The 72,089-nt window shown below is 37.6% G+C and overlaps 2 protein-coding genes across 2 annotated transcripts; one reads left to right on the top strand and one right to left on the bottom strand.

The window, feature by feature from the left end:
• Nucleotides 1–39,266: 39,266 nt before the first annotated feature.
• Nucleotides 39,267–42,628, bottom strand: LOC107784926 (histone-lysine N-methyltransferase ATXR6-like). The gene is made up of 6 exons (XM_016606124.2): nucleotides 42,248–42,628; nucleotides 41,527–41,613; nucleotides 41,175–41,401; nucleotides 40,571–40,671; nucleotides 40,252–40,464; nucleotides 39,267–39,882 (listed from the first exon to the last, which is right to left on the bottom strand). Exons 1-6 carry the CDS (start codon nucleotides 42,510–42,512, stop codon nucleotides 39,723–39,725), a joined length of 1,053 nt encoding a protein of 350 aa, XP_016461610.1. The 5' UTR covers nucleotides 42,513–42,628; the 3' UTR covers nucleotides 39,267–39,722.
• An 11,177-nt stretch (nucleotides 42,629–53,805) lies between these two features.
• Nucleotides 53,806–59,621, top strand: LOC107784932 (uncharacterized). Its single transcript, XM_016606129.2, has 8 exons — nucleotides 53,806–54,261; nucleotides 54,644–54,775; nucleotides 54,872–54,995; nucleotides 55,500–55,936; nucleotides 56,043–56,119; nucleotides 56,240–56,375; nucleotides 56,531–56,734; nucleotides 59,259–59,621. Exons 1-8 carry the CDS (start codon nucleotides 53,875–53,877, stop codon nucleotides 59,316–59,318), a joined length of 1,557 nt encoding a protein of 518 aa, XP_016461615.1. The 5' UTR covers nucleotides 53,806–53,874; the 3' UTR covers nucleotides 59,319–59,621.
• Nucleotides 59,622–72,089: the final 12,468 nt, after the last annotated feature.

Raw genomic sequence — 72,089 nt, 5'->3', positions numbered from 1 at the left:
TTTATTTCGAAATTATTTTTTCAAAAATTATTTCAGCATTCTGTTGTTGCTAACTTTCTGTTTTTGTTTTTCCTGTTTCAGAAAGTTTACTGTTTCATTATTTACATTTATACATATTGACTAACAATACGTAGTTAATAATTAGTTATTTAGTTAATAATTAGTTATTGGTTATTATTTTTGAATTTAAATATCTATAAAATAAATAAAATAAAATATTTTATAATAAAAAACGAAAATTAAAAAAGATTTCCATCCAAATTGGAGAGTAGTTTCAAGTTTGAGTTTTTAAATCATTTTAAAATAAAAAAATTACAAAAAAAATAAAAAAATGCCAATTCAAAATTTCTTTTTTTTTTTAATAATTTTTGTTTTTATTTTTAAAAATAAAAAGTTTATTTATTCAAAAAATATTATTAGGAATAATAGAATAAAATATAAAATAAAAAAATATATCTTTTATTATATTATAAAAATAAAGTAGCATACAAAAATTTAAATAAAGTAATATGCTAATAAAAGTTTCTATTAACAATGCAATAATACTAAATATTGAATAATATAATAAAAAAATTACGGAACAAGCCAATTATTCGATGCCTATATAAGTCTCATTAATCTAACAGAAATTTTATTCATTAAAATTCAGATAATATTATTGAGAACAATAGGGTAAAATTAAAATAAAAAATATTTCAAGAGTAATAAAATATATATCTTCTATTATATTATAAAAAGAAAGTAGTAGACAAAACTATTAAATAAAGTAATATGCTAATAAAAATTTCTATTAACAATGCAATAATACTAATATTGGATACTCCAATAAAGAAAAATACAGAATAAAAAAGTTATTCAATGATTATACAACTCTCTTTAATTTAATAAAAATTGTGTACATTAAAATTCAGATAATATTATTAAGAACAATAAGATAAAATTTAAATTAAAAAGTATTTCAAGAGTAATAAAGTATATATCTTCTATTATATGACAAGAAAAAGGTAGTAGACAAAAATATTAAACAAAGTAATATGCTAATAAAAATTTCTATTAACAATGCGAAAATACTAAATATTGGATAAGTATAATAAAAAGAAAATATATAACAAAAAAGTTATTCAATGGCTATACAAGTCTCTTTAATTTAATAGAGATTTTATTCATTAAAATTCAGACAATATTATTGAGATTATTAGAATAAAATTTAAAATTTTAAAAATATTTCAAGAGTAATAAAATATATATCTTCTATTATATTAGAAAAAAAGTAGTAGACAAAAATATTAAACAAAGTAATATGCTAATAAAATTTTTTATTAACAATGCAATTATATTAAATATTGGATAATATAATAAAGAAAAATACATAACAAAAAAGTTATTCGATGACTATATAAGTCCCTTTAATTTAATAGAGATTTTATTCACTAAAATTCAGATAATATTATTGACAACAACAAAATAAAATTTAAAATAAAAAATATTTCAAGATTAATAAAATATTTATATCTTCTCTTATATTACAAAAAGAAAGCGAGCAAACAAAAATATTAAACAAAATAATATGCTAATAAAAAATTTCTATTAACAATGTAAAAATACTAAACATTGGATAATAGAATAAAGAAAAATATAGAATAAAAAAGTTATTCAATGACTATATAATTTTCTTTAATTTAATAGAGATTTTATTATTGGTATATCATATTGACAAACAAGATGACAATTAAAATTTATTAAAGTAATACGATCTAATATGTTCAAACAAACCCGATCACAATTTAATTTAATTAATATTTTTTTAATGTTGATCGCGCATCGCGCGAGTACGACTATTAGTGTAACTAGTTAATTACTAAAGTGATATGACACAAATATCTTGTGTACGCATTTGACATGACAATTAGTTTATGCGCAGCCTCCGCTTTTTGTTAAATCCTTTGTAATGAAAGACCAAAAGGAATAATGTGTTTTTGTCAAGTATTTAGCTAATGATGCATGTAATGTACTAGCAAGCCTACGAAACCAATATGTCCTAAGCGACATGGTATGTCTGTAATGTTTTAAACCCTACGTAGTATTAATATAAATATATCTGTTTGCTAAAAAAAAAAACATGACAGTTAGATATTTAAAAAGGCCTTTTTCACTGCCAAAAGGACAAGTTAGATAGGGATGTGGTTAGTGTAGAGGATAACATTTTCTGAAAAATATTGTTAAGTTCTTCATGGTTGGGTGGTTAAAATATTTCAAAGTATTTTAAAAACTAGTTACTCACAAAACAAGAAAATGACTTTTCTTGATGAGAGTAGAGAAAATAAGAACCATAAGTGGTGTTTGTCTCCTCTCCACCCTCCCACCCTCTACCACCTAGTCGGTCCCACTCTAGCCAAGTGATGAAGCCAGGAATTTTCCAAAGGATATTCTAACCCGAAAGAAGCAAAAAACATTCTAAAAAATGAATGTTCAATATATAGTATACACCTCTAAAAACTTAATATTTTACCTATATACACAGTACTTTTTCGATGAATGGTGGTCAATTGACCGCCCTTATCAGAGTATAGCTTCGCCCCTGCCCCTGCCCCTGCCCCCGCCTTACCTCGGAGTATTTGCTTAAATTATATATGAGTGCTTTTAAGATAATACTATCTACTTGCTAACCAACAACAACAACAACAACCCAGTATAATCCACTAGTGGGGTCTGAGGAGGGTAGTTTGTATGCAGACTTTACCCCTACCCTAGGGTAGAGAGGCTGTTTCCGATAGACCCTCGATTCCCTCCCTCCAAGAACTCCCCACCTTATTCTTGAGGTGACTCGAACTCACAACCTCTTGGTTGAAAGTGGAGGGTGCTCACCACTAGAGCAACCCACTCTTGTCAAATCAGAAAATAAATAAGAAAACACTTATTTAATTTCTAGGAAAATATTATTCAGAAATACATTTTCCATAGAAAGCAACACACCTATAATGTAAAATGGATTAGAATGCGAAAGCAACTTTTTTGTTCACATTTACAGTAATTTAAGTTAACTAAGTGCCGTCAATTATATATACTAGTCTTTAGGATACGCGTTTTGCGCGTGTATTCATATCAATAAATACATAGTTTTAAAAAATTACATAGATATTATCAAATAACGCACGTGGGTTATAAAATTAAAAAATATATAAGTCATAAAAATAATAAATATTAAGCTCATTTATTTATCTCAAACTTGATTAGTGACAATATAAAGTCTAAATGACTAATATTAACTTAATATTTTGGAATATATAAATAATATATATCGGTATCAAGCTGCCATACTATGAAAGTCTGGGAGAGAGTGGTAAAGCTAAGGGTGAGGAGGAGTGTGTCTATTTTCGAGAATCAGTTTGGGTTTATGCCGGGACGTTCGACAACAGAAGCCATCCACCTTGTTAGGAGATTGATAGAGCAGTATAGGGAGAAAAAGAATGACTTATATATGGTACTCATCGACTTAGAAAAGGCGTACAATAAAGTTCCGAGGGAGGTTTTGTGGAGATGTTTGGAGGCTAGAGGTGTACCTGTTGCCTACGTTAGGTTGATTAAGGACATGTATGATGGAGTAAAGACCCGAGTGAGGACGGTGGGTGGGGACTCGGACCATTTTTCGGTTATGATGGGGTTGCATCAGGGGTCGGCACTCAACCCTTTTTTATTTGCTCTGACAATGGACGTACTAACGTGCCACATCCAAGGGAAAGTACCGTAGTGCATGCTATTTGCAGATGATATTATATTGATTGATGATACCCGAGACGGTGTCAACGCACAATTAGAGGTATGGAGGCAGACCCTAGAATCAAAAGGTTTCAAGTTGAGCAGGACCAAGACAGAATACTTGGAGTGTAAGTTTAGTGGCGAGACTCAAGGAGGGGGAGAGGAGGTGAGGATTGACTCGTAGGTCATCCCTAGGAGAGAAAGTTGTAAGTACCTTGGGTTTATTATTCAGGTAAATGGGGAGATTGATGAAGATGTCACACATCGTATTGGGACGGGATGGGTAAAATGAAGACTCGCTTCCGGTATTTTGTGTGACAAGAAGGTGCCACAGAAAGTTAAGAATAATTCTACAAAGTGGTGGTCAGACCAACGATATTGTATGGGGCTGAGTGTTGGCCAGTCAAGATCGCTCATGTCCAAAAGATGAAGGTAGCAGAGATGAGGATGTTGAGATGAATGTGCGGGCACACCAGGTTAGATAGGATCAAAAATGAGGTTATTCGCGATAAGGTGGGTGTGACACCTATTGAGGACAAGATGCGGAAAGCACGACTTAGGTGGTTTGGTCATGTGAGGAGGAGGAGCACAGACGCCCCGGTGAGGAGGTGTGAGAGGTTGACATTGGAGAGTCTACGATAGGTAGAGGTAGGCCAAAGAAGAGGTGGGGAGAGGTGATTAGGCAAGACATGGAACAGCTTTAGCTGACCGAGGATATGACCCTTGATAGAAAGGTATGGAGGTCGAGGATTAGGATAGTAGAGTAGGTAGTCTACAATGTTCATAATAGTAGTATTGGCACGCAGTCGCGCTTTCTGCTGGTAGTAGATTTTTATGTGTAACGATCCGACTGGTCGTTTTGAAAATTTATACTTCGCTCGGTGCTTTGAGAGCTCGAGCATCTCCTCATGATGTATTATGACTTGCATAAATCATCGGTGTTGGTTTTCAAGTTATCCGGAATTGATTTGGAAGGATGAACTTCAAGATTCAAGCTCTAAGTTGGAAGAATTGACTAAGGTTGGATTTTTGGGTAAACGATCTCAGAATTGGGATTTTAAGGTTCCAGTAGGTTCATATGATGATTTTGGACTTGGGCGTATGTTCGGATCGGGTTTTGGATAACCCGGGAGCATTTCGGTGCCTATTGTGCAAGTTAGCATTTTGGAAGAATTTTATCATATTTGGGTTGAAGTATATTTCAATGTTATCGATGTCCGTTTGGGATTCCGAGTCTGAGAATAGCTCCGTATAGTGATTCTGGTATTGAAAGCGCATCCGGAAATAGATTTGAATGTTCGTAGGTCATTTTGGAGTCGTTTGGCAAAAGTTAGAAATTTGAAGGTTTTTGAGAAGTTTGACCGGAAGTGGACTTTTTAATATCGAGGTCAGAATCTGATTTCGGAAGTTGGAGCAGGTCCATAATGTCAAATGTGACTTGTGTGCAAAATTTGAGATCAATCGGACGTGATTTGATAGGTTTCGACATCGGTTGTGGAAGTTTGAAGTTTCAAGTTTATTAAATTCAAATTGAGGTATAATTCATCGTTCCGATGTTGTTTTGTGTGTTTTGAGGCCTCGAGTAGGCCCGTGTCATGTTATGGGGCTTGTTGGTATGTTTGGACGGGGTCCCGGGGGCCTAAGGTGTGTTCCGGGTGGGCTATGGGTCATTTTCCTCCTATTTTGAACCGGTGAATCTGTCATCTAGTTTTCTTTCATCGTATTCGCATCCTTGCACTCGCGTTCGCGTAGTGTTATTTTGGAGGGTGGAATATTTCCTCTTCGCGTTCGCAGCTACCCTCTCGCGTTCTCGAAGTTATGCCACCTCCTTCTTCGCGTTCACATTCCATATGTCGCGTTCGCGAAGTGCAAACAAGGCCCCGGGCACTGGTGATCATTTTCTTCTTCGCGTTTGCGTGTCTCTTACGCGTTCGCATAAGTCATGTCCCTTCTTCATCGCATTCGCGTCCTATTTCTTGTGTTCGTGAAGGGTATTCTAGGCAGTTTTTGTTTTCTTCTTCGCAAACGCGATAGTTCTTCCGCGTTCGCGATGCATAAAAGACCTAGGCAATGTTCTTTTAAAAATTGCGATTTTGACTTCATTTTAACATTTCCAAGCTCGGATTGAGGCCATTCTTGGAGAAATTTTCATTTTGTGGACTAGGGTAAGTGTTCTCTACTTATTTTTGATCTTATATCACGAATCTACCCTCGTTTTTGGTAATTGGATTATGAATTTTATAGAGGAAATTGGAGGTTTTGGCCTAAAGTTCATAATATGAATTTTTGAGTTTTGAACATCGAATTGGAGTCGGATTTGAGTGAAACTAGTATGGTTGGACTCGTACTTGAATGGGTGGTCGTATTTTGTGAAATTAGTTGGGTTCCGAGGTGCGGGCCCGTGAGTCGACTTTTGGATCGATTTTTAGACTTTGTTAAAAATTGAGGCTTTATGATTCGGAATAGTCTCTTACGAGTTTTATTTGTGCTTTGAAGTTATTGTGATTAGATTTGAGCCGCCCGGAGGTCATATCACTCGAGGAGTTCATTTTTGAGTATCGGTTTACCTTCTTTGAGGTAAGTGTTTTGCCTAACTTTGTTGAGGGAATATTTTCTACTATTTGACATTGTTTACTACATGCGGGGGTGATACATAAATGAGGTAACGAGCATATATGCATGTGCCAGGGTAACCATGCTCGGGGGTAAATTATGTTATAAATTGCGTCTTGTAGAATCACGTGATCTTCGATCCTCATGCCTTACTTGGCTCCTAGATACTAAGAATATAGTATTAAATATTAGAAACTAAGACTTAGCTTATTATAACTTGATCAAATTTGATGAAAATTCTGAGAATACATTGGTATTTTTAATTCGGTCATCAATATGTATAATCATTAATACATTGCTACGGTTGATATTCTTGAGATACTAGATTTTATACTTGTGTTGTAGATCATTTGTGAAATTTGTTGGAATACTTGAATAATAAGGTTCTTGTGGGTTTATTGAACTATTATTAGCTTGGAAAGTTGTGATTGGGATTCATTTAAAATATCCATTTAAACACTTTCCTTGACATTATTTATGCTTCCTGCCTTGTTTATCATTGATATACATATGCTTGGTAAGGAAGAGTGTAAAGCACGAAGGGTGATGTCGTGCCTTTGTTTATACATTATCATGTGAGGAAGAGTGTAAAGCACGAAGGGTGATGCCGTGCCATATTATTGAGAGTAAAAGTACGAAGGATGATGTCGTGCCATATTATTGAGAGTAAAAGCACGAAGGGTGATGCCGTGCCATATTATTGAGAGTAAAGCACGAAGGGTGATGCCGTGCCATATTATTGAGAGTAAAAGCACGAAGGGTGATGTCGTGCCATATCATTGTGAGTAAAAGCACGAAGGGTGATGTCATTCCATGTTATGTGAGTAAAAGCATGAAGGGTGATGACGTGCTATTGTATTTAAATTATTACACTTTCATGTTATGGTGAGTTCATGGCACGAAGGGTGTTTCCGTGCAAGTGAGGACGAGAGACATGCATTATGTTGTGATATTTTTTTTATTGCAGATACCTTCATGTCTTTACCTGAAATTGTTATTATCGTGTTCATTGTTCTTATGTGATATGTCGTTACTGTTCTGTCTTTAACCTCTATCACCTTTGTTGTCGTACTATCATGCATTCTAGTTGTTTAAACTTGTTAATATCATGCCTATTTCCTGCTGTTATGATTTCATCCATGTCATCTGTTTTGTTGCACTTAAGTGTAGGTCTTCTTCTATACTAGTCATTAATGTCCCTACTTGCTAACTTATAAAGATCATGTGACCGCCTCCTTATTTGTCATATTTGTTTTCATGCCTTCACCTTGCTAGTTAGTCGAAGTTACATTCCTTATTCCTAATCATTGTCATTATCTCTATGCTTTCTGTTATGGATGTTCTCATGTACATTCTCATCCTCCATAGCTATTTGCGTATTTCCCACTCTGTCATTTCTGTTATCGGTATTTCTGTCATTTGGTTAGTACTGTTTTACGCATAATTGGTGAGGATGATATAAATGCACAAAGGGTGTTGTCGTGCCATTGAATTTGATGTATTGAGTATATTTCTCACATTATAAAAGCTTTGAGGTAATTATTGTGATTTATTGGCTTACGCTCTGAGGAAAGGATTGGGTGAGATATTAATACCTGTTGAATTGTGTTTTCTTTTAGTACTCCGTTATTGCTTTGTATAATCATTTCGTATGCCCTACTCTGTTGTACTATAGTATAGTTCTATTGTTAGTTTACATTACAGGTTAAACAAGATACTTACTCAGTACATGTGATTGGTTATACTAATACTACACTTCTGCACATTGCGTGCAGATGTTGGTTGATGTTGTTGTTGTGCTCGATGGTTGCCGGGATTGAAGACGTACCTGCGTTCCTGTTGTAGCTGCCTCTTGTTCATGGTAGCCTTAGATTTGTAAAAAAAAAAAAAAAAAAAACTCTGTTTATGTACTTTTCAAACAGAAGATGCATTTACTTCATATCAGTTTGTAAATTCTATTCTTAGGAGCTCATGATTTGTACTACCAGTCCTTGGGGATGTATAAGACTCAGATAATTCCTTTGTTTAATTGTTTTATTAAGTTAATTGAAAATGGATAATCGTTAATTGGCTTACCTAGCGGGTTGGGTTAGGTGCCATCACAACTAGTGGATTTCGGGTCGTGACATTATGACTAACCGTTGTTTCCTTCATTGTTGATCACCTTACTATCTTTTTGTTTTTATTCTGCTTTTATATGGATTTTTTGGTACTGTCCCTTCTTGTATATATTTTCATTAATATGGTGCTTATATTTGCCTGAGTCGAGGATCTATTGGAAATAGTCTCTCTATCCTCACAAGGTAGGGGTAAGGTCTGCGTACACACTACCCTCCCCAAATCCTACGGTGTGGGATAATACTGGGTATGTTGTTGTTGTTGTATATAAATAATATATATAAATCATATAAGGAGTTGTTATTTGTTGAAATAAATACAAAATAATAATAACATTAATATTAATAATAATAATTAATTTCTTATTGTTTAGAATATAGTTTATCTTTTATTGTTTCATCCTTATTATTTCAAGTTTGCATATTTATCATTTTGGACAAATAATCTGATCTTTTACTTTTGAATCACTGTGTGTATAGCATATTAGAATTATTAGTATTATTGACTTAATGTGTCAAAATATATAAAAATATCATTTGTTGGAACAAATGAAAAGGAAAAGTAATTAGTGAAAATTTATTTATAAATATTGTCTTATATTGTTTTATCCTTATTATTTCTAAGTATTGCTCTTTTTCTGATTTCTTTCACCACCAATACTATTCGTATGGAAACAAATTTAGGTATCCTAAGAGTTTGTCAACATGAAAAATAAAATCTGCTTATATGATGAACGTGGAAAATAATTGAATTGGTTATTTTGCTAATTAATTAATTAATTAATTCAAAATTTTAATTATTTATTCCCAATATTAAAGGAACTAATTTTTTTTAATTCAGATTCTTAATGTTATCTCATCCCCAATTTTAAATATTTACTATAACATGAAAGAAATTACAATTATATTACATAGTTCAAATAATAAACTGTGATTTATATGATGAATTTGAAAAGGAATTAAATTAAATTTTAACTAATTAGTTGATTCAAAGACTTTTCTGGGTTAAATTAGTTTTATTACATGTTTATTTTGTTCTTATCATTGAATTATATTTATTTTTAATATCAAAATCAAAAGGAGACTACTTGAGCCACAATGTTAACATTTATATAAGTCATTGACTTATTTATTTTACTCTCAAATGTTAAAGACGTTCGAAAACTTTAATTGGGTGGGAATTGATAGTCCTAAATATTAGGACCTCTTACCTAGTTTAATAAGAAAAGATTTAATAATTAAAATTTTAGTTGATCTAAAAGTTCTAATTATTATGAAAATAATTTAAATTACAACTTTATCCATGGTAAAATCTATTTTTAAAGAGTAAAAAAGACGAATAATATTCTACTAAGGAATTTCGTGCTTTTAATATAGCAGTATAGTATAGATTATTAAGCGATAATATTGATAGCAAAACGGATTTATGCAAGTGAACATATATTGGAACTCTGCAAACACACAGACATAGGCAAACGCTCCGTCTACGAGTAGCTACACAGGAATTGATGCATTAATTTTCTTAAATTATTGGGTTGTAATTGGCAGAATAAATGCACAGGAAAAAGTAGGTGAGCCATGCTGAAAATTATGCTAAACCTAAAAAAAGTCAAATTCTTTGTCTCTGCATATCATGTGGCTATATATGAATATGACTGTTTTCGTGGTCTCAAATATTGGTTGAACTTGCATAAATATTTGATTTTAGAAAGGCAAGAAGCCATGTATTATTATTTTTTCAATTTATTTTACTGTGCTACTTAAATTGTTAATTAAGTAAGATGTTTAAAGAGAGATTAATTGATATATAATTTAGACAAATATTATACTAAGAATTAAGATTATTAAATATGTTTCTCAAAGTGTATGTAAAAATCTTAAAAGTGGAAAATTAATTGACTCTGGAATAGTATATGACAATGTAATATGTTCAACCCCTCCACCCAAAGAAATGACACCTGACTAGTGTGTGTGTGTGGGGGGGGGGGGGGGAGTGTTTGAGGGCGGCTGGTGGAAAGTTGGTGTATATGTATTCTTGTGGTGGTTGGTGGGGGGTGGGGGTAGTAAGAAAAGAAAAAAAGAATGTCATGTACTTTTAAAATTGAATAGGGGTTGCCTGCATCTTAAGCAACAAATCATTTTTTGTTGCGAGTTTATGACAAAAATCCACGCTTCAAAGATTCTATGCTTAATCATGTCTATTTTCTCTTTTTCTTTTATTCAAGGAGTTGCATGCATATGCTTGCTTTGCTCTTCTGAAAACAGCACCAGATTCTCCCAACTGTTTGTTTACCCTATTTCCGTTTCTTAGTTCCTATTTAAATTTCCAACTGTAGTGTTGACATATTGGATGATATCATAGTTTTATCACAGGTTTTCATAACAGTTTTCCCTTTGGCACATTCTTATGCTGTCAAACTTTTATATAATAATACTTTACTATAATGACTAATTTTCTTTGAAACCTATTTTTCATGATATATTATAATATGTATTTTACATAACAGTAACTCACTACAACAAAAAGTTTTTTATTGTTTCTCTAAGTGGCGGATAATTAAATTAAAAATAACTCAATCCTTTTGTGGATAAAAAGTGCATGTTGTTAAACGAAGAGAAAACGACCCACCCATGACCCAACCACCACCCTTCACAATTCCTCAATAGAATCTCCTAAAATGAAAAAGGAAAGTTATTGAAAGAAATTCTAAGGTGGGGTTGGGAACTTGAAGGGTGTTAAATGAGCTCACGGACTACGTATGCATGGGATATGAATAACTCCACTCTACATAAATGGCGCCTCAATTTACTGCCTTTGAATTTCATACCGACCAACTTTCAATATCATGTTATCAATGTGTCCCAACTTTACGTACGAACATTTCTCTCCCTTTTTATCTCATGAGTTTATGGTTTGTGCAATGTCACTAACAAATTGATATAATATGTAATTTAAGAAATGGATAAATATGATTTATCAGTTTCATTTTATGCTTCTTAATTTGATTGAGTACGAAATCGAAAAATATCAACAATAACAATAACCACAAATTCAGTGAAATCCTATAAAATAGAGTGTGAGAAGGACAATGTATACGCTGACCTTATCTCTATCTTGTGAAAATAGAGAAGTTGTTTTCGACAAAATTTAAAAATATAAAATAAAATTTTTGAATATTTTGATCTTAAACTAAATGTATGTGTAGCATATTAAAGTTATTATTTAAATTTTATAATTTTAAATATGTCATATCCATGAAAAGGCATAAATTGAAACACAAAAAATCACAACTTGTTATAATTGATAAAATTGCACGAATAATAAACATAAAAAATATGTAACCTATTAGTGTATTATATATAACTTAAATTCATTCGATCTTTTTTATTCTTACAGTTGTACTTCAAAGAATCAACAAATATTCACAATAATAAATGATATCAAAATTCTCACAATTACCAAGAGATGGTTGTTTACCCCAAAATTGGGTAACAATTAAATTTGTACGCGGTTTTAAGGATATGTGGTTTGATTTAACGCGAACAATTAAGAATATCAAATAAATGAGTTAGAGATGAAATAAACGTTCATACCAATTACAATATTATGGCCAAACCTGAGCTTAGACTGACCAATGACTTCGTCCTCGGTTGGATCCCCGGATCAAGACCGATCGTGAATGAAGAACAGAACAAATGAGCAAAAACTATAACAATAGCTAAACTACATAAATAAACTTATATTACTTTGATTTGCGTGTTAAAATGTCTCAGAAGAAATGAAAAACCTCCCCTTTATATAGTAGGAAAGTTTTAGTCCTAGTAGAAATATAAAAAAGATAAAAATCTTCTTTTTCCGGTAATTGTTGATCCACGAATGACACCAAGCGAGATTCGCGCCGTGATATTTGGTTGAGGGTGGTCACGACCCTCTATCCGTCACGCACAATCGTTCATCGTGTCCCCCGAGGTCTATAACTTATACTTGGCCCGGGCGCATTGTTTTTTCACATCCGATGACGGATACATCATTCGATCTTCCTGGATCTCGATACGAAGGATCTCTAACCTCGATTACAACCCCGTGGATACGTTTTCTCCCTCCATTCTCTCATCGGAAAATCGGGGTAGATACTACCCCCGATTTTACTCGTACACAGATAATCCACTCGTTTTCTGGAGATTAGGTTTACCAGAACAACGGGAAGCGATAGATGGACCCCGGTTCCTTTCTTCGTATGTTACAACCGAGAATACGGGTCAACGAAACGTCCCATCAGTCGCGTTGTTCTGACTTCGGACACGTGTTAGCCGTCGGTTGACTCTCTCCGAATGCGAAACATCTCGCATTGGTTGTTCTTCCTCTATAAAAGCTCCGACCATTTTTCACTTATTCCATTATTCGATTCCAGAACTTACCCTCGAATTCTCTAATTGTGTTTAACTCCTTCAAATATCCATTTGTTGCTCCTTAAACCTTCATATCTTCATCCTCAATCCTCATACATTTTCTTTGGATCTTCAACCCAGACTTTCATACCTTCATCCCATAATCAAATCGTCATATTATTTCTTCAAACCTTCATATTTTTCCTCTAAACCTCCATATTTCCAATATTACGATGGCAAAAACTTCAAAGTATGTGCCTTAGCAAACTTCCCCTTCATCTTCCAACCCGGCCGTAAATGCCGATGTGGCTATTCTCGAGGTGGCTCGGGAGCCCCCTTGAACAGCTTTGTACCCGAGGACTGCTCTATCGGGAATGATTTTAACGTCGAGAAGGCCTCTAGTCAATAGGACCTAGGCAAATGAGCATGGAGGTACATATGCCCCGTTAATGAGGAAACATTGCCCACAGTCTAGATGGAATGTAACTGGGAGGGGAAAGAGGTGGTCGTCCCCGGGCCCAACGACATCACTACTCATGTGGAGGGGTATTTGAGTGTTTACACTTATCCCTTCACGCTCTCCCGAGTGGACCCTAAAGTCTTTGACTTCTGCAAAAGGTACGAGGTGTACCTTGGGCAATCCACCCGTCCTTTTGGAGGATCGTAATCCTCTTACGACACTTCATGAACAACACTGAAGCCCCTCGGTTTACCCTCGACCATCTACTTTGCTTATCCAGTCTCCGAATCTTCCGAGGGGGCCTGATCAAGCTCGTTCGTCGAGCAAGCAAGGCTCAGTTCTCGAGCATCGATGAGGACCGAGATCGAGGTTGGCAGGGGAGGTTCATTCGTGTGAAAACCTAAGACCTCATCCCTTTCGAAATTGTACCGTTCCCCGAGAAGTGAAATGCATCCCGTAAGTATTTTCCTTCTCGAGTATTCGTCATTTCCTTTTATTTTTTCTCTCATTGCTTGTGTTTGTTGTCGTGTAGATGTTTCCCAAGTTCCCAATGCAGTTCCCTACTTCAAGAAGTGGATCTAGGGGATTTGCAAACAGATGCCATACTCCGAGCGTCCATGGCGCAATCTTTCTAAGGGCAAATGGGAGGCCCGTTCCCATGGTGAGGTTCTTTCCTGAATAACTACCTCCATGATTTTAGCTTACACGTTGCTAATTCCTCCTCATTTCTTACATGTTTGCCTAAGACCACCAAACTGAGGTCATTGGATGAGGACTAGGATATGTCCTCGCTAGCCGAACTTCCGCTTCAGGAGAGTCCGGGGCTGTCGCATAGGAGGAGAAAAAGAAGAAGAAAATAAAGTCATCGGGTTCCCCGAATGCCGAGGAGAAGAAGAAGAAGAAAAAGAAGAAGAAGAAGAAGAAGAAGGAGGAGGAGGAGGAGACCATCCGGGTCCGAAAAATCAAAAAGAGCACCAAGTCCAAGGTACCGAACTCTGATTCCCTCTACCGTCTCAGGAATTACCCTAAGGACAATGACATTTTTATTGCTCATGAGTCAACCCTTAATGAGGGGTAGCAGGCAGCCATCGGGAAAAATGACCACGAGGCTGATCCCCCTCTAGCTCGGGAACCAGAGAGAGACGGAGGTCGCGACCTCTCGGGAAGTCGCTCCTGTTACAAAAGAGGTAGCTGGTGTTAATGGCATCGTGGAGATACCCTCCTACACTGAGTCCATGCTCGAAGAGGCTCAAGAGGGCAAAGAAAAATCAAGCGAGACGACGTCGGGCCTAGATGATGCCCTCAACACGTTCTTCGATGGCATGGATATGGCTGCTGTTGATGGCTAATTTTGACCATCCCTTTTAAAATTAATTTACTTGTACTTGATAATTTACAATAAATATTTTGGAAGTATTTTCTATAGATAAATACTTATTTTTATAAATTAATTAAATATTAATTTTGAAATTAATCACCCAATATTAGTATTATATATTTACGAATGTACTTACTATTTTAATATTATTAAAATAATATTTTATACACACAACATAGGCTTTACAATTAATTTAACAAATTATTTCGCAATTTTAGTTGAATAGGCTACTATGTTAATAATTTGAAATTAGTGTCATAATTTAGAAGACAAAGTATTTTACAAATAATTGATTACAATAACTAGTAGTATATTTGACAATTTTAATTTTACTATATTTTATTGGAAATTAATTAATTTTAATTAAATTAATTTTAAAAGGTTAAAAACTAAAAGGCTACAATTACAATTCCTCAATTAATTATGCAATGTCTATCTTTAAAATAATTCCAGCCCAAATCCGGATATGGCCCAGTCCAAACAACCCTCTCTCTCCAAGTTGGCAATCTGCCCTAACTCATTTGAACCAATCAACGCACGCATGTCACTCGTCTCAATCACTCACAAATGAAGCGCAACAGATCCTAACCGTCCATCCTACAGATCATCGGACCTCGTTTATATCCGTTTTTCTTTTAATTTTAATACCTTATTTGATTTAATCTCAACCGTTAAAATCAGAAGATCCAACGACCTTCGTAATTCTTCAGTTTTATTATTTAATCCCTGAATTATTAGTGCGGTTGATCTAAATAACCAATGACCCTGATTCCATCTCCAAACTTTAACCTCAGAGACCCCCCCTAATCTTATAATCCTAATTCATTTGAAAACTCCTTCAGCCGCCTCACTTTTCTTTTTTCCTCTCCTTTCTCACAGTCTCTCATGAACATCAATCAACAGACCTTGCACAAATTCGTGCAATGTCATAAAATCTCTCATTAAAGCATCCTCTCCTGCCTCCCTATCCGAGAATTCCGTTGATCTTTCCCTTTTTGTTCTTCAAATCTGAAGTACCAGACTCTGACCTTAGCATTGAGACACCGTTTTGTCTTCGTTCTCTTAAGTCCAAACTCTAAGAATCATTCCCTTTGTCCCTAGGCTATGAGGCATGTGATTTACTTTCCATTTCATTGATTGGATTCAAAAACCCCAAATCTGAAACTCTAGACTCAAAGGTGAAACTTCAAATCTCCAGATTTCTCTTATGCTCGGCTTGTATGAGTGTATCTTGAAGCCTCATTATGATTATTCGAGGTCTAGAAGTCAAATGCAATGACCTCTAGACACTAAAGCTTTAGCCGATGGGTTTTTCTTATCAACAACTCTTCTTTCAGGTAAAAAAACTCTCACTGATTTCCTTCAATCTCTCTGATTTTTACTCGCCTATGCTTGCATCATCTAGTAGTAATCACTCTCCACTACCTATGTTTGAATCTTGATGAAACCCTTAAGCCATTAATGTCACTATAAATAGAGCCTTGATTGCTCTCATCTAACAATCACCAACCAGATCTACTAGACTTAACAATAGCTTAAAATCTCATACAAACTAAGAATCTTGCTCTCTTCTGATTGATCTCTATTTTCCTTTGTTTCCGAGTTCATTCACTGCAAAAACCTGAAGCTTTGATTTTCATACGGCTAAGTAAAAAATTATGTTTGGTCTGCTGCCCTAGAAAAGGTAAGTGTGCCTCCACCCTCCCTCTTTGATTGTTTCATTCAAAGACTATGCACATACTATTGTCTTCTTGCTAATTATTTCGTTTATAATGTTTGTGACTAGTTTATAACTGTTTATTTTGGTTCACCATGACTTGTTGTGATCTACGATTAGCTATCATTCTTTCATCAATATTTGATCGAGTTGCCATATGATCTTAATGTCTTCTATTCTGTATCAAACAACCTATGTGATTAAGCTACTTAATATGCTTTAATGACTTTTCATGTTTGCATAGGCTCCAGGTTTTCTTTTAACGATTCTGCTATGATATTTTTCCCTGTCATACTATTTCTGCATTTATTGTTAAGGTTGTTGTTATATAATTCTAACTAGAACAAACATTAAAGCTCGCAGTTTAATCTTTCATCACTTAATTGAAGTATGTGAAGTTCAAGTGCTTAAATGCTCTCCTTCTTTGTATAAGTGTTTGTAAATCTGTAAGCATTCTTTGAGTCATCACTATGAAATTCTTATACTCGTGTCTAGCTGATAGTTACATCTCTGAGTCTCTTTGCATGAAACAATCTCATTAAGGAAAACCTTTATGAACATCAGCAGTCATCTTGCATATGTTCGTATGATTAAGTTATCTCTCATAAAATAGGTTATAATCATGCCTACTATTGTTGAATGTTAATTGTTTTACAAGCTGAGCATAACTACATTATTCTTAGATGCTAATCTTAGTCTCTACAACTGAGTTAAACTTGTTTGGTATAATATCTTCCTTGTCTTTGACCCTTAATGACATTGTTAACCTAATTTTACAATGACTGAAACTCATCCTGTTTTTTGTAAGACTATGACATTAGTTGAAATATCTATAGGTACAGTTAAATGAAGGGTTCTGTATATATCTGTATATCTCTCATGATTTCATGCTTATGTGCACTATCTTGAAATTGTATACAATCTTCTCTTCCCCTTTAATTTGAATTGAACCCAATCTATGAAGTTTAAGAGAAACTCTTTGTTGCTACTGTTTGGACATAATAGTTTGCTTATCTCATAACAAGATTAATACTCTCACAAAGGGTTGGTTCTGTCACCAATTTCAAGATCAAGTGAGACTGATAGTCTATGTTCTTGCTAAGCATTCTTAGATGTTCCATTTGAATTTGCAAACCTGTGATCATGTTAAAAGTTTCGATTATATTCTAGTAGCTTTAATATCACATATAGAAATTCTAACTATGATTGTTTACCTGAACCTTTGTTGATACTTTTCAAAAGTTCCAAACAAAATTGTTAACCTATATGTGCAAGACTTGAGTTAAACTAATCTGCGATTAGTCTATTAGGGCAAAAGCATATGTACCCCTAAGCTGTAGTTGTTCTAAACTATGTGTTCTTTATTTGTTCTTGAAGATGTATGATCCCAGTTGTTTGGTTCTCTAGCAATAATAGTATAATGGTTCGTGCCTCTATGTGTGTTTGGAAGCTTGACCTTTAGACCTGTTCAATATGTGTTTCATTCAAATAGCAATGAAAACTTAGTTATGAAAATAAAACTGTTTCAATATTCCTTATATTATTCTGTCAAGAAAGGGATACGCTTCAGTGGTAAGGTGTGTTATGATAATTGGTTTACATTGAAAGAGCCTCATTGGCACTCAAATCTATAGGGAAGAATGAGTCGTTAGTGGTTGAGGGCATTTGGGAATATAATTTAACTCTTGGTTGGGCTACTCTATCCGGCACAAGCATTGCCTTGGGCCTTGGGACCCTTGGGAACTTTGAAGTGTTGGAGAATTCAAAGGGGGAAATCGACCTTGAGTGGAATTCTCTCCTTAGCCCTTAATTCATTGACACTTGTTATTCTCTTTGGGTTTAGTGTTTAATGACAACGAAAGGTGTGTAATGTAGATTATTTGCTATACATAACCACCACATTAGTATAACTTTCTTATTGTTTAAATGCTATTAGTCATCTTTCTTTTATTCTTAGCTTTCAAGTTTTACGTATGAGCATGTATATAGAATTATTTTTCTAATGACTTTCTTCCTTCTTCTTTGAACATATACAATGGCTTGGGCCTGCTGAGTTCTTAAAGAACTCGGGCCCAAATCCCGCATTGCTATATCTTGGGAGATCAAACTCAATTGTTGCCCGTCCCTGTTATTGTCGGGCTTGCCTTTTTGAGGTCCAAAAACCAGAATCCTTCTTTTCCCTCAACTCCTTTATTATTTTCTGCTTTCGCTATTCTCTAGCTTTACTATGTTGTTATCCTTTATTGTGTTTCCCGTTATTTTTATCTCACATGTATACAACAGTTATATATTGGATTGAATGCTTTACTTTATGTCTTAAACCATATAAATAAACTTAGGCAAGATTTAAAGAACCTAGGATTAAACGAAGCATTAGTTAATAATTAATCCTACATTCATCAATCATAAGTTGTTTATGTTATTAATCCACTATGCTTTGCTCACCTTTCTTAAAGATTTTTGAAGCCCAAAATCCTAACAAAAGGCAGCAGTCCCTCTTTCAAAAAGAAAAACCAGAACTGAATCGCGAGTGTAACTTTCTAAAAGGAAATTAACTCCTTTTTAAAATCAAGGTGTTGCCGCCCCAAACAAAGATTTTCAAACGATTCCTTCAAGCCCAATATTTAAAGATCAAGGTATATATTATGCTTATTTTCAAACACACTCATTCGATTAATATGAACTTCCATGCTTTAGGAATAAAGTGTTTTAACTTAACTCTCCTTCTCATATATTTTCCTAACTACAAACACCATACACATCTTTTAAAGCTCTTTTCAAGTATATGTACACTAACCTTATTTTCCTAAAATCCTTTCTATGAACCCATCCCTCTTTAAACTACATACTTCCTTTGTAGGTATTATGCCCTAACATATGGTAAGCCACACTCTTTAAATGGTTAAGCATAGTATAAATAATTAGTCCCAAATCTAGTCTAAGTCATATGGATCTACCTCGGGTAGATTTTAAGGGGTGCCTAACACCTTCCCCTTAGAACAAGAAACATTACCCATAATCTCACTGGTTAGCAGACTAATAAATAATATGACTTAGTAATTAAATAGGTACCCTAGTATACCTTTAAATATTAGGTGGCGACTCTCTTTCATCGGGAGCGGGTGAGCCGAGCTTGAGCCCGAAACTAGTGAAGACATTCCCTGCCCCGAGCGTGGACCCCGAGCGCAAGAGAACTGTCATTCTTACTATCCCAATGGATGCTCGGGCCTTGTCCGCTCCGGTAGACGTAGCCAGCTACCTTCGATGCCTGGTGACCGAGGAAGACTAGGAGAAGATGAGGCGTAAATGCCTTAGTTCTTTTTTAATTTTTTCTTGTGTATTTTTTTTGTTTATTTTGAGGTCGTTTTATCGTTCCCTTTTAAATATTTTTTGAATATATAAAATTTTGCCTTTTGGCAATACCATATCTTTTCAGCATCTACTTGCAATTTTTTATTTGTGCATTATTTTTAATACCTTAGTATAAAATTAAATGTAGTCTAAAGCATCCGTTCTTCGTAGGTCTAAATGGGAACCGAATTCGATGGCAATTCTAGATTATTTGTGGCTTCGAGCTTTCTATAAAATTGAAGTTTTTTAAGATGCTTAAGCGTCTTAAACGATATTTTTGTTGAGGGCAACCTTTTAATAGGTTTCGATTTTTTGTAAGTGTCTTACTTTCTAGTACGGACTTCGAACGTCTCTGAGCCATTTTAGGGTGTTTGTAGCCTTTCGTGTTGGGGCACTGCCTAATAGGTTTGGTGCCTCTGGGGTTTGATAGCCTGATTTTCCTGAATATTTATCGGTTGACAGTCCCCGAGTAGGGGTAGCCCGTGGACTTTAGGATCCAGGATTTAAGAAATAAAATGCAAAGTAATAAAGTGTAAGGGAAATAGAAATTTTTTTCATTACTTAATATGCAAGGTACATGATCGAAGGCGCATAAAATTTGTGTCGTGGCTAGAGTGGAATATGTGGGCATGGTCCGTACGATCATTTGACCCTTACAAAGAATCCTAACCACTAAACCTTAGATTTTGGCACATAAAATTATCTTTTTCCTTGCTAAAGATCTTGATCTAGGGGTAATGGCCCCCAGTATTCGAGGTCGAACTTGTGAGGGCTCAGATATTGCTCATCTGATACAAGCGATCATCGATTTCAGTTTATGGTCAGTCTTCAAATCTAAGGTAGCACTTTTTACTGTTGTCTTGTGAAAAAACTTGCAGAAAAATCTACTTCGGAACAAAATCGGTTCAAGGAAAAAAGAGTGCAACACATGCTTTCAGACCTTATAGTCACATCTGCCCTTGGCTGAGTACCTGCATACGTTAGTCCGTAATATAACAAAATTAAAAGGGAATTACGTTTGTACCTTAGCAGTAGTACCGCTTTAATTGTGCCACATTCCAATTGTTTGGTAGTTGTACATCATTTTTTGCTTCGAGTTTATATGAGCCTTTGCCGGTTATTCCGACAACTCGATATGGCCCTTCCCAACTCGGGCCCAGTTTCTCTTCGTTTAGGTTCCTAGTGTGTAGTGTAACCTTTCTCAATGCTAAGTCTTTTCTTTTATTCCACATCCGTTCCCTGAACTACGTAATGGCCTGATTCATGCGGCGTCATGATACGTAAGTAATCCCCATCGAATTCAATCATAGCCATAGACAATTTGAGTGAAAAATAAACCGAAAAAGAAAAAGAGGGAAAAAGAAAAGGAAACAAATTGAGTAAAAAAAGAAAGAAAAGAGCGAAAACAAAACAGCAAAAAATAGAAGGGAAAGAAATCAGGATTTGAAATTCGAGAAAAGCAAAGCCAGGATGAAACACACAGCTGTTGCAAAAAATATTTAGAAACGTTTAACTGTTCAGGTGCATTGCATCCCCAATATGTGATTCCCTATCTGTTAAAATGTCTCAAACTAACAAGGTTGTTGGGTGTGCAAATCAGCTAGGTTTTGTTCAAGTGGTTGGTTTTGTTGGTAATCTGGCTTTCCATCCTTAATTCACAAGATCTAAAGGCAGTGTTCCTATGGCCTCCGAAAGTCATCTACCAATTATTGAGCGTGAGGATAGTCAGGTATCGACTTTTCCACAGTCAGAGTTCGCAACTGCTGAAGAAAATAGGAGGCTGTATGTCCGCATGTTAGAAATATGAGACGCTTGGTCTAATAGAAAAGAACTGCCCAGTACAATCCCCGAATTTCCTGAACTACTTCCCAAGACGAGAGGAACCTACAACGTCCCCATCCCCGGAACCAACCCATTCATCCCGTTTGGGTACCCCACTATATCAGCCAATTTCACTAATATGCCTTCTGAGGTTCGCCCCCAGGCACCATTTTCGAAGGTACCTTCTACATTATTCACCGCACCGCCAGTCTCTACTATGGCACAGCAACAGTGCCTAGGCCATGCTTCGAGCCTTCAACTTTTACTTTTCAAGTCCCGCAATTTCAGCTAGACACAACTCATGTTACCCCAAACTGTTACCCTCAGCACCCGCAATATGAGTCTCCAATAGAATAGGAAAGAACAGTGAAAAAACCCCGAGCAAGAGGAAATAACTCGGAAGATGAAAAGCCTCGAACAAAGTCTGAAGAACATACAAGGCCTGAGTGGCCAAAAGAGTGTCTCGTACTCCAATCTGTGCATGTTTCCCCATGTTCTTCAACTTGAAAATGTCAAAGGTTGTCTCTTCAGTTGTAGTACCTTCCTACTCGCTACTTTTGGGCAGCCAACCGGACCATGGCTGCCTATCACCTTTTGTCTAACAGTTCCAAGCTCATGATCATGGCCTCGTTGTTTGACTCTTCGGTAGCATACTGGAATCTGAGGCTTGGTTCCCCACCTTAACTAGTATTATGGCTTCAGCTCTGTAGACCAAAGAAAATAAGGTGGCCCCGTTGCTCGATTTCTAAGTCGTATGGTATGACTACAGGATTTCAAGCAAGATCTCCTTCTATTTTCCTTTCGAACCGATCAATCGCTTTTTCAGGTTTTGGAGTATAGTTTTGTTTGTTGATTCCACATGCCCGCTCCCACTAGGGTGATAAGGCATTGATAGTATCTTCTTGATCTTATGATCTTTCAAAAACTTACTCACCTTGTTGTCGATGAATTATTTTCCATTGTCGCAAACAATCTCGGCCGGTATCTCAAATCGACATATTATGTGATTCAGATGAAGTCAATGACTTCTTTCTCTCGGACCTTCTCGAACGCCTCAGCCTTAACCCATTTGGTAAAATAATCGGTCATGAATAATATGAATTGAGTTTTATCGATTGCCCATGGCAAAGGACTGATGATATCCATTCCCCACTTAAAGAATGGCCACAAAGAAAGGACCGAGTGGAGCACTTCTCTCGGTTGATGGATCATCGGGGCATGTCTTTGGAAATCGTCATATTTAAGTAGTAGTCAACTCTAATTAGCTTCTGAACCAAGGATTCTGCCCCCGGATAGTTCCCGCAGGTGCCCTCGTGAACTTCTCTCATGGCGTATTCGGTCTCTCCCGGTCCTAAGCATCTGACTAGGGGCCAAAGAAAGACCTCCTAAACAATGCCCCTTCGATCAAGCTAAATATGGCAGCTTTGGTGCACATGGCTCTCGATTCTTTGGGATTCGAAGGCAATTTTCCAGTCTTCAAGTAGTATATGTATTTGTTTCTCCAATCCCAAGCTAAACTCGCTGAATTCACTTCGCCGTAACCTTCTTCTATCACCGTATTCATTAGTTGCACCACTGCTCCCGAGCTGAATTTATCGAAATTGACTGACGACCCCAAGTTAGCCAGTGTATCGGCCTCACTATTTTGATCTCGGAGTACATGCTGCAGGGTCCATTCTCTGAATTGGTGTAGGGTTACATGCAATTTTTCCAAGTACCTCCGTACCCGTTCTTCTTTTACTTCGAACGTTCTTTTGACTTGATTTACCACGATGAGGGAGTCGTGCTTGGCTTCGATCACTTCGGCCCGAAGGCTCTTAGCCAATTCTAGATCTGTAATCATGGCCTTATACTCGACCTCATTGTTAGTCAATTTCACAGATCTAATAGACTTCCTAATTATACTTCCCATAGGTGGTTTTAACACGATACCGAGCTCGGTACCCTTCGCATTGGAGGCACCATCCGTGAAGAGGGTCCAGATTCCCAAATTAGTCCTCGAGAAGAGTAGTAACTTCTTTTTGACTTGAGGTATCAAGGCCGGCATAAAATAGGCCACGAAGTCTGCCAAAATCTGAGATTTTATGTTAGTTCGGAGTCGGTACTCGATGACGTACCTGCTAATTTCTATAGCCCATTTGGCCAACCGGACCGAGATCTTGGGCTTATGCATGATATTTCTCAGTGGGTAAGAGGTTACGACACATATAGGGAGGCATTGAAAGTTTGGCTTTAGCTTCCTAGAAACGCTTAGCAAAGCGAGCGCTAACTTTTCCAGGTGGGGATACCTCGGTTTGGCATCGCCTAGAGTTCTACTAATATAGTAGATAGGTAATTGCGTAACTTCTTCCTCCCGGACTAAGACACCACTTACCACCACCTCAGACACTACTAAGTAGAGGTACATATGTTCGTCTGCCTTCGGAGTGTGTAGTAGAGGTGGGCTCGATAGGTACCATTTGAGTTCTTCCAAAGCTTGTTGGCATTCCGAAGTCCAGGAAAAGTTATTCTTCTTCTTCTTCAATAGTGATAAGAATCGATGACTCTTGTCCGAGGACCTCAAGATGAACCAACTCAATATGGCTATATGCCATATCAACATTTGAGCGGACTTAACGTTATCCACTACGGTGATGTCCTCTATGGCCTTTATCTTGTCGGGGTTGATTTCTATCACCTGATTAGATACCATGAACCCGAGAAAGTTTCCCAAACTGACCCTGAATGCTCACTTCTCTGGGTTTATGATCCACGTCCAATCTGCACTCAATAATGAGTAGAAACGGTCGTTGGAAGAATAGTACCCAACAATAGTTGGGATTTATTTTCGTAGGGAGTTTAAGATGGGTGTTAGGGAGTAAACTTGATAAGAGTAAATAAAATAACTCAATTGCACTTTCAAACAAGGGATTTTATTTCCTACTTCTAAATTAACACTAACAATTGTAAATTAATGAGAAGAAACTAGAAAGAAAGTAAATGTTTTTGTTGTTTTTATCAAATGGTAAAAGGCCTAGGGATGTGACCTTCACCTAGGTGTTCGCCTAATTGGTTAAGTACGTTAACACTTGTTTTATTGATCAGGATATATTATAACTCTCAACTTTCAGTTACCCACTCAATACCTCTTGGTCATAGAGTGATTTTATCCAATTTGGCTTTCTCAATCCCAAAATGGGTATCAAGCTAAATAGTTGATATGAGCTCAAGTCGGGTTTTCTCTATCTCTAGTTCAAACCCTTTATTTAGGCTAGTCATATCCTAAACTAGCCCAATTTCTTGTTAGCCAAGCTTTCCTAGACTAGGTCCATCTTTCTCAAGTAAAGACCAAGTCAAAAAGGCATGAATCATTGTTTGCAACCATTAATTCTAAAATTAAAATATAAACAAGGCTAAATAATCAACACCCAATTATAAACAAGTATCAAATTAAATCCCCATAAGGTTTACACATTAGAGTTGGGTCACAACCCAAGTAAATGTCGAGCTATTCATAGTAAAAAATAAAGAAAGCAAAGAAGAAATACTAATTAAATCCATAATATAAAATTAAAACGAATAATTGTGATGTTTTTATCCCAAAATGATCACAAATTTCCTAAAATGGAAAACTACAACGACTACAGTTGCTAGAACTTCAAAACTTGACCTAAAAATATAATTTCCGTCTATTTATAGTGGCCCAAAATTCACTAACAGATATGCCCCTTGGAAGGTTTTGCGGCCACACATTTCTTCAGCTTGCAGGGAACTGGATTCTGCAGCCGCACAAACGTTCCGCACTTCAGGTAAGGCTTTAGTCTTGGTCATTTACACATTCTCTAAACTTTTTGAATTCTTGTCAGTGCGGACCAGGTTCTGCGGCCGCACAAATTGTGTGCGGTCCGCACTTCTACTTCAAGTACTGCTAGGCTTCTTCATCAGTTTTGCGGCCGCAGAGGGAATTTTGCGGTCCGCACTTGCTTCTGCGGTCGCAGAAATACTTCTGCGGACTGCACATCTCGTGTGTTGTGCCCCGTCTTGCCTTGTGAGTCGAAACACTCTTTTTTTATTTGGATTTCTTCATAAGAGCCCAAATTTCCAACATTCCTACAATTTTTAAACTTTCATTAGTTTGGGGAACATAAATCAATACTTTCAGACTAAAACAAAAGTAAAAAAGTTACTAATAAGTGATCAAAATCCACACTTATCAGTTTAGCTCCATGTTATATTTCCTTAGTATGTCGAAGGTTTCCTACAAATATTTCAAATGGTCCTCTGCTCATAGGGACTTGACCAACATATAGTCAATATAAACCTATATTAATTTCCCTATTTGTTCTTCGAACATCCGATTTATGATGCGTTGGTAGGTGGCACTGGCGTTCTTTAATCTAAATGATATTATAGCAGTATGTGCCGAATTTGGTTATGAAAGAGGTCTTTTCTTGATCGCTCGGGTCCATCTGAATTTGGTTGTACCCAGATTAGGAATCGAGAAAACTCAGTATCTCGTGTCTGGTTGTTGCGTCGATCATTCAATCGATGTTAGACAAAGGGAAAGAATCCTTAGGGCATGATTTATTCAGGTCTTTATAATCCGCACACATCCTAAGTTTATTTTCTTTTTTAGGTACTACCACTACGTTAGCTAGCCAATTCGGATATTTAACTTTCCAGATGGATCCTATATTTAGAAGTTTGGATACCTCATCCTTCATGAATGTGTGGTAAATATTAGACTGTGGTCTCCTCTTATGCTTGACCGGATGGAACTTCGGGTCGAAACTCAGCTTGTCAGTGGTTACCTCCAGTGGGATCCATGTCATGTCAAAAGGGACCAAGCAAAACAATCGGCGTTATCTTTAAGAAAATTAATAAGTTTTTTCCTGAGCTCGGGGGTTAACCCCCAGCCCAGGTATACCATTCGATATAATAGATGTTCGATTAATATGACTTGCTCCAACTCTTCAACCGTCAATTTGGCGGCGGCGGTGTCATCAAGAGCTATGAATGATCTCGGGACACCGTAATCGTCTTCCTTGTTAGCTTCTCCTTCCTCATGTTTCTCCGATTCGGCCGAGGCCGGTATCCATGATTGCTATTTAATCTCTTCATTTCTGGTCGGTTCCAGGTTCCTTGATGTCTAAACCGCAGGTACCGAGATTACCTCATCGACATCGAATATCTCCTTTGTGGCCGGCTATTCTCCTTAGACCGTTTTGACTCCCCCCCCCCACGGTGTGGGAAATTTCAACGCCTGCTGCAAGGTTGAGGGTACTTCCCTCATGTTGTGAACCCATGGCCTTCCGAATAGAGCATCATACCTCATATCCCCCTCGATCACATAGAACTTTGTTTCTTGGATTGTCCTAGTGGTGTTTACTAGCAAGGTTATTTCTCCTTTAGTGGTCTCACACGCCATGTTAAACCCGTTCAATAACCGGACTGTTGGCACGATTTGATCTCGTAATCCCAATTGCTCTACGACCCTTGATCTGATGAAGTTGGCCGAACTGCCTGGATCAATCGGCACACTTTTAACTCGAGATTTATTGATGAGTACTAATATTATCAGTGCATCATTGTTAGGTTGTAAGATGCCCTCGACATCTTCGTCGCTGAATGAAATAGCTTCCTCTAGAACATAATCACGGGTGCATTTTCCCCTTGTGGTAGATACTTTAGTGCGTATTATCATTGGTCCTTGGGGAACATCGACTCCTGCAATGATCATGTTGATCACTTCCTCGTATTCGACCTGTTTGTTGGAGTCCCCTTTCCTGAAGTGGTTTTGGCTCGATCACTCAAGAATTCTCGGAGGTGCCCATTGTTGAATAACCAAGCAACTTCTTCTCTTAACTGTCGGTAATTTTCGGTCTTGTGACCGTGAGTGCCGTGATATTTACACATCAAATTGGGATCTCTCTGGGTAGTATCAGACAGGAAAGGCCAGGGCCACTCAATCTCTTTTAATATGTCCTATGGCTGATACGATGCTGGCAACATCTATATTGAAGTTGTATTCCAAAAATCTCGGTGCTTCCCTACTCCCGAGCGACATATCAAACCCATTATTTCCAATCAGGCCTCGGCCACCGGGCCCTCGATCGCTTCTCTCCTCGTTCCTTGCGGGATGACGCCTAGATCTGTTTCCCCTTCGGTCCGCGTTATATGGTTGATACCGATCCCGGAACGGTCTTGCTCTTGATCAATGGCCCTCTTAGATCTATCGTTGGATCTGATGGGGTAAATAAATCCAGAAGAGGCCTCGAGTTGGTCGTCCTCAACCCTAATCTTTGACTGTTACCTGTTGTGAATGTCGGCCCAGGTTACCGCTAGGTACTCCACCAAATTTTGATTTAGTTGTTGAGAGGCCAAGGAACTTCAGAGATTGAGCCCTTGAGTGAATTCCTGAACGGCCTAATCATCTGCAACTAGTGGTAGGTCCATCCATTCCATTTGGAACCTTGACACAAACTCCTTGGTCATCTCGTTATCCGTTTGCTTGACCTTGAAAAGATCTGACTTTCTGGTCTCGACCTTGATGGCTCTGGCATGGGCCTTTACGAAAGCATCTGCAAGCATAGCAAATGAGTCAATGGAATTTGGGGGCAAGTTATTATACTATATTATTTCTCCCTTGGACCAAGTCATCCCAAATTTCTTCAGTAACACCAACTCGATCTCATTGTTTTCCATGTCGTTCCCTTTGATCGCACATGTATAGGAAGTCACATGCCCGTTTAGATTTGTGGTCCCATTATATTTGGGGATTTCGGGCATACAAAACTTCTTTGGGATCGGCTTTGGTGCTGCGCTCGGAGGGAAAGGCTTCTGGATAAACTTCTTGGAGTTCGGCCCCTTCAATATCGGGGACGATCCCAAGATTTGATCGGCCCTAAAATTGTATGTTTCCACCTTCTTGTCACTAGCCTCAATCGTTTTCTCACCTGATCCTCCACTCGTTTAGTCAATGCTTCCAGCATTTTCATTACCTTAGGATTTACCCCGAATTCGGCTTCACCCGGTCTCTCGGTTATTTGTTAATCTCTTCGAGTTCTTTCCCGAGATTGTTCAGACTCGACCATGTTGGGGGTATGGCTTTGATTCTGCAGCTGCACTATTGCCGCTTGTTGAGCTTGCAGTATTTCAAAAATCAGTCGTAGGCTTACCCCATCACCATCGCCTTCGGGTGCTTCTCGAGCTGTTGGCCGGGGTCCCCGCGAACACTATTTTTGGGATCAGTTGGCAAATTGATATTGATGGTCACATGCGAGTTAGTATCGACCGGGTCGGTGGCTGGGACACTGTTAAGATCGGTAGGAGGCACATCATTATTGAGCACCAAATTATTATTTTCGTCGTGATGGTCGGACTCAGCGTCAACGTTCAAGTGAGCAGACTAAGAGTTTGACATTTATGGGTTGATCACCCCCTACACCTTACATCTCAGCACAGTGGAACGTGTAACCTGCTTGTTGTTCCATTCAACTGCATTAAAAGAACGCATCAGGGAGGGACAACCCGCCCATACAGACAGCGGGGAGGATGGCACTACTGGCAAGGACTACCTGGAATTAAGACTTCAAAGAACAAGCGTAAATTAGGGTGTATTATGGAGAATCATATCAAATTACCACTATTATCCTTAGTCCCACAGTGGGCGCAAAACTGTTTACCCCAAAATGGGGTAACAATTAAATTTGTACGCACTTTTACGGATATGTGGTTTAATTTAACATGAATAATTAAAAATAGCAAATAAATGAGTTAGAGATGAAATAAAAGTTCAAACCAATTGCAATGTTATAGCCAAGCCTGAGCTTAGACTGACCAATGACCTCGTCCTCGGTTGGATCCCCGGTCCAAGCCAGTCGTGAATGAAGAACATAACAAATGAGCAAAAACTGTAACAATTGCTAAAAGGTAGAAAATAAACTTGTATTGCTTTGATTTGCGTGTTACAATGTCTTATAACAAATGAAAACCCTCTCATTTATATAGTAGGAGAGTTTTAGCCCTAGTAGAAATCTAAAAAAGGTAAAAATCTTCTTTTCCCGATAATTGTTGATCCACGGTCGATACCGAGCGAGATTCGCGCCGTGATATCCGGTTGAGGGCAAGTATCACAGCCCTCTATCCGTCACGCACAACCGTTCATCGTGTCCCCCGAGGTCTATAACTTATATATACTTGGCCCGGGGCGCGTTGTTTTTCCACATTCGATGATGGATACATCTTTCAATCTTCCTGGGTCTCGATACGAAGGGTCTCTAACCTCGATTACAACCCCGTGGATTGGTGCTCTCCCTCGTTCTCTCATCGGAAAATCGGGGTAGACATTACCCCGATTTTACCCGTACACAGTGGTCTGTGTATATATGATAGCCGACGCATTGAATGATGTATCTACCGTGAATAGCTAGACATCTTATTTACATTCAGGAATTCAGGAGTTGCTAGATACAAATAACAAAAGAAAATTTTTAAAAACTACGCTGTTGATTTAGTTTTTTTTTTTTTTTTTTTGGGGGGGGGGGGGTGTTTCGGACACTCCTTATATTCGGTTTTATTTCTTTTGTTTGGTATGACTTAAAACTTTTTTTTCTTTCAATTTTTAGTGTTTAGTTACTATAAATACTCTTATTTTAATATTGGAGAAAACACCTTAGGTACGTTTTTAGAGAGATTAGTCTTTTTCAACTTTACTCACTGCATATGTATACGTGTATTTTTCAGTCCTATCACCACCCAAAACCTCTCATGCCCTAGCTAATTAATACCCCTAACACATTCCGTTAGATTACTGTACAAAAAGTGGTGTAAAATTATAATCTATAGAAAACATTGTAGGTTACAATATCAGCATACATAGGTAGTAGTTAAATCAAAGGTCAATTTACGAATTGGAAGTACCAAAAATTTCTAAAACCTCCCCCTCCATCGGATCTTTAATACAGAGCCAAAGTTCTCTTCTCTCCCTTTACCGAAGGGTCCCGAATTATCTTTATCTTTGTACGTGCTGCAGATGTTGTGGTCATATTTTTGTGACCAGTAGCTTTCTTCAATTAAATAAATGTGTTAGATGAGGAATTGGAAGTTGGGAAGATGCATGAGATGTTACATAACTTTCCTCTTTTATTCGGAATACCAGCTAAGTTACGTTACTTTTCCGACGCCTTGGAAAAACATGAATTTTTGAAGAATTGGAGAGTATTTGTTCGATAATATTTTTGGTTTTTATTTATTCTCTTTTAAGGGATTTAGTGGAATGGCCACATGATGTGACGCATGCCTTTTGTTCTTTTCTGATTTTGCATGATTTAGCCGACGTTGCCACGTGTCATAAGCACAAGGAAACTGTCTACTTTCACCGTACTACCACAATTAATTAATTATTAATATCAAATTAAATTATAGAAGATAAACGAATAATTAGAAAATTTTATATTATTATTATTGTTTCAATGTGATAACGTGCTAGTACCAGTTATTAGTTAGTGGAGTATAAATTTATCGGGTCGAGCATTGTTTATCACGAAAATTTATCTATAATTTCGTATAAGTGGTTTGATAGTATAAATACACTCGATGCATCAAACTTTCATAATATATATTTTATTCATTTCAATTTAAGTGTCTTACTTTTCTTTTTATCACTTATGTTTTAAATATAATGGGGTTTTAGCCCACGCCATAAACTATTTATATCTGGTAGCTGAAAAAGTGTATAAAATTTATATAAATTTTATATATAACATACAAAATATACAAATTTTATATATTTTTCTATATATATATATATATTTTATATATTTTTTCGGCTATTATTTTTGCAGCTGGTATACAATATCATTTTTCCAAACCTAATGCTACCTTTCAATATCTAGTAAGTTTTAAATTTTTTATATTTAAACTATCACAAGACATATTTAACATCACAAAATTCAAAGAGTAATTTTCAGTATGTTATACATTTAAAATCACAAGATTCAAAAGCTCTACATTTATAAATTTTGTAACTAATCAAACCAAGAGATCAAAAATAATGTCTTTTTACCTCCGGCATCTGCGTAACAATACCAACTGATTTAACTACCATAGTATATAAGGGGTCCCAAGACAGATAATGAGATATTTCAATTTTCAACTCTAAAGTCTAAATGCTAGATGAGTTGAACCAAGAAACTAAAACGTGAAAGCCCTCATGCAGTGAACATAAAAACCAAATACAAGCCCATAATCATTAGTTGACGTTGGAATATTGGTATATACTCTTAGTTTATAAGAGTAGAAATCCCCCAAGATCCACTTGGGAGAAAGGGTCAAGGAGCCTAGAAATGAGCGAACAAAAAAACGGGAGAAATTCAAAAGTAGTCAGATTTATAAGTGGTCATTCAAAAATAGCCACATTTTCAAAAGTAATTGAAATTTAGTTACTTTTTATTTAAAGATAAATCTAAATGAAAACATTATTCAAAATCCGAAAAATACTCCAGCATATTATACTGGAGTTCCAGCATAAGTATACTGGAACTCCAGCATAATATACTGGAGTTCCAGCAAAGTATACCGGTCCAGTATAATATGTTGGAAGTTCATACACAGGTGTTCGAATCTCCAGTATATTATGCTGGAACTTTCCGCGTATTGGAGTTCCAGCATAATATACTGGAAGTTCATACACAGGTGCACCGAACTCCAGTATATTATATTGGACCGGTCTCTGTTGCAGCAAAACAGAGGCTATTTTTCACTGACTTGGCAAACGCTGGTTATTTTTGAATGACCAGTCCGAAAACTGCCTAGCATGTGCTATTTTTATCCAAAAAAATCCAACTAAACATTAAATGAAGCAATCGTGGAGTAAATTACTCAAATGGTCACTCAACTATCCCAAATTATCTATTAAAGTCACTTTTCTTTCTTTTTTAACAACAAGGTCACTTAAATATGCATATACCACTCAGAAGGTCACCCAATTAGATTTTTCAAATTTTGGATTGCCAAATACTTATTTTACCCTCTAAATTATAAGTATTTACCTTCTCTTTTTTTTAACTTTTTAATATTATAATTTTTTCCTTTTAAATTTATATTACGGACTTACCTATATAATAAATAAATTTATTTATAAATTAAAAAAATAAAAAGTATTTAAGCATATATAATGCTGGAATAACAAAATAATGAAGCATAGTAAAAAAATTAATTAGAATAATTTCTTCGTAATAATTAGTATTAACAACAAAAATTAAAAAATTTATTTACACAATTGAGAATGAAAGAAAATAAAGGTTGTAAAATATATATTCCATGCACGTAATATAAAAATAATTATTTAAATAAAGGTATTTTTATAATATACATTATATATGGTTGAAAATTATGCTCAATTATATTATTATTCCGTCATTATATGAGCTGAAAATTATTTTATTTTATTTTATAAATAAAATATATTTATTCTATAGGTAAGTCCAAAATGTAGATTAAAAAGAGAAAAAAATTATAATATTTAAAAAGTTTTTAAAATATTTGATAATTTAGAGGGTAAAATAGGTATTTGACAATCAAAAATTTGAAAAATATAGTCGAGTGACATTTTGAGTGCTATAGGCATAGTTAAGTGACTTTGTTGTTACACACGAAAAAAAAGTGACTTTAGTAGATAATTTGGGATAGTTGAGTGACTATTTGAGTAATGGACTCCGGAACTGTGTGTTGTCCACAAAAAGTTGTATTGTGTAGGTAAACAACAAGTACAAAGCCAACCCATAAACATATAGTATAATGCAGAGAAGACTAAAATTCTAATATCTTAGTATTTTAATAATGAGGGCCTTTCAATTGCATTTGTATCCATGCAGCAGTCAAAAGCGGATCAAAAAATTTGAATTTATGGGTTCTGATTTTCATAAAAGACAACTTATTAGGTTCTGGACAAATTATTTGTACGTATAAAGTGATTTTTTAACACAAGTATAAAAATTTAACCAAAAGTTACTTGATTTTGCCTGACCGCCACTAAAACTCTTGCTCCGCCTCCCAACAATATGTTTTAAAAAAGGTGGTGGAAATGGAGGTGGAAACGTACACAAATTCCACCAAACAAAGGGATATGGGTGATTTGGGGTGGGCCTTTGATGGTTTCATTTCTCTGAGAAAGTGTTAATTAGGATGGGTACCCACTACCCACTTTGTCTTCAAGCATTTGCATGGGCCTGGCCCTTTAATTTGCTTTTGCTTCACCTCTATATGTAAAATGGCTACTTAATCTGTTTTTAGTTGCCCTGTAACTCAAGTGTTTGGTTTGTTTTTCCATTTTTGGGTTCAACTGGAAAACTAAGTAGCATGTTTGGCAAGTTTCTCCAAGCTAAAAAAATGTGCTTTTTTTTTTTAAAAGTTGAAGTGTTTGGCCAAGCTTTTAGAAGAAAAAAAAATGCTTTTGAGTAGAAGCGGAAGCTGTTTTGGAGAAGCAGAAAAAATTAGTTTCTTCCACAAGCACTTTATTGAGAAGCACTTTTGAGAAAAATACAATTTGAAGCACTTTTTAAAAGCTTGGTCAAACACTAATTGCTGCTCCAAAGTGCTTTTCAAATTAATTAGTCAAACACAAACTATTTTTCACTGAAAGTACTTTTGAAAAAAAAAAAAAAAAAATCTCAAAATAAGCTGATTTTTCCAGCTTGGCCAAACATGCTATAAATACACTCTTTTTGAACAGTTGCATTATATAATTTGTAGTTCCCTGTTTCTAAAAAAGGAAAGAGGTAAAAAGAGGGATCTTGATAAGTATGTCATTTTGTGAAGCTAATGAGATGTCCATGCACTGAAAGAGTGATGATTAAGCATGTAAAAGATATACCAGTCACTAACGTATAAGGTGATTATAAATAAATATATCACACCGTCAAAAGGTCATTTGGTTTGAAGTAGTTGAAGGAAATTTACTCTCCTTACAAAATTTCATCTTACTATGAGTTTGGTTTCTGATATAAAATCCTGCATAACTAATATAATTCCCCTATAACTAATATTATCATTTGGTTTCAAAAGTTAAACTACAAATAAGTTATTTTGCTCATTCTGGTATAACTTATATACGAGAACATGTGTATACTTAATACCGGATAAAATGTGAGATAAAAATATATATGTATTAGCAATACATGAATAATATACACCAAAATGTCCATATATTCTGAAATCATTATTCAACAATTCATATATTAGTATTCACTACATAACAATCTCTAAATTATTATTCACCGCATAACAATCATTACTCTGTTATTCACTTCATAAACAATTCCTGGTTTGTGATCCCATCATAACTTAATCGTAAACCAAACGACCCCCTTAGCGCATAAATTTCTTAAGTTGCAAATGTATATAACTTATATCCAACTCCAAATCAATTAAGCAAACACTAAACTGAAAAAAGAGAAAAGGAGCAGAGAACAATCTCATGGTTTATGCTCAGAAAATGTAAGAAAACAACAATGTGCATCACCAGAAAAAACAAAGAAATGAAGGGGCTGTTTGAACTTTATGCATATCAGTACATATGTTGAGTAATGACAGTTGACAAATGCATCCTCCTTCCTTGGGATCTGAGCTTTTTCTGATTACAAAATCTGTGGGATTTTTTTCTTTTTGTGTGCACTGCTGATTTCTTTTCAACTAGCAATGCAACATGAAAATTGAAATGGCATTACCCCAAAATCCGAGTACACAAAAACACTCACTCTGGGACCATGCACTACAATTATTGTGGGATAATAACACAAATGCTGATCAAAATCAACAACTTAAAATTATTTATAAAAAGTTATCTTTTTCTTCTTTTTTCCTTTTTTGGTTTCTCCTCCAATTTCCGATACTCGCATTGAGATCTGACTAATAGCCTGCTTGGCCAAGCTTCTAAAATCAGCTTATTTTGAGAAGTACTTTTTAAAAAAGTGCTTTCGGTGATAAGCAGTTTGTGTTTGGCTAATTAATTTAAAAACACTTTTGAGCAGTAATTAGTGTTTTGCCAAGCTTTTAAAAACTTCTTTCTAAGTGTATTTTTCTCAAAAGTACTTCTCAGAAAAGTATTTTTGGAGATAATCTACATTTTCTGTTTCTCCTCAAAAGCACTTTTTTTTTCTTCTAAAAGCTTGGCCAAACACCGCAATTTTTGAAAAAAAACACTTTTGGCCCAAAAAAAACGCTTGGCCAAATAAGCTATAAATATGAATTTGCGTCTGGAAGTCTCATATTTGGGGGTAAAGCGCTTCCTAACAAAAGCAACTCCATATTCAGGGTTCGAACCCAAGACTTGTGGTTAAGGATGAAGGAGTAGTTATCACTCCACCACAACCCGTGTTAGTTAAAAGAAAGTTATCAAAAGCAGTAAATGAGACAACTGTGATGGTTGTCTTCTACGTTGTCTCTGTGTAGGTGTGTGCGCGCAGCTGCAATGGTTACTGATTGTAGTAACCTATTTATAAAGGACCACACTATTCTATGTTTCTGTTTGGTTTGGTTTTAAAACATTCAGAGCCATAGAGTGGTCCAATTCTGCAGTAATATTTGGAGTAGATCATTATAATCATATAGGGTTTGAAGTGATTTTATGGACTACTGACATGAGCCCCAACTTCTTCTTATCCTGGTACATTTTCCCCAGTACTTGCCTTGGATCTGATGCCTTTTCCCAATAATAAAATTTCAAATATGCATTTTGAGTATCAGAAAACTTTGTAGTCTTACTGGGCTTGACGCTCATTTGAGTCCAAAACAAGGAATAGTGGATCAGATGTTGCATCGGGGGAAGTGCACAGATAGCCACTATTAGAGATGTATTTACTTTTTAGCCACTATTTTCAATGTATTTATTATTTAGCCATTGCTTAATAAATTTTTATCCGCTGGACAAAAATACCCCTGTGCTAGACATAGGTGTTGTGTAAATATTAAGGACATGGTGTCCTTAACTTCATGAATGTTGTGTAAATATTTAGGACAAAGTGTCATGTATTTGCACCTTGTGCTGCTAAACTTTAGGATATCATGTCCTTAACTTCATATGTGTAGTGTAAATGTTAAGGGCATGGTGTCCTTAACTTCATGTGTGCAATGTAAATGTTAAGGACATAATATCATTAATTTGTATTTGGAACTTCTGTTGTTAAACTTTAGGACATCATGTCCTTAACTTCATATGTATAGTGTAAATGTTAAGGACATGGTGTCATTAACTCCATGTATGCAATGTAAATGTTAAAGACATAATGTCATTAACTTGTATTTGTACCTCCTGTTGTTAAACTTTAGGACATCATGTCCTTAACTTCATATGTGCAGTGTAAATGTTAAGGACGTGGTGTCCTTAACTTCATGTATTTATTGTAAATGTTAAGGACATAGTGTCCTTAACTTCATGAGTGATGTGTAAATATTAAGGACAAAGTGTCTTATATTTGCACCTTCTGCTGATAAACTTTAGGACATTATATCCTTAACTTCATATGTGCAATGTAAATTTTAAGGACACGATGTCCTTAACTTCATGTGTGTAATGTAAATGTTAAGGACATAATATCATTAACTTGTATTTTCAACTTCTATTGTTAAACTTTAGGACATCATGTCTTTAACTTCATATGTATAGTGTAAATGTTAAGGACATGGTGTCCTTAACTTCATGTGTGCAATGTAAATGTTAAAGACATAGTGTCCTTAACTTCATGAGTGATGTGTAAATATTAAGGACATGGTGTCCTTAACTTCATATGTGCAGTGTAAATGTTAAGGACATAGTGTCCTTAACTTCATGTGTGCAATGTAAATGTTAAGGACATAGTATCCTTAACTTCATGAGTGATGTGTAAATATTAAGGACATGGTGTCCTTAACTTCATATGTGCAGTGTAAATGTTAAGGACATGGTGTCCTTAACTTCATGTGTGCAATGTAAATGTTAAGGACATAGTATCCTTAACTTCATGAGTGATGTGTAAATATTAAGGACATGGTGTCCTTAACTTCATATGTGCAGTGTAAATGTTAAGGACATGGTGTCCTTAACTTCATGTGTGCAATGTAAATGTTAAGGACATAATATCATTAACTTGTATTTGCAACTTCTGTTGTTAAATTTTAGGACATCATGTCCTTAACTTCATATGTGCAATGTAAATATTAAGGACATGGAGTCCTTAACTTCATGTGTGCAGTGTAAATGTTAAGGACATGGTGTCCTTAACTTCATGTATGCAATGTAAATGTTAAGGACATAATATCATTAACTTGTATTTGCAACTTCTATTGTTAAACTTTAGGACATCATATCCTTAACTTCATATGTGCATTGTAAATAAGGACATGGTGTCCTTAACTTCATGTGTGCAATGTAAATGTTAAGGATATAGTGTCCTTAATATTTTACACATCACTCATGAAGTTAAGGATACCATGTCCTTAATATTTACACATCACTCACGAAGAAAGGGTAAAAAAGACTTTTCGTATCAATTTTAATAGATTAGCAGTTATTTTTGCTCAACACTAAAAACACTGGCTAAAAAGTAAATACCACTTAAAAAAGTGACTATACCACGCCATTTCTACTTGCGTCAACCTCAGTTTCGGTTTGTTGAAAGCCTAAATCTTAACCGCTCCTGCTACTAGGAAAATATATACTTGTAACAAAGGAAGTGCAGATATACTCGATTTTGGAGTCATTATTGAAGTAATACCATAAAAACTTGCAAAATTTACACTTCGAAACACACTTTAGAATTCAGACTCTGAAGTGCAACTTTAGAATAAGATATGAAATTCTTCCATCGCTTCAATGAAACTTTAGAAAATTGGATCTGAAGTTCTTCCATCACTTCAAAAATTTGGATATGAAAATTTTCTATTGTTTCAATGCAACTTCAGAAATTTTTCTATTGTTTCAATCGCGTCTGAAGTTTGCTGAAGCAATCTTAACTTCATATCTCTAGGGTAAATACTTCATCTTCTTCTCCCTTAAACCATGATTAGCATAAACTATACACAAACCCATATATTAACCAATCTTTGACATAAAAACAGTTACAATTAATAAATAGTGCAAGCCATACGCACAGAATGTACAAGTTATTAGTTGATGAAGGCGAAAGGACAAAAGAATCTGGTCCGGTAGTGCGAGAAAAAACTCAATATCTACTAAAGAAATGTTACAAGAATGAATTCTTTTACAGTAGAGATCCACCTCATGTGATCTCTAGAGTCATTTTGATGTCACAAGGATGAAAACACAATAAAGAACAATGCCATGAAACCAATTACATGGCATTTAACCAGAGAAGCCTTTGTCCATGCATATGCTTGTCATGTCTAATTTTAGTCTTCGAAAAGAGAATTGGCTGCAGTGAGTGTTCAGTTATTCAGATATGACGATACTAAGCGTGAAGATGAAAACTTTCCAGTTCTAACCAGCTTAAATGGTGTATTCGACAAGTCTATAATTGTACACACAAGTTCAACAATAGAACTTCTAACTTATCAGCTTTGCTTGAATTTATCATCAAATTTGTACAAATATTAGCTATATGGATTTGATTGATTATGTAAATCCTTTTAAGTTAAATTTACTGTTCTGTCATGATCCTGGAGAAAACTTGTGCTTTCAGAAAATGCTGATTGTTCTACAATAGAACTTCTGACTTATCAGCTTTGCTTGAATTTATCATCAAATTTGGAGAACATATTGGGGATTCATGAGTTACATAGCATCATGTAGAACAATCAACATTTTCTGAAAACACGAGTTTTCTCCAGGATCATGACAGAACAGTAAATTTAACTTAAAAGAATTTACATAATCAATCAAATCCATATAGCTAATATTTGTATACACGAAATTTCTCAACTTCTTGAGGCCAAAAAATGTAGAAATGTCAGAATGGACAATTAGACCAAAAACTATGGATCTTTTGCATTTGCTGTACCCAAGACAAAATCATTCCCCTCCACCCTGCAGTTGTGTTTACAGAGCATTGAGTTGTGTCAATAAATTAAAAAATATTAGAAACAAAAACTGGACAAATCAGTTACTACAAAATCTGTAGAGTAAACAGATCTTTGGACCCTATGAGGTCAGACAAAGTGTTCTGTTGGATATTCATTCTCATAACCATTATAATCATAATATAGCCTCTCTCCCTTTCTAATGTCTCTACTTGCTATCAATAAAACTCGGCATTCACCATTAACATCAAATCTCACACATTTTACATTCTGCTTCTTCTTCCCATCACTGCATTAGAAGAAAATATCAATCATTAAAACTCTTAGGGAAAATGAAAACACAAGGCAAAATTGACGTTTAACACTAGCATGCTTAGGTTTAGCATGTGCTTTCAGTCTTGGATTAAACTGCTTGTAACATTAGGAATTTCTGAAATATTAGTTCTCCATATAATAAAAGACCAGTAAATCGTATAATTTTGTAATGAAAAGCTCAGTTTCATTTCACAAGAAAGAACACATGATGCAACCTGCAAGACTAACCGATGATGCGTAAGATTCATAAGATCAAGTATGTCATGCATAAACAACTATGATAAGAATGGGATATCGTAGTAAGCTCAATAGCACACAAGTGTTTGAGGGATAATGAACATACGGTGTATGATTGTTTATCCCATTGATGAATCGAGCAATATTACTGCGCTTATCAGGACAAATGACGAGGTTTTTTGAGGGATCACTAGTAGCTAAAAGAGTCATCATGCTATCACCATCATCAGTTTCCCGATTCTTCAAGTAATCAACATCTCCAACATATTCAGTAATTATTGTCAAGTCTCTTATGGATCTATCTGCTTCAACAGTAAATCTGAAAAATGAAAACAATAGATAATGAAGCATCTCATATTAAATATGATACAAAAATGATGATTTGTGAAAAAAGAGGAAAGCAAAGTAGTAGTTGGAACACATACCCCTCTTTGGGATCAAAAACAACCATTAGAGGTGGCCATTCACCCTGTTTCATCATATTCTTGCACAAATATAAAGTTTCTGTATCTTCTTTTGATAATACCTGGAGTTGAATATAGAAATCTTAATATTTGCAAGTTAACAGATCATGCAAAAGCTACTTAAATTTTTTCCAAGGAAATTCAAAATCTTCAATTTCTTCTTTTGTGTTTTTTTTCCTGCAACCAGCATGCTAAGTTTCTAATTGTATGATTACTATCGTACAAAAGGCACATGTCCATGTAAACCACTGCAGTTTTTTTCATCAACAAAAATTGGTTATGTGACCAACACCATTATGGAGTTCCCCTCAATCAATTAAACATGACTCAGCCCCAAATTAGCTAATGTCAGCTAATTGAATCATATATTATTCAGAGATTGTCAAAATGTGACTATTTTAATCTCATCTTTAACCGTTACAAGGTGCTAATGCATTCCTTTCATTTTCATGGGATTGAAAATTTTTATCTCTAAGAATTGCATTCAGCATTAGCATGTCAGTTTGATTAAATCTGACACGTTTGATCAGTCAAAATGCTACAAAGGTTTTATGTTCTGTTTTACCTGCATTCCCTCTCGCTCAAGTGCAGCACGATTAACTGATCTTCGGGCCATGCCTGGCATATAAGTAAGCTCATTACTGAAATCTGCTCCAGCTGCTGACAAGGCAGTAGCAAGAGATGCCATTTGTTCCAATCTTCGGGTAGGATCCTCAGTAGGATTGAAGGGCAATAACCTTCTTCTCTTCTTTGCCATTGCCAAACTGCTACGTTTTCGCTTTTTCTGGCAATCTGACAAACATAAAAATCAAAAAAAGAACCAAAAAGTAAAATCATGTCAGATCTCAAGTAATAAGAGCAAATAAATAAGATTCAGTTAACAGACTAATAAAGGCTGCAAGGGAATTAGGATGTACCTTTGCTTGGACTAAGATTGTATAATGACTTTGATGGTCTCCCAATCCGGAAAAAATCAACTATCTTTGTTTGTACGAGAGGAAATTCTGCATATTAGAGAAAGAGTACCTTTATCAATCACTAATAAACTATGTATAAGCAATCATTGGATCCCCCTAATTTCCTTAAAAGATGAAATAGCAAGGACAGTCATTTTATTACACTTACCAGATTTAAATCTTTATAATCATGTAGAGACCATGGCATTATAAAATGATATGTGATCATGGCTGTCTAATTATTTTTTGTTCATCACTACTATTTCTTCTTAAGAAATACTACTTGTACTAGTACTAGTACTACTACTCAGTCTTAATTTTAAACTAGCTGAACTTCTTTCCATTTGGACTTCCCATTCCAAAACTCAATAATTTGGGATGTTCTACTTCTAGAGGTTCTTGACATTTTCTTATTTTAAGAAAAGGCCCCAAAAATGGAGTTGGTTTTCTGACCACAATTGCTGAAATCAACCTCACTCAAAACAAGGATCTTAAACACCAAGAATGAAATGGGCTGAAGTTGGAGCCAAGCAATATTAGGCTATAACATCATTTATCACCATACAAGGAAAGATTAGCAACCAACATCAAAACTTCAATTTAGAGTAGAAAACAACAAAACAACAATTCTAAGATAAGAAGTTTGAAAATGTATAAAACCAGAGAAAATCCGCGAACATACTGGTTAGCTTGTCGTTGTTAATAACGCAAGAGGGGCAGAACCAGGGGCCTTTGGGCACAGATGCAAGAATGGGTCTTAGGCAATAGAGGTGAAATCCGCGGTCGCATTTGTCACAAAGCAAGAGCTCAGGTGCGTTATCTCCGGATCCACATTTCTCACATAAGGTATTGCTGTAATCGTCTTCTACAATTTCACTTTTGGACTTTGAGTGTGGTTTAGGAGCTTGGGTTCTTCTCCGCGACACAACTGATGTTGAAGAAGCCATTGTCAAATGATGAAAATCTGAGAATGTAGTTAATATCGATGTTGTCTGTGAAAGGGTGAGAATATGAAAGGCCAAGAAGATTGGGATTTTTAATAGGGTTTTTAATTTCCTTTGGCGGTTGAAGAAACCGATAATGGATTTATTTTCGCGCGCAATTTACTATACTATTCGCGGGAAAAGGGAGATTAGCGCCAGAAATGTTACGGGTCATAGGACACTTAACAGATTAGTATGGAGTAAGGGCTTTATGGCCCACGTAACGGCTCATTGCGAAAGGTAAAGCCCAACCCAATAGTGTGCTTTGACCCGTACACCATGGGTCACTAAAATATTATGATTGGAGAACTTACGGAAACAACTACCTTTTAAGGAGCTTTTAACAATTATTACCTACATTTTATGTATTTACATTTTCGTAGCTAGTTTTGGACAGTTAGTTGTATTTGAGTGTATTTGAATACACTTTTAAGCTATATTTTATTTTATTTTTCACGTGTATTTGAATATGTTATTCAGTTATATTCAACCTTATTTGATGTCGCAAGGTTGAACGTATTGGACTGCATTTGAATGTATTTACATTAAAAAATTAACGAAATGAAAAATACAGTCAAATTTCCGGCAAAAATATAAAATATACTATATTTAAAACGAGAATTGTTACACCCCATGTTTTCGTACGTGAAAGTACGCCATAAGAAAATTGATGAAAGCTCGGAAATGAGATGTTACATTCCGCATTTTCGTACGTTAAAGTTTCGACGTAAGTTCGGGAATAGAATTATTTTGAGATTATAAGCATTATGTTGTTTCAAACAAGTGACGAGTAAATTCGTGAAGGTGAGAGGGTAAGCAAATCGAAGAAAATGAATTTCGTCGAAGTTTGACATTTTGGGATAAAATACGGTCTAAGCTATAATACCCGGTATTTATGGACTAGTACCATACAAGGTACCACATGACCATAATAGTAAAGTGTACAAAGTGTGTTAAAAGTGAGTAGTATTTTAAATAATTTGAGATAATTCTTAATTATATGGATAATTGAGTTAATTATTGGATTAGTGGGGAATTAACTAGTTAATTGAGAAAATAAGTGGATAAGGATCCTTGTTGGGGCTTCCATTTGGCATTAAGCTAACCCAAAGTGGCACCAATATGAATGATGAGTCATAAGACACGACATGCCTTGTTTACACGTGAAATGTTCCTTGGATTTTGGTTTCTTTAGTGGTAATATAACTTGGAAAATTAGACCAGCCACATTATGGCATAACTTTGAGATTTAGTGGTAATGTAACTTGGTTTGGATAATGAGTTATAGCATGCTTGCCACTTTAGAATTAGACTAGCAAGTTGGATGCCAAGTTAGCTAACCGATAGAATTCTCATTCTTAAAGCTTCAGCAAAGCTAATGTTGCAATAGCAATGAAATTGACTCAAAGACTTCATACAAAGTCTACCTTATGTTATCGCAACGTGAGATTTTGATTCTAAGGGAGTACGGTACAATCTTTCTCAAGAATATCATACGGATTCTTCACTACTCCGATCTTGTCGATTACATGTTGTCGCAATTGACGTGTATTAGAGGGATTGTCAAGAGAACCGGCTCAGGTATGTTAAGGCTAAGCCCTTCCTTCATTTTGGCATGATCTCGTAATTACATGTGTTTGATAACGAGGCATAAAGAGAAGTTCATACTCCCGAATTTATATACATTATCCAAGTCTCATAAATTACAGTATTCTCCGTATCGGGACTTCATATTTAATTGAGTATTATTTTCTTCCAATCAAGAGAGCAGAGAGTCTATATATACAGTATTATAGTATTTTCATTACCATCGAGTTATAATCGATGGGCAAGCCCCTATTGGGCAACCTCTGATCAGATGGTAAGTTATATACCGAGCCTATTATGGCCGAGCACCTATGAGCGAGTCCAGTTGACCGAGATACAGAGCCTAGTATGGCCGAGCGCCTATGAGCGAGCCTACTACGGCATTGTAGACCGAGCCTTATAAAGCCGGACAACTATTTTGCTTACTATATTGAGAGAGTTGAGTCAGTATAAGCAGGTGAGCATATCTTCAGATTATCTTTGACTCCCAATTATTTTCAATTATTATGTTATCAGTTCAGTTTTAGCTTTCAGTATATTGCCTTACATACTTGGTACATTATTTCGTACTGACGTCCATTTTCTGGGGGCGTTGCATTTCATGCGTGCAGATTCAGACAGACAGACGGGTAGACCTCCTCATTAGGTGTTGCCCGAGTTCAGCTTGATCGGTAAGCTCAATGCCCTTTAGAGTTGCTGGGTCTAGAGCTTTATGTACATCTTGTGTATGTATGTATATATGATATGAGTAGGTCGGGGCCCTGTTTCGATCACAGTATATCCATCAGTGGAGGCTTGTAGACATATCCTGTCAGTTAGTGCAGTATTTTGGGCTTGTAGGCCTTTTATGTATATTTTGTTGGTTTGCAAGCTGTAATAGTTATGACGACCTTGTCGACCCAGCATTATATTGATGTTTAGTCAGCATTCGCAATTTGTCTTGCAATGTAGCCCATGGCCAAAATATGACATTATATGTTCAAAGTCCCTTAGTCGCAAGTTGGTACGCAAGGATAGGTGAGGCACTGGGTGCCGGTCTCGCCCCTCAGATTCGGGGCGTGACAAAAGTGGTATCAGAGCAGTTCTGTCCCAGAGAGTCTACAAGCCGTGTCTAGTAGAGTCTTGTTTATGGGTGTGTTGTGCACCACACTTATAAGCATGAGGCTACAGGGCATTTAGGACTGTCACTCTTTCTTCTCACTCTAGATCGTGTGGTAGAGCTAAGCTGTAAGAACTCAATTTCCTATACTCTATCTTATTCGTACTACAACGATACCTACATCCAAAAAAATAGTTGGTAAGAGAGATAGTTGTGGAAGAATTGAGTCAGAGGAACTCGATTTTGTATCGTGCTTATGATGAGTAAATGTAAAGTTTTCATCCGAACATGTGTGTAAGCTTCTTGATAAGGAGCCTTAAGGTAAGAATATACACTCTTATTGTAAATAAAAATAAAAATAAGAGATTCAGAAGATAGGTACAAGTTTGAACAAGTAAAAGAAGCAAGATGAAAAAGGGTACGAGGCGCCCAGTTAATGAAGATTATCAGTATTTACAATTCAAGTAGAGAAATATAAGCATTTTGAGTTACCTTCAATTATAACAGAGGTATGTATAATTGGCCACACCCATCTCAGTTATGCCCTATGGGGGCTAACAGGTGTAGTTTAAGAAAAGGACGGGATATCAAGATCCGGCTGGGTTTAGAGTAACCCTAAATGGTGAATGGATTGTTTGTGTTAGTTGACATTTCCAAAGGATATTACAAAGGTGCTAATAGATCTCCTTGTGAGACACCCAAATGGTGCACTCTAGAATATTACAATTAGATGTAAATACTAGCATGATAAAAAAAACAATCAAAAGATAGGCACTGAAATCCTGGAAGGGATAAATATTACCTTAGTTTGACCCGCGTCCCTACTAGAGTGAGAACGTTAAGCAACTCGAAGAGCCACTGGATGGAGCAAAGGGGAACTAAAGCAAAAGAATGTCATTGTTCGAGTTTTCAGAATAAAGTGATAGACATAAATATTAGCGGAAAATAAGAAGAGGATTAATGAAGCATTATGAGTAAGATGTAATATATGGATGACAACGGTAGATCAAAGTGAATGAAAAGGCGAGAGCTGACATGCCTCGAGATAACAAAAGAGTATAGGTCATAAAGTCGTATCCTCGTTTCATGAAATAAGTTCGTGACTCCAACGCGACTACCGGAAGGAAAAGTTAGACCCCAAAACAATAGAAATCAGTATGGGCTGGTGAACAAGATAAACTAAACATGAATTAGGGACTGAGTGATTGGATAATAGTCGACATCATGAGAATTTCAGATTTCGTTCCGGCGATAATAGAATGGACAATAGAAGAAGATTCATAAAAAATTCAGAGAATGGTCATTCAGGGAGATGTTTCCCTAAAGCCAACAATGTGAGCAAAGTTAAGCTTAAGGGACTATATGTGCTAGTTACACTAAGTGTCACCCTCACGAGTAAGGAATTTTATTATCCTTGGTACAGAAAGATTACCGCAAGGCAAGTAAGGGTCATTGATGATATGAAAAGATGCCAAAGATGAGGAGGTAAAATATTTATACGTAGATCATCATAGCACTAAATCTTAGTACTCTCATAAAAGGGGGAATATGAAGTGATGTGACATTAAGTCAGAATTAAGTGATTCTAATAATTATGGAATGGTAAAGGAATAATGTGATAAAAAAAAGGAATGAGATTGCACTTATTCAAATCCTACATATATGTTACGACTCTAGAACATTATGCAAGCACGACATCAAGGAGAGGAAGTAAGGGTTCCGGCCGGGGATGCTTTTGATAAATAAGGAGCTAGCGTGAGATGTAAGTTAAGACAAAAGAAATAACCCAAGAATGATTACGCGGAATACTGATATGAGAATGGGCCAACAAGTAATCAGTAGTTGATTCAGGAAAAGCCTAGTTATGTCTAGACAAGAGGATACATACAAATCAACAGATAATGCAAGATAAACATAGTGAACCCCAACACGAGGCATTCAGTCTCGCAGATATGACATCGTAACCTTGAGAAATATTAAGATAGGAGTTGGGGTAGTAAAGGTATCGTATGGGTGTTACGGAAATAAAGAGAGTGCCACTGGGAAGACAATCAAAATATCAGCTCAGAAGCAATCCTACAAGCACAAGGGCATTAAGGTAAGTAAGTAAGGTTAATTACAAGTAAGAAAGAACATCAAAAATTCCATCAGATAAGTGATGTAATAAGCTCGCAGCCTTGCAAGAATCAGAGGGTCCTCCCAAAGTACTACAATGAAAGACTAGCTGAAGAAATAAGGAAGAAGGCTTCAACCTAAGCACAGTGACCTAACGAGGAAATGGTCATGTAACAACAGTCTCACAACAACATTATATGCACTCCATAAGAAGGTGGTACCTACCGTGGCTAATGAATGGGGAGAAAAATCAAAAGTGATATTCAAGATCATATGAGTTGTATGGAATTTCAATATGTGTGGGCACTAAGATAAGCTAAGTATGCACGCAACAAGGAGGCAAAAATACCAGAAAAAGTAATAGCTTACATTTAAAGAAAGTTGAGAAGGAACGAAAAGAATTATTCGATTAATGATCCAGAGTTAGTTATGTTATGAACACACTTAAGAGTTCGGAGTATTATCCATGCAAAATATATGTTGACATTCAAATAGCCGTAGAAGACTCCGGTATAAGTTAAAAGAAAGAATTGAGCCTAGGGCATAGACAAAGGATTGAATTGTTAGAAGATTTTATCATGGATATTCCATAGCGCCCATGAAAGGCTAAAGCAATAACTAATACCAGGAGCCGCAGATCGGAAGACAGCTTAAGCCTACATGGAGGCTGATCAGAAGGAAGAGGAAACTAAAGAGTTTAATCAACTACGTAAATCAAGAGTCTGATTATTAGACCCAGAAAATTATAGAAATCGTGATTGAAAACATTGTAGAATCACCATTAATATCAGAGGTACAAGAGAGATAGTGCAACAACCATATTCTATAACGGCTCTACGAGAAAGCCATTTAGAAGAGTACCAGCCTCATAAAAAGTCAGTATGAAGCTCCCATCGGATTGCGTATGCGCCAGAGGTGCAAGTATTATAATAAAGTTTCAAGTCGTGGATGTAAATCATACCTATGTGGAAGTGGGGTTATGAAAGAGATAGAAGATACGATGCGAGATTTTAAGGTAAGCAAGGTAAAGATGAACAACGTACGAGATACTCAGGTGCAGAAGGTCGTGAATAATCCATACTTCAGATAGAGGGCTAAAAGCATTGGGATTCAGTATCCAAGAATGGTAGCGGTGTCATTAGTGACATATCTTCCGACCTATGGTTTCTAGGTACCGAGAAATCTAGATAAGAGAGTAAAAAGGAGTTAGAGACGATGTGATATCTCGCTTGATGTTCCAAAATAACATAAGGAAATCTATGGTGCAAGCAAGTTGAAGGGAGATTGCGAGTAGCATAAATAGATACGTATAGATCGCAAGCTAAAGTATAGTAAAGCGACAAGGTTTTGTGACAAGAGTAAGGATAAGAAAGGGCGAATGAGGAGGTGACAAGAAATGTATAAGTCCTCAGGATTAAGCCCATGAAAACAAGATAGATAATGGTCTCTCTAAGTTATAGAAAGCTCAGTATAGCCTGAATGAACTCAAAAGAGTCCAAGACTAGTAGCATTTTAGATGAGATGGAATGCTGCTCTGGTAGTAGAATAAGGGTATATTTATGGTAGATAAAGAATGACGTTTAGGCCAACGATTGAGGTGAATCAACAATGGATGGATAAAATTTACAAAGTATGAGATGAGATTAGGCCATCATTCTTAAGATGAACAGTAATGGGGAAGCATTAAAGGACTTAGATTTATACATATTGGATAAGTAACGAGAGTAACCTGGAGTTTGGTAACAGACCTCAGTAACGATAAATCAAAGTAAGAGGTATGTGTATAGTATGACCTACTTAAATGTAGTAAAGTCATACGGATAGATAATCGGGCCTATGAAATAAGATATAGCAATATTCGTAAGTTCGACAAAGTGCCGAGCGAAGAACTTCAGTATACCTACAGATGCCCAGAGGGACATATTGTCAGACTTTGTATATGTTTACAAAGTGAGGCCTAGAGATAGGCTAAAAACTTGAGGAAAAAGGAAATAAGAGTCGCATAAGCGCCCTTACAAGGTTAGAGTCGTACATGCTGCATGACAGAAGGTAGCAACAGTTACGAGATTTGAAGGATTCCGACTACAAGCCATGGTGTGGGAAAGAGGCCTAAAAGGGGGAATGCCCTGGCCTTTAGATTTATTCACAGAACAGTTGCCTAAATGGCAAGGAAAGTACTAAAATATCCGCAAAAGCTATAGGTTATGATAATGATAAGTGCATCAGTCAACATTCGAGGACGAATGTTCCAAAGGAGGGAATAATGTTACACCCCATATTTTCGTACGCGAAAGTACGCCATAAGTAAATTGATGAAAGATCGAAAATGAGATGTTACATCCCGCATTTTCGTATGTTAAAGTTTCGTCGTAAGTTAATCGACGTAAGTTCGGGAATGGGATTATTTTGAGATTATAAGTATTACGGTATTTCAAACAAGTGATGAGTAAATTCGTGAAGGTGAGAGGGTAAGCAAATCGAAAAAAATGAATTTCGTCAAAGTTTGACATTTTGGGATAAAATACGGCCCGAACTAAAATACCTGGTATTTATGGACTAGTACCATATAAGGTACCACATGACCATAATAGTAAGGTGTACAAAGTGTATTAAAAGTGAGTAGTATTTTAAGTAATTTAAAATAATTCTTAATTATATGGATAATTGAGTTAATTATTGGATTAGTAGGGAATTAACTAGTTAATTAAGAAAATGAGAGGATAAGGATCCTTGTTGGGGCTGCCACTTGGTATTAAGCTAAGCCAAAGTGGCACCAATATGAACGATGAGTCATAAGACACAAGATGCTTGGTTTACACGTGAAATGTTCCTTGGATTTTGGTTTCTTTAGTAGTAATATAACTTGGAAAACTAGACCAGCCATATCATGGCATAACTTGGAGATTTAGTGGTAATATAACTTGGTTTTGATGATGAGTTATGGCATGCTTGCCACTTTAGAATTAGACCAGCAAGTTGGATACCAAGTTAGCTAACAGATGGAATTCTTATTCTTAAAGCTTCAGCAAAGCTAATGTTGCAATAGCAACAAAATTGATTCAAATATTTCATACGAAGTCTACCTAATATTATCGCAACGTGAGATTTTGATTCTAAGGGAGTACGGTACAATCTTTCTCAAGAATATCATATGGATTCTTCACTACTCCAATATTGCCGATTACATATTGTCGCAATTGACGTGTATTAGAGGTATTGTCAAGAGAACTGGCTCAGGTATGTTAAGGCTAAGCCATTCATTCATTTTGGCATGATATCGTAATTACATGTGTTTGATAACGAGGCATAAAGAGAAGTTCATACTCCCGAATTTATATACATTATCCAAGTCTCATAAATTATAGTATTCTCCTTATCGGGACTTCATATTTAATTGAGTATTATCTTCTTCCAATCAAGAGAGCAGAGAGCCTATATATATAGTATTGCAGTATTTTCATTACCATCGAGCTATAATCGATGGGCAGGCCCTTATTGGGTAACCTCTGATCAGATGGTAGGTTATATACCGAGTCTACTGTGGCCGAGCACCTATGAGCGAGCCCAGTTGGTCGAGATACAGAGCCTAGTATGGTCGAGCGCCTATGAGAGAGACTACTATGGCAGAGTAGTTATATATACCAAGCCTTGTAAGGCCGGTCAACTATTTTACTTACTATATTGAGAGAGTTGAATCAATATCAGCAGGTGAGCATATCTTCAGATTATATTTGACTCTCAGTTACTTTCAGTTATTATATTATCAGTTCAGTTTCAGCTTTCAGTATATTGCCTTACATACTCGGTACATTATTTCGTACTGACGTCCATTTTCTGGGGGTGCTGCATTTCATGCGTGCAGGTTCATACAGACAAACGAGTAGACCTCCTCATTAGGTGTTGCCCGTGTTCAGCTTGATCGGTAAGCTCCATGCCCTTCAGAGTTGTCGGGTCTAGAGCTTTATATACATCTTATGTATATATGATATGAGTAGGTCGAATCCCTGTTCCGATCACAATATATCAATCAGTAGAGGCTTGTAGACATATCCTGTCAGTTAGTGCAGTATTTTGGGCTTGTAGGCCTTTTATGTATATTTTGTTGGTTTGCTAGCTGTAGTAGTTATGACGGCCTTGTCGGCCCAGCATTATATTGATGTTTAGTCACCATTCGAAATTATCTTGCAATGCCCATGGCCAAAGTATGATATTATATGTTCAGAGTCCCTTAGTCGTAAGTTGGTACGCAAGGATAGGTGAGGCACCGGGTGCCGGTCTTGTCCCCCAGGTTCGGGGCATGACAAGAATACAATCAAACCCGGCTGGATCTCCGGAGAAATACAAAGCACCGCTGCATTTACATTAAAAAATTTAAGAATACTTTCAAATTCTTTTTAAAAATACACTGTATTTACATTAAAAATGCATAATACAATCAAAACCGTCCAAATCTTCGATAAGAATACAAAATACACTGTATTTAAAGTGGATACAATCAAGTCCCGTCGGATATCCGGCAAAAATACAAAATACACTTTAGATCTCTAACAAAATACAAATTATGTTATATTTATACAATAATTTTCCAGCGTGGAAGGTAGTGGAGGAGAAAGAGGCGGCTCCTTTTTTCCTGCATGAAAAGCAGTGGTGGAGGAATAAGTTTTCTGCCATATGAATACACTCAAATGTGAGATACAATGAAGGGGGAGAGGCCATGGATTCTGGCATCTCCGTCAGATCCAGATCCGGTGATACTTCCGATCTTCCTACACTATTATTTCATCGCGCAGTAATGGATTGATCACAACTTCATGATTTCAAATCTGGATCTAACGGTGGTTGGCGATGGTGTTTAAGGGTGTTTTGTGGTGAAGGGAAGCGGCTGTTTGGTTGGGCTCCGGTAGAGCTTCGCCGGAGAAGATGACCGGCGACGACTTCTCTATTGTTACTGCTCGCTGGACGGTGGTGGATGGCGACGAAATTGGACACACGGCTGGCCGAGGGAGAAAAGAGATGGAAAAGGAGAGAGAGTCGAGGGAGAAGAGAGAGAGAGAGAGAGAGAGAGAGAGTGTGTTTAGGAACAAAATTGATACAATGGAATAACTCTATGTATTTGGTATATAGCTATGATAGGTAAATTTAAAATTCAGTGTAACTATGAAAAGCAATTAAATTAGAAGGTAGTTATCATCCATAAATAACCCTTAAAATTAGCTATGATAGGTAAATTTTCCATTCACGTTCACTTCATATGCCTCAACATCAAGTTCTTTAACAAGGAGTAAAAGAGTGTTAGTAAGCTTAATATACAATCTTATCCTACGAAAGAATAAAACACAAACGAGGTTAACGACTTAGAGGATCTATATCTAGAATTGATACATAAACAAATAGTAGGAACATTATCACATTACAAAATGATATATCAAGTAAGCTCGTGGAACTCTAATGAATTAGGACCAATACCCATTCAAGATGACAATAATGAAAAGGTAAAAGTCGGTCGAAAATATACATCGATTTTGTGTTTAATCTGACATATGATATTTATAGAAAATATTATTGAAAAATATTTTTTTATTAAAATCATATTTTTGTGTTTTGTTGCCAACAAATACTTTCTAAGTGAAACATCTTCCACCAAAAAATATTTTTTTAAAAATAAATTACTTAAAAAGAAAATACCGGTTACTCTTTAACCAATGATAGTAGGTCAATTATTGGAGAAGTGCACAGTTAACCACTAATTAGAGATATCTTCACTCTTTAGCTACTGTTTAAAATATATTTACTTTTTAGTCAGTGCTTTAATAATTTTTTACCCGCCCGAACGAAAATACCCCTGTGCTAATATTAAGGACATGGTGTCCTTAACTTTATGAATGCTATGTAAATATTAAGGACAAAGTGTGCTGTATTTGCACTTTCCATTGTTAAACTTTAGGATATCATGTACTTAACTTCATATGTGCAGTATAAATATTAAGGACATGTCATTCTTAACTTCATGTGTGCAGTATAAATATTAAGGACATAATGTTCTTAACTTGTATTTGCACCTTATGTTGTTAAACTTTAAGACATCATGTCCCTAACTTCATATGTGCAGTGTAAATATTAAGGACATGGCGTCCTTAACTTTATGTATGCAGTGTAAATATTAATGACATAATGTCCTTAACTTGTATTTGCACATTCTGTTGTTAAACATTAGGATATCATGTCCTTGACTTCATATGTACATTGTAAATATTAAGGACATGGCGTCCTTAACTTTATGTGTGTTGTGTAAATATTAAGAACACATGAAAAAAGGATAAAAATATCTTTTTATATTAATTTTAATAAATTAGTGATTATTTTTGCTCAATATTTTTAATACTTAATAAAAACTAAATACCATATTAAAAAAAAGTTAATATCGGACGCCATTTCTACTCAATTATTTGAACAAGTCATGGGAATATCCCAATATAGTAAACGCATCGGCCTAAGGAGCCGTCAAGAGACGGACTTCCCCGAACCATGGAGTCGGAACAGAATCCAACAACCATACACCTGGTCTCATCCACTGACTCGCCCGAGTTCAACCATCTGACTCGGGCGTTAACTAACTCTTCCGTTATCGGACTCGACGCCGAATGGAAGCCCATTCGAACCCACCAGTCTACTTTCCCCACCGTCTCTCTTCTTCAAATCGCTTGCCATATCGCCGGTGCCGACGATTCGTCGATCGAATCACCAGTCTTCTTAATCGACCTGGCATCAATCCATTTACCATCAATTTACCAGTTCATCAGGGATGCGTTTGTGTCGCCTTTTATACTAAAATTGGGATTTAGGTTCAAGCAGGATTTGGTGTACTTGTCTTCTACTTTCTGCTCTCATGGCTGTGAACCCGGTTTCGACAGGGTTAGTTTTGCTTCTTTGCCTTCTGAAAAGTATTTTTTCGAATTACAGTAAAAGTGGAAGTTTTATATGTTAATATAGCTTTTCCCTTGATATATGCTCTAGGTTGCTTAAAGATCTGCAGCTCGATAAAAAGTTATTTTGCTTTTTTGTTATAACTAGCCTAGATTGTAAAAGAATTGCTGTTTTATCAACATGTTATTGCTGCAGTTAATATTTGTTATTTGCTAAAGTACTTGGACATTTTTCTCTTCAAGCAATCTTGGTTCAAGTAACACATTCTGTAAGCTGTACATCTGTATGATTGGTTACCTTTATATAGAACTGATTTAACTGTTTTATTTGGGTAATACTTGTCGTATACTAGCTAATAGTTGGTGACTAGGTGGAACCCTTTTTAGATATTACAAGCATATACAATAACCTGCAACCCAGGCAACCAGGGAGAAGATTGTCGAACCAAATAAAGAGCTTGGCAACAATTTGTCGGGAAGTTTTGGGAATTTCTCTATCAAAGGTGTGCAATCTTGATGCTGGCGTTTTGTTAGTCAGGAAGATAAATATGGTTTGATTATAGAAAGATTTGTTTCAATTTAGTGCATCTTGATTGCAGGAACTGCAATGCAGTGATTGGTCACAGCGACCTCTGACAGAAGAGCAAATGCAATACGCAGCAGCCGATGCTCATTGCTTAATTCATATCTTTGAAGTCTTCAAGGTTAAGGTTGCGAAAGAAGGTTGGTGAAGTACCTTTCTTGTCTTGTTCTAGTGCATGCCCATGTGTTACAGCTTCCTTGAAGCAGCTCTGACACACCAGTAACCAACTTCCTTGATTGCAAAGATTGTTCTTTCTAAAGCAGAAAATCAGGTGTCTTGAGTATGTTCACTAGTTTTTCTACTGGAGTATAATGCTCTCCTTTTGAACAACAATTGGGGGTATGAAGTATGCACTTTCATCTGAAAGATGCTTTTGTTATGTTAATTGTTTGAAGCAGTGCGGTGATAGGAGAGAGATTAATCCAATTTTGGACCTATCTTTGTACTTCACTTGTCCAATTAGATTTTCAGTTCTCAATTTTTGATATGCGATATCCAAGAATAAATGATAAATAAAACGGGCAGTTATGTCCTGTCAGCCATCAGGAGTTATAGACCATCACACGGGCAAAGAAACTCATCTTTCACTGCATTATTTCTATCTGGTCTGTTCTCTTTACATTTGGTTAAATGGTCCATTTCAGGGAATTCTGTCCAAAGTATTACTGGCCTCCAGATAAGACTGGATCTTGGGCTGAAGCAGAGACTTGACACACATCAAAATTCTAACAAAATGTGTAGCATCAAATTTGGTGAAGCTTCAAAGATGGTGCAAGCTATTGCACCTGATTTTTGTAAAAGAGTCCCCATCTCAGAGGAAGTGGTCACCGCACTGTCACCTGATCAAGCTAATCAGATGGATAACGTGCTTTCACCAATTGTCCAAAAGTATGGTGATAAAATTTTGTTAACTGAATCTGACAGAAAGCCAAAGATCTCGAGAAAGAAAGAAAGGAAATCATCTGGTAGAATAGCAAACAAACAAAGGCCAACAGAAGGCGATGGAGAATGGCAAGGTCCTCCACCCTGGGATGTGACCTCCGGTGGGGATGGGTCCCCTAAGTTTCTATGTGATGTGATGGTGAGATACCACATTTTAGCTACAGATATTTCTATTTGGGAGGCCAAACTATGGCACTTTTGCTTCTTTTTCTGGCTGTTATTGGAACGCTGTGGTAATCTTTCAGGTTGAAGGATTGGCGAAACATTTAAGATGTGTTGGCATTGATGCTGCTGTTTCTTATTCAAAGAAGCCTCAATCAAGGTGCTGAATGGCTTTCGATTACTTTGACCTAGCTGATTCTAAGTGGAGACTCAGTAGCCATATTTTTTCCCCCTATATGACATCCCTTGTGATATCTTTTCTATCTTTTGTTTTCTTCAGGGATTTAATAGAACAAGCATGTAAAGAGAAGAGAGTACTCTTAACACGAGATGCAAAACTTCTGAGGCATGATTATCTCTTAAAAAATCAGATATACCGGGTGAAGAGTCTTCTAAAGAACGATCAGTTGGTTGAGGTAAATTGAATGCCTTTAAATTCTAGCCAATGAAGTTAGAACATCATTTTTTTTAACTGAATGATGAATGAAATGAGAAGGGGGGGGGGGGGGGTGAACACTATTGAAAATCTTGTTGACCGTCCACTCATGGAAATATTACCTTGTGTATACAGATAATAGAAACCTTTCAATTGGAAATTTCTGAGGACCAGCTGATGTCAAGGTGCACAAAATGCAATGGTAAGTTTATCCAAAAACCTCTGACAACTGAAGAAGCTGTTGAAGCAGCTAAAGGATTTCAGGTGATTCCAAACTGCTTGTTTAACAAGAATTTGGAATTTTGGCAATGCATGGATTGCAAGCAACTTTACTGGGAGGTAGGCCTTCAGTTGGTACTTTATTCCATCAAATTTTGTTGGGTTGTGTGTACTGCACCAGATACTATTTCCCTGCACTTCTCCCTAATGTAGAGAAATAGAGACATATACAAATGGAATGGAACTTGTAGTGGGTTTTTTCCCTGCCATCACGCATGTTTACGCAATGAAAACTGTTTTTATGTGTGACATTTCTGAGCCTATGCAAAGTTCTGTGTCTGTTAGTTTTGCTGATAGTGGAAAACAGTTTCTGCACCCTACAAAATTTTCTTTTTTGGATGAGGTGCACATGCAAGTGGAAAAAATTAATTCTCATAATCTGTCAAGAATATTGTCATAGTTTAAAATTGGCAGTGGCAAATTCGATTATATGTGATCTTTGGACTGGCTGGAGCATTTTCTCCAATGGGATGGATGAGTGGTTAAGGCATAGGAGTAGAGCCGCAACTCGTAGATCCCAGGTTTGAATCCTAGCTACAATAATAAGCTTGAGTCCATTTACTCCAGCCTTGACGGGCAGGTTTTTAGGCGCCTGCATTTGTGAGTCGTAGCAGGCTGCTCGATGGATTATCTAAGTGTGCACAAGCTGGCCTGGACACCATCCTCGTCAGATTTTTTAATAATAAAAAGAAATTACTAGCATTTATTTGCAGTAAAAGGCCCTTTCCAAGTGTACCACCTTTTTTGCAGGTAGACCTGCTCTTTTAGGTCATATTGCATCTCATTACCGAGGTTAGTTTGTTGAGGTAACAACACTGGTTTACAGAACTGATAACCATAATCTAAATTATATTTGTCCATTTCATTGTTGTGAGAAGATAACACAATGCGGGATCTGATATTGGAGTGTGTTTATCGGCCAATATCAACCTCAAGTTTATTCCCATGTTACTGTGATGTAAAAATAGTATATACCAGAATAGCAGATTGCAGAACTGAGTCTGAGAAAAACATCACTCTGCTGCTATGCCCTTGCATTTTTCTTTTCCCCAAGTCCTCATCTTAGTTATGGAGGTGCTCATTAGGAGTTCTCTGCCTCCTTTGGCCTTTCTAAATGATGTTGCTGATCGTGAAGAATCCTAGTGGCAAACCAGTTATATTAAAAGCTTTTATAAATTTTTCTTCACATTTTGTTCTTTTTACATTGTAAAAATAGGTGATGTTCTCATAGAAAATAAAAAGACGCGAACTTTCAGAAACAGTGAAAGATGCTTTTGGTCTGGGCTCCCAATGTCATTAGCAGCCAATCTAGCAGACAAAACATCAGTGTAGCGTTGATGCGTGTCAACGACCCCTCTCTAGGCTAAAGCCATCAACAGTGGCTCCCTCGTCACCCCCAAACCCCCCAGAAAATTCAAAAGTTAGAACAAGGATAATGGAAAAAATGTTCTCAGCCTGCTAACAATAGCCCCCTCCTACAATTATCAAGCCAGTCCCTCACGTCTCCACCAGAGGTTTATGGCTACCTCTCTCCAGCTTCGACACTTGGTATTCGTCCCTCAGGCCTTGCAACTTCTTGTTACTGCATTTTTCATTCCCCCTACACGTAGTCTCTTGCTATTGTTGCATAGTGAATTGCTGAATAGTACCTTCTGAGGCAGGCAGGGTTTGATCTGTTTCAATAGTTACTGCTATCTCAGGTGACAGTATGGTCTTGGCATTGTTGTGAATAACTGGTCACGCAATGTTAAGGGCTATTGCATTTTCAGTTAGAGTGCATGAGAAATTTCTCATGGTAAACGGAATGATAGATCAGAAAGGAATAAATAGCTGTGTTTTTCTGTCTCAAGGCAATGTGGCACTTGATGTGTGGGTAGTCAGCTGGTTCGAATCCTGCTGTGGACAAAGCTCAGTATTTAAGTTGGAAGGAAAATTAGAGGGGAGGACCCATACTCCCTAGAGCTTTGGACCTGTGCGCCAACTAGAGTTGGACTAGAAGCCCAGGGGATTTCCCTGATGTCCCCTCCCCCTAAAAAAATTAGCTGTTTTTCTGTTGATAAATAACTTCAATAATAATGAGGGAAAGGGAAATCTTTTGCCATCATCAGTTTATTTTCAATACCGTGGATGTTCTTTCTGTTTAGATTAATTACAAGAATAAAATTATATTTCTGTTTTTTAGAAACTAAGAGAATGTTCACTCCCCTAGAGAATTGCATGCTCACATTATATCAATGCATCGAAAAGTCAATGTAGATTCATATATCAAATATTGTGTAAATAAATATTTTTGTGTGTTGGGTGGTGTTACAAAACAATAAATATAATTGGTTAAAAGATATTATTAATTTTTAAGGGAATCATTATGAATGAACTTGTTACTTTTTTTCTTGCATTACATATATACTTTTATTTTTTCCTTCGTTGCGTTTTTTTTAACTAAAGCCCACACTTTAATTGCGGTTTTCGCTTAAAGCCCTGATAAACCAGGAGCGCTTTTTAACGCTTTTCGCCTTTTACAACACAAAAGCCTTTGACAACACTGGCTCATTGCTCATTTTTCTATTTCATGATGCTGTTGCAGGGGACTCAATACCACAATGCAGTGCAAAAGTTTGTGGATGTGTGCAAGCTGAACGAATGAAATGGCCAAGATCCCTGTGAACTGATTGAGACACCCCCATTCGCCAGATTGCTATACCAATATTGTTGTAACCTTTAGTTTATTCATCTCCACTCCCCCAAAATATGCCTCACTAGATGCTATCCGGTTCAGGAAATGCCAGCGGCATTTATTTTTATCTGCTGTTATGTACCTGAACCATATTGCTTCTTGTAAGCTTTTAGTGCTTTTGAATTGCGTCTTTTTCTATGCATGAAGGCATCAAGAAAATGACTGCCATCACTTTTGGGCCGGTTTAGTATAAAATTATTTAGGTTTGTCTTATTCTTCTTATATGGAGTTAAAGGGCATAAAAAAGTAATGGAAATGGCTTTAAAATCTCTTGTCCCACCATAAAAACCGATATTTGACCTGGGCGAAAAACGTTAATTTGCTTTACTCCTTTGTTGTGGATTACACTTTTGTGCTTCTCTATTACAAAAGAGAATTTTTTTTGTGCTAAATGACCGTAATGTACGGACTTAAATCACTCCATTAAGTATAGTAGAGTGGAGAACTTAAGTTATCTTTGTTACTATATCTTGTTTGATGTGATTGACTGAAGGGCACAATGCTCACAAATAATTGGACGCAGAAGATTTAAGTATCTTTAAACATGGACCTTATTTTTATTTCCTTTGCTGCATCGTCAAAGCACTAGAAACATAAAGTGACATGATAGAATATATCATAGTAACGAGATGGAAAGCATTATGTGCAGGTAGGAAGAAAGTGGGAAGCTTCAAGTAACCAACTTGTCGTCAATAAATAAACGTAATTCAATTCATCCCACTTTCGTCGTTTCTAGTTGGTCCTAACGAGACTTGAAAATGAGCTACTTTTTTGCTCTCTTCTTTTAATTTTTTAAAACAAGCACACAGTAAAGGACACGCCTTTCTTGATTAAGCTCATTATGTGCAATTTTATGTTTGTTATATTTCTTTTCAATAATTTGCAAGTCAACTTACTCTTCAGTGTTTCAACTACTAAATTTAAAAGATTTAATTTCATAATATGGGACTAAAAGCATGTTAACTACACTTTACATCTTTATTTATATCAATTTAGTACATCTTTATAGATTTTAACTACATATACATATTTTAAGCTGCTGGAACCTAGCGGAGGAGCCACATGGTATGAAGAAAATTAAACTGTTTATATTGCATAAATGGTGTAAAAAGTATATATATGAATTTTTGAATCTCCTTAACATAAGAAAATCACATGTCCAAATCTCTATCGTTGCATGTTGGATTGTTTCATATTTTCTTATCAGAAATTTTGATTCCAACACAGTTCGAATCGAATACTGAAATACTACGACAATCCTGTATGAGGCAAAATCTGTCTCTAGAGTACCCAAGCCAAGATAATATTATGAGAAGGATTCTCGAGTCGACATTAGTCGAAGCGACCCAAGAAGCAGCGAAGTCCTTGGCCGAAGTGTCGATATGAACTGTAGTCGAGATGTCGACAAGAGTCGTAGTCGAGATGTCAACAAGGGTCGAGGTCGAGGTTGAATATCGATGATAGGAGCTGTAACAACTAGTTTGTCAGGATATGATATTAAAAGAGAATATTCTAGTGGAGACCATGATAGGCGATGTGATATTCATTTGTAAGAACACACTTTGACAAGAAGATTCTCTCTCTCTCTCTCTCTCTCTCTCTCTCTCTCTCTCTCTCTCTCTCTCTTACTAAGATACAAACACCACATTTTCACTAAAATTATTATTTATATTATTTCATCAGATCTGAGAATAACTTAACATTCAAAGATTTGTCTGTCACTTATCATTGTCAGGAGGAACAACCATCTAGTTCATCCTTTATTGGATGAATCATTCCTCCTATTTACTTAAATGTCATTTATTGTTATTCATTGCTATTAAATACTACATTATTGCTCATACTTTTTGGAATAATTATTGCATATTGTTATCATTGTTCAACCAAATCTACTAACATTCATCGCACCCTCGGATACTACATCTAGAAATATTATTGTTAACTAAGTTTAACCCATAATTATATAAATTTAATTATTTGAACCAAGAGTCATATTTTTGGTCAAACAATTTGGCACCGTCTGTGGGAATTTCTTAGTTAAAACTTTTAGTTTCTTCTAGATCTACAACTAGCACGGGTCACTAACGTAAAAAAAAAAAGAAGCAAAAACAAGATCTCATTTCTTTATGTGCACAAATCCCAACATGACAGGTAACTGAGAATGAAGGACGAGAGTAATAAGTGACCTCCCAACCAACCTCATAAACGTCATCAACGAAAGTTGTGAAACGGCAGACGAAGGCGCGACACCCAGTGCCTCCCCAAGGCGAGATGGGTCACCCCCACTGCAGCATCACAAAATCTCGTGGTAAGGGAGCCTCCATGTCTGTGGGGGAAGAGACGCCCCCTACTGTAAAAAATCTCCTAGAAGCATGGCTAACTGACACGCTAACCAGCGTCCTCAACAAGCCTGCTCGGGACACGACTACATAAAATGCAAGGACTTACATGATACAACAAGCGGCCGAGCAGTGCAACCAGTCTTCTCCTCCAACGACAAGTATTACTCACAATGTCATTGATAGTATAGGTGACAATGCCTTTGCAGTCATTCTGAAAAGGATGGAAGAAATGGAGAATGAAAACAAGGCGCTCCTAGAGCAAATGAAAGAACACCAAGAAAGGGTCGACACAATACCAGGCGCTCCTAAGCTGTTGCCGAAGAGGGACGCCAGCCGGTTCGTCGAGCAACCTTATAGTGATGATGCAACACTACATGCTATACCAAAAACCTTTAAAATGCTGCCCTATCTCAGGATATAGGACGACACAATCGACCCTGACTCATTACATCACCGCCGTAAAAGGCAATGACCTCGCCAAAGAACATGTGTCTTCCATCTTGCTGAAGAAGTTCGGCGAAACCCTCACAGGAGGGGCATTAACTTGGTATTCGCAGCTACCAACACGCTTCATAAAAACCTTTGAAGAAATGGATGACAAGTTCATAACGGCCCACGCCTGAGCCAAGAAGGCCGAGGCGAGATTGACTGACATATTTGCTATTAAACAATCTCTAGGAGAGGGGCTGAGGAACTTCCTTGCCCGGTTCAATCGAGTAAGGATGACTTTGCCAAATGTGTCCGAAGGGATGGCGATTGCAGCTTTTCAGAACGGGCTGAGTATGGATGGTTCAAGAGCGACGAGGAAACTGTTGAGTTGGTTGGTGAAGTACCCCCAACCACTTGGGACGAAATCCACAATGCTTATTATGCCGAGGTCCGTGCAGATGAAGACGACCTCAACGGGCCAACCCACTGACTAACCTCGGTACAAGCAGAATCAAGAAAGGGTTGAAGAGAGAATACTAAAAGAGATCATCCAATTCCGCTACCTAACAGGGAACGACATCAACCATATATCAAAACGGCCGCCGCCCTTTCCCCCCGCTACGAAGAAGGTCCATCTAGACCAAGGACGGGAACTCATCGGAACGACAGAGGTATGCCCCCCTATTATGTTCTCGCAATTTTTGTGTGTCACCTACAGAGATAGTCTATGCCATGGAAAAGCTCGGGCCAAAAGTGAAGTGGCCGCAAAAGATGAGATCGGACTATAACACTAGAAAATCCGACGCCCTCTGTAAGTTCCACCAGGAACGAGGGCACAAGATGGAAGACTACATCGCCCTAAGGCAGGAAGTCGTGATATGCTACGACAAGGACACCTTAAAGAGCTGCTAAGCGATAAGGGAAGAACTAATTTCGCTAGAGGACACGAACATCAAAGGCCGCCCAAACTACCCTCACCAGCTCGTACCATCAACATGATCATCGGCGACGACGCCTCTATCAACAACGTGAAGTTCACCACCATCCACAAACTCAAGCGATCTATCACCCACGAACGGTATGCCGAACTCGAAGAAAGTATCATCTTTGACAAGTCGGATGCCTACAGTTTGGCTTTTCCTCATAATAACACCCTCGTTATTACTCTGCGAATTTTAGATAATGATGTTAAATGCATTATGATAGATGATGGGAGCGGCACATGCATTATCCATCCTCGATTACTTACCCAAATAAAACTCGAGGATAAGATAGTACCGCGATACATCACGCTAACTGGTTTTAATAATATAGTTGAACGGACGTCCGGGGAAATTACATTCCCTGTTTTGGTCGGCGAGTTAACTCTGGAAACAACATTCCACATCATGAACCAAGACACCGCATACAACACCACAGTGGGACGACCGTGGATACACCCCATGAAGGCGTCCCCTCCAGCTTATACCAAGTCATCAAATTCCCAACTCTATGAGGAATATTCAGCATACGAGGAGAGCAACGTACATCCCGGGAATGCTACCGCATTATTTTAGACAACACGACCACCCAACAAAGGAAGGACAAAGAAAAAGAGGCAAAATAATCAGCAAGGACGAGGTCGGGGCATGACGAGATCGGGGAAGGCATCAAAGATCCCGACATAGTCGTAGCCGCATGATTGACCATAGAAGACCTCGACCTCGTTCAATTAGACCCCAGCGACCATAGCAAGAAGGCCTATATCGGTTGCAAAATTCAAGACCCAGATAAATTCAATCAATTCTTAAAAGCTAATGCAGATTTGTTTGCTTTCAGCCACGCAGATATGCCGGGCATCCCAAAGGAAATTGCCACGCACAAATTAAACGTCAACCCCTTCCACCCCCAGGTGAGGTAAGCCAGGTGTAAATTCAACTCCGCAATCAATAATGAAGTGCATGAGGAAGTGGAAAAACTATTAGAAAATGGTTCCATCAGGGAATTGAAGTACCCCAAGTGGGTCGCCAACGTAGTAATGGTTAAAAAGAAGAATGGGAAATGACGGATGTGCGTGGACTTCATAGACTTGAACAAGGCATGCCCAAATCAGATCCTCATGGAAGAGGAAGATCAGGAAAAAATCACGTTCATCATCCACCAAGGAACGTACTGCTATAGGGTCATGCCTTTCGGACTAAAGAATGCGGGGTTGACTTAACATAGGTTGGTGACAATGATGTTCAAGGATCAGCTCGGTAAACCAATGGAAGTATATATAGACGACATGCTGGTCAAGTCCAAAAGGGGAGAATATCACATCGACCATCTGAAAGAAACTTTCGACATACTCAGTCGGTACGGAATGAAACTGAACCCGGAGAAGTGTGCGTTCGGCGTAGCCTCAGGAAAGTTCCTAGGTTTCCTGGTATCACAATGAGGGATCGAGGTCAATCCTGACCAAATCAAAGCCATCGAGGGGATACCCGAACTCTTGACCACCAAAAAACAAGTCCAAAGGTTGACTGGCCGTATCGCCGCCCTATCAAGGTTCATCTTGCAGTCGTCGGATAGGTGGAATAAATTCTTTGGCATACTTAAGAAGGATAACGACCTCCATTGGACTTCAGAGTACGCTCAGGCTTTGAGGGAACTAAAGGCCTACCTGTCGCCGTCGCCCTTGCTTTCAAAACCAGAGCCGGGGGAGCATCTTCTCGTTTATCTAGCCGTATCCGAGGTAGCCGTAAACGTAGTCCTAATTCTATAAAGTAAAGGTATGCAATATCCCATCTATTACATTAGCAAAATACTAGTTAATGCCGAGACGAGGTACCCGCACCTCGAGAAACTGGCTTTGGCCTTAGTCGTAGCTTCAAAGAAGCTTAGACCGTATTTCCAATGTCACCCCATCTCGATCGTCACAACTTCCACCCTAAGAAGAATTTTATATAAACCCGAGCTATCAGGAAGGCTGGACAAATGAGACATCGAGCTAAGCGAATACGATATCACGTATCAGCCGTGAATGGCGATAAAGTCACAAGTGCTCGCTGACTTCATCGCCGACTTTAGTTCAAAAATAATGCCTGAAGTCGAAAGGGAAGCCGTCCAAATTTCCCTCCAAACACAAGACCTCTAGGTCCTATACACCGACGGTGCATCCAACACATCGGGGTCCGGACTGGGACTCGTACTCAAAGTCCCAATATGAGAAGTAATTCGCCAGTCCATAAGGTTCCCGGATATAACTAACAATAAGGCCGTCATTGCAGGTTTGAGACTAGCGCTCAAGTATGGGGCAAAACGGTTAAAACTACGCTGCGATTCCCAGCTCGTAGTCAACCAAGTCACAGGGACTTTCCGAATCAAGGAACAAAGATTGCAAAAATACCAGACCGAAATCTGCAAGCTGCTGCCCGAGTTTGACGAGTTCCATCTCGACCAAATTCCACGAGCACAGAATGCCGAGGAAGATGGCCTTGCTAAACTAGCCGCAGCCACCAAAAGCATCATAACAGGAGAAAACAACGTGGTCTATCTCCTCAACTCATCGTTAGACCAAGTCAAGGTAAGAACCATTAACTTAACTTGGGACTGGCGCAATCGTATTATCGCAACTAGCAGGATGACACACTCCCAGACGATAAAAAAAAGTCCAGGAAACTAAGAATGTAGCAGCCAAATACAATATCCTCCACAACGACCTGTACAAGAGAACTTACAGCGGCCCTTTAGCGAATCGCATGGGCCTAAACAAAACTCGGCGCGTAGTTGAAGAAATCCATGAAGGCCATTGCAGGGCTCACTCTGGCAACCGAGCACTGGTCAGATGCCTCATACGGGCAGGATATTACTGGACCACCATGAAAAAGGAGGCCGTAGACTTCGTAAAAAGATGCGAGCAATGCCAAAAGTACGCCCCCAGTGCTTTACCAAGCGGGCGAACACATCCACTCGGTCACCTCACCTTGTCCGTTCATCAAATGGGGAATGGACATCGTGCCCCCCTCCCGACAGGACAAGATAACATACGATTCCTTTTGGTTCTAACTGACTATTTCTCTAAGTGGGTGGAAGCAAGAGCATTCGCCCAAATACAAGAACATGAAGTAATCACCTTTATATGGAGAAATATCATATGCCGGTTCGACCTTCTAAATTAGCTGCGACAACGGACCCTAATTCACGGGAAAGAAAACCGCCGAATATTTCGAGAAATGGCATATCAAAAGAATACTTTCAACCCTATACCACCCCACGAGAAATGGGCAAGCAGAGTCCTCCAACAAATTGATACTAAACATCATGAAGAAGAAGCTTGAGGACGCCAAGGGACTGTGGCCGAATGTACTACCAGAAGTATTGTGGGCCTACCGAACAACTCCGAAAACGAGCACATGAGAGACACCCTACTATTTGGTCTACGGGAAAGAGGCAGTAATACCAGTAGAGGTCGGAGATCTCAGTCTAAGGTACTCCCATGAGAGCGGCACAAGCAACGACGAGAGAAAAAGGCAAGAACTCGACGAAGTCGACGAACGAAGAGATATGGCCTATATAAGAATGATCTCCCAAAAAAAACAAGCAGAACGCTATTATAACAAAAAAGAAAAAGTCAGGCCGCTCAAAATCGGGGACTACGTGCTGAAAGCTAAAACTCAAGCGAGGAAAGATCCCAGGGAAGGCAAGCTGGGAACAAATTGGGACAGTCCGTACAAAATCACAGCAAAAGCAAATAAATGATCATTTCAACTAGAAACAACGGAAGGAAAGCTACTAACGAACAACTAAAATATCATCCACCTCAAATACTTCAACTTCTAAGAGAAAAAACATTCCATAAGTCGTACTCTTTTTCCCCTCACTTGAGTTTTGTCCCAGTTTGGTTTTCTCAAGGAGGTGTTTGACGAGGCAATGAAGGGAACACTCCAAGTCGAAGTATGAGAAGGCAAGGCCGTGGTTACTATTTGATTGCTCGACCTCTCATTATTCTCAAAATCGACCAATGAAGGGACTAGATAGACCGGGACTGGAACGCCAGTCAACACCCAAAAGTCTGTAAATTTCTCTAAGTATGTAACAAATGCAACAATGTCAAGGCAATACACTTTATACTTAGCAACACATTTTTCTCAAATATAGGTTATGTTCGACCTTGTTCGAACTAACACCTATCGGCCCTCGGCCATAATTAAATACAGGTTATGTTCGACCTTGTTCGAACTAACACCTATCGGCCCGACCATAGTTAAATATAGGTTATGTTCGACCTTATTCGAATTAACACCTATCGACCCTCGGCCATAAACTAAATTCAGGTTATGTTTGACTTTGTCCGAACTAACACCTACTGACCTTCAGCCGTAATTAACTTCAGGTTACATTCGACCTCGCCCGAACTAACACCTATCGGCCCTCGGCCGCAATCTAATGAAAGGTCACATCCAAAAAAGTCGACGACCTCGGCCATGTTCCAACGCACAAACTACAGAAGCAAAAACATACAAGTACGGAAAACAAAACACAGGAAAAGAAGCAGATGCATAGAACTTGGCATTTCATACTTAAAATAATTTTACAAAGGCTTATGAAGACGCTGCCAAAAATACACAAAAGTTTACAAAAAAGAGAAGAAGAAAAAAAGTACTGATCACTACCATCATGATTTTCTGCTCCTTCACCGCCTTGGCCACCGAAGCCCTCGCCATCTTGGTCCCCCTCGCCACCGTCGCCTTCACCCTCTGGATATGCGGTATCGTACCAGGCAGCCTCCTCAAGTTGATCTACACCTTCATCGTCACCTTCGCGGCCTCAGGCGTAGAAGGATCATACCCACAAGCAAGTCGAGCTTTGCGGGCCTTCACACGAACACCTTCAAGGGCTTCATCAGAAATGGACCCCGCCGCATGCAAATCTCGGAAGATATCTAATTGGGTCTCGTCATGAATTCGTTCCTCATATAAATCCCGAGGAACGTTGGGAAATTCCGAAGTGCGGGAAGAGGACGACCGTGCCAGTAATTGGGCCTTCTCGGCCTCCAAAGCAACCACTCGATCATGGAGAACATATGCCTCTCTTTCCAACTCCCCGATCCTTTCATCAAGCTATTCTTCCTTAAGACTTGCTGTCGTTAAGTCATTTTCCCGCTCAGAACGAAGATTTTAAATCACCACCTCAAGGGACTCCGCCTTATTCAGAGCCTCCGACTGAAACGTCTCCACCTTCTCTAATTCTTTCAGTTTCTCGGTGACTTCACCATTGAGGACCTCCATCTGAAACCGACATTCTTCCAATTGCATGCGCAACTCGATCACTTGTGCCTGAAGGTTGCCGAACTGGGTTTCCACGGCTCTGCTGACCTCAAGCTCATCTTCTTTACTCCTCAACAATGCTACACTTCTCGATGACTCTCACCAACTCGTCATCTTTCTCCTTCAATTTATCACGAGGGCCTACAAATTGCCGCCCTCACCAAATTGCCTGCGAAACTCTCGGTACTTGCCGCAGTACTCGAAATATTGCTTTTTCAACCTCCCAAATATTTCCCTACGCTTTTCCTCCCTCCGGGCACTTTCAATCTCCAAAATCATAGTTTGCAAAAATAAAAAGAAGGAAGGCATAAATGAAAATGCCCCTGCTAACAAAGGCAAAAAAGAGAAGGACAAAACACTGAACGCTCACCCGAGAGCAAGACCGACTATGCTCCTCGACAAGGTGACATCGTCCAATTCCTTGAGGGTCTCACCCTCTATCTCAGAGCAAAGAGGGCCGAGGGCAGGAACTACGTTCTCCGTGTTCTTAAATAAGTCGCGATCCATAGGGATCACAATGGTCCTCGTAGACCCCTCCAACTTTACCTCAAGCTGGGTAAAACCCTCCTCCATCATCTTCAGGTCGTCTGCATTAACGTCCGACCTTAAATCCTCGCCTTCCCCGACAACATCTTTATCTCTCACATTGGTCGGCAAAGAAGCATCAGCAGTCGGCTGGGAAGTCGATGCCTCCTCTCGCCTCGAAGTATTAAGAACATTAGCAGCCGATCTCTCAGCTTCTGCCACCTTAGAAGGTGATCTCTCCGTCGCCGATATCTACAGATCTCCTCTTACGGGGCATCAAATCCCCTTCACTCGACTCAAGTTAATCGTCTTCATCTATAAGAAGATATATGAGAGAGGCTGAGGTCTCCGTGGCCGAAGTCCATATGGCCGTGGAAGGAGCAGGACCAGACGCCGCAATAGAAGGGATAGGGCCGTGAGCAGAAATAGCCGCCGTCGTAGATGGAGCAGAAGCCGAGGGCGTAGCCGCCTTTCTTTTTCGGAACGAAGGAGGTAGGATCTCTCGACCTCCTAGAAGACCCTCTGGCCTAAGCTAGAGAAAACATAGCAAAAAGGAGAGGCTAGCAAAGTAAACGGAAAGAAAGGAAACCAAGGCTCCAACAAAACAAGGGACTTACCAGTTGAAAGGGGAGCCAACCTAAAACTCTTGAAAAAGCCAGGCCGTTCACGGATCCCCATGATGTGAGGGAGGAGCCGACTAACCTAGTCCGAAATATCATCGACCAGAAGATGAGGCGAGATCTTGGCTGCCAGAAAAAGGGAAAAGGACCAAAAATCAAAACTGACATGAAGTAAAAAAAAAATCAGACACATGCGAACAAGGAAACTAAGTACTTACGGGTGCTATTCCAAACCTCAGGAAAACCGTCGACGTTGGCCATCACGTCTTCGATTTTGACGAAGAAGTAGTTTAGCCAAAATTGGCGATTATCCTTGTCGTCCATCTTCACCACTAGGCACTTGTCTTCTCGGTGGCAAAGGTTTAACATTGTCCAACTGTAAAAGCTTGGGGCGAATAGATGTATCAAATGTCGAAGTGAGAGTTTGACCTCGGCCAGCTCGGCGAACTTAGTGAGCATCCTTATAATCTTGTAAACATATGGGGCGAGCTGGGCTAGGCAGACGCCGTAATAACAGCAAAATCCCCCCGCCAGCGGAAGGAGAGGGAGAGTGTAGCCGACTTGGAAGGGGTAGGCATAAAAGGCATAGTATCCGGGGTGATGGACATGCACCGTATCCTATCCAGTCGGGATTAATTCGAGGTGATCGGGGATGCCGTACTTACCCCTAAGTTCTCCCAATTCATTCTCTGTCACTGCCCGAAAGGCTCTAGGGTCGGCATCATGGGACTTCGAGAAATCAGGCCTGATGTCAGGATTGCGAGGAATTATCTCCTCCATCAAAGGGAAGCCCCCATCCTCGACGGCGGTAGGAGCATTCCCCTCATGAGGAGGGAGCACCATCGCTAAAGGGACCGACTCACTTCCCTCACTAGACTCGGAAGGTACATTAGTCATGGTTTTATTGGAAGAAAAAAAGGTATCAAGCAATAAAGGATCGAAAACAACGAAAGCCCCTGGAACAAAAAGTGTTAAGTCACAGAGAAGAAAGAAAGAGATATGGAGTTTCGTAGTAGAAGGTCTAAAACTTCAAAATTACATCTTAGCACATCTATTTATAAGAACTTCAGCACCAAAACCGAAAACGGTTCATCATTACTGGCACCGTAACCAAAGAGGCACGTTCAATCAAAGGGCGCACGAGAAATGAAGCAACGCATCGGGAAAATACATCATAATGACGCATGACGTCATAATGTCATCTTAATTTGTGGACAGCTCAACTCCAACAAACTAATTGGGAAAATCGAGGCATTTTGAAATAGGTGGTCCGCATAGGGCCACGTTGCCGACTCACCATGACCACTACGACCTGCACTGCTCGCTCAAATATTTCTACCATAACGAGCAAAAACGTTCGTCGACCTCGCTTGAAGCCGATCTCAATAAGTGGAGGGACTAATTGTATGAGGCAAAATCTGTCTCTAGAGTACCCAAGCCAAGATAATATTATGGGAAGGATTCTCGAGTCGACGTTAGTCGAAGCAACCTAAGAAGCAGCGAAGTCCTTGGCCGAAGTGTCGACATGAGCCGTAGTCGAGATGTCAACAAGGGTCGAGGTTGAATATCGATGATAGGAGCTGTAACATCTAGTTTGTCAGGATAGGATATTAAAAGGGAATATTCTAGTGGATATTCTCTGTACTTGTACTATTAGGGTTTCTTAGGAATACGTCTCATATATATAGAAAAAAAGACAATGATAGGCGCATGTGATATTCATTTGTAAGAACACACTTTGACAAGAAGACTCTCTCTCTCTCTCTCTCTCTCTCTCTCTCTCTCTTACTAAGATACAAACATCACCTTTCCACTAAGAATCTTGTCTATATTATTCCATATTTTTCCATCAGATCCGACAATAACTCGAACATTCAAGGATTTGTTTGTCACTCATCATTGTCAGGAGGAACAACCATCTAGTTCATCCTTTATTGGGTGAATCATTCCCCCTATTTAATTAAATATCATTTATTGTTATTCATTGCTATTAAATGCTACATTATTGCTGTTATGCGGTGACTTCCTGAGATTCTTTGGAAGAGCGACGTAAGGCTAAGTAATCTATGTCAGTGTGATTGTTGTCCGCCAACTGAGGTCCCCTCCGTACGCTAGACTAGATTGTCAGTGCCGTATGGGAAAACCAATATCATGAGCAACTGAGAGAGCAAAAAAGAGAATTGAGAACGAAAGAAAGTTTGATTGCATTAATGAAAGCTATTACAGAAAAGCAACACGGTGTCAGGTGAGAGAGACACCGGTACAGAGAATTATTTCCTTGATTCCCTTAATAATGCTTAAAAAAAATAAACCAAAGTTACATAACTTGACCTAAATAAGCTGTAGAAGCACACTTAAAAATAATGCAGTAAAACTACTCTATATTTACAATGAAAAGGACTTAGTCTTCTACAAGGTAGAAACAGGTCCGTTGGCAGCAACTTTTTCTTTAGCATCAGGGTCTGCGCACGCGTC

The sequence above is a fragment of the Nicotiana tabacum genome, chromosome 4 (assembly GCF_000715075.1).
Source record: "Nicotiana tabacum cultivar K326 chromosome 4, ASM71507v2, whole genome shotgun sequence".
In the NCBI taxonomy this organism is placed as follows: domain Eukaryota; kingdom Viridiplantae; phylum Streptophyta; class Magnoliopsida; order Solanales; family Solanaceae; genus Nicotiana; species Nicotiana tabacum.
Note: the sequence above shows the minus strand (reverse complement) of the source record. Positions and strands in the feature narration are given on the sequence as shown.

What these genes read in the sequence shown, in the direction of transcription:
- LOC107784926 (XM_016606124.2), bottom strand. Translation starts at nt 42,512, where the DNA reads ATGGCTTCTTCAACATCAGTTGTGTCGCGGAGAAGAACCCAAGCTCCT. An exon ending in TAACAACGACAAGCTAACCA is followed by an intron (nt 41,614 to 42,247) that starts GTATGTTCGCGG and finishes TCTAATATGCAG; the next exon opens with AATTTCCTCTCGTACAAACA. An exon ending in GTTTTTGATCCCAAAGAGGG is followed by an intron (nt 40,465 to 40,570) that starts GTATGTGTTCCA and finishes TTCATTTTTCAG; the next exon opens with ATTTACTGTTGAAGCAGATA.
- LOC107784932 (XM_016606129.2), top strand. Translation starts at nt 53,875, where the DNA reads ATGGAGTCGGAACAGAATCCAACAACCATACACCTGGTCTCATCCACT. An exon ending in TCAAAGAAGCCTCAATCAAG is followed by an intron (nt 56,120 to 56,239) that starts GTGCTGAATGGC and finishes TGTTTTCTTCAG; the next exon opens with GGATTTAATAGAACAAGCAT. An exon ending in GCAAGCAACTTTACTGGGAG is followed by an intron (nt 56,735 to 59,258) that starts GTAGGCCTTCAG and finishes ATGCTGTTGCAG; the next exon opens with GGGACTCAATACCACAATGC.